Source organism: Phocoena phocoena, chromosome 1 (assembly GCF_963924675.1).
Source record: "Phocoena phocoena chromosome 1, mPhoPho1.1, whole genome shotgun sequence".
In the NCBI taxonomy this organism is placed as follows: domain Eukaryota; kingdom Metazoa; phylum Chordata; class Mammalia; order Artiodactyla; family Phocoenidae; genus Phocoena; species Phocoena phocoena.
Window position 1 is genome coordinate 177594143 of NC_089219.1, and position 72089 is coordinate 177666231.

Sequence of the window (72089 nt, forward strand, 5' to 3'; positions counted from 1 at the left end):
AAACTCTCTAGTCCAAAATCCCCATAGTCGCTGCTGAGAGGAGCCCACAGACTTCGCCACGGCCCCAGTCTCTGCTGTGCAAAGAGCTCTCACACAGAGCATCTGTCCCAACACCAGCTCCTGTTCTACAGGGGGTGGGCTCCGGCAATCATACTGGTTCTCACTTAGCCTGTCTAATCTTTCTTGAAGGGCGAATTTACATGTCATCTTTTACAAGACTAGGTAGGAAAAATGTTCCTCAGCCACTGGAATGAGACATAATACTCATTCCTATAAAACATTCAGATAAAAGAAACACGACTTCTTTACATAAACATAAACATTCCAACTTTTACTCAAACTCTCACCTTAAACCTATCAACCCTTATTTTTTTCTACTCCTTCAATCTAATTATAGCCTGAGTTAGGGCTTCACCAGGGAGTTTTGGTACCACAGTGCATGGGGTTCCCATACCAGGGAGCCCTGGACACTTCCCTTTTCTGTCCCTGACCATTCTACCCACTCTGATGCAAAAGGCTTTGGGTTCCCAGCATGAGGCTGAGCCAGGGACCTGGCCCTTTTGCCAATCTTTATCCTGGTTATAACCTACTTAACCACTGCCCAGCAACTGTAGTTCAGATTTCCCATCGTAATATTTGCCTACCTTCCAGCTTTAAATTTCTCTAAACTTGGGTAAACAGAGTGGACTTATTTGGGCCCCTTTAACGTTGGGGACAAGCAGGGAGGTCCCTCTGCCCTGCCCAACACTTGGCAGTGCTCTCCTAGAACTGTGCTCTAACCCCACCAGTGTTCTTTTCATTGATCTCATTTCTTAACAACTGTGTAAGATCGCCACCCTGCTTGGATGATTTTAGGGACCTTCCCCTTTCTTTTTCCTCTTTTTTGCCCATATCAATGCTTCCTTTATCCCTTTGTTTTGTCTTTTTCTTTTGGCCTCACCTCACAGCTTGCAGGATCTTAGTTCCCCAACCAGGGATTGAACCTGGGCCCTGGCAGCGAAAGCACCAAGTCCTAGCCACTGGACCGCTGGATCACCAGGGGATTCCCTATCACCTTATTTCTTAAAAATAGTTTAAATTTTCCACCTTTTGGGAAAGAGTGCCTCTCCCCATTCTCTTCTGAATTAATCTTATGTCTTTATTAGCATTTGTATGAGCCATGGGGGGAAACTGAGGCAACAAGTTCAATAAAGCTTCCAGAGCTGTCCCTCGGTTTTGCAGCAGTAAGGGTACATGGGGTGCCCGTGTGAAAAGGACCCTCTGAACCACAGCACTTACCATGACAGGGTAATAGGCACATTCAGGTCATCACAAAGCCAGTCCCACATGGCTTGCACACAAAGCATATAAGCTGCTTCACCCAGGGTGTTCCACTTGGCATTTATGGGGGAGATGGTCAGTCCCCCTCCTCAGGACAAGTAGACCTCACAGTGGTTTTTATCCAGTCCACAACATTGACTGTTCTCTCAGGAATAACCTCCTGTGTGTCTGGATCACGCATCTGTGATCGTTCACTGGTGAGCTGTGTGTACTGTATCAACCCAAATGTGCCCTTCCATCCCGAATCATTAAAACAAAAGACACAGACCCTACAGTAACCACTCTCACTATCCATTTCAGTAAAGGCTCTAGAGGAATCTGATGATACAGATCTACAAATGAAACAACTCTTTTACACTATGCCCGTTGGTCCATAGGTTCTTGGTTTTGCTGTCTTGCACACTGACCACCTTCCTGGTGACCAAGGTCTTAGAGGTACTTTCTGCTGTCCCTTTCTGGGTGGCTTTGAGACTAGTGGCCAAAATCTCCGACTGATCAAATTCTGAGCTCGTTCCACCAGCAAGGCCCGACTCAGCACTTTCTTTTAACTTTCCTTGTAGCTCTTGCGGGTTAAAATAACCAAGAGATCGTATATTTAGCTTTTCTGCTATTAGTTTGCATTCCCTTAAGCATGCCGTGAACCAAGCCCTACAGCTGTCTCCAACTCTAAATTCTGTTGGTAACTTTTAGTAATTGATGGTGCAGCTACTTCTCCATACTGTGCGTGACCATGTGGCCAGCCAAGAATCAAGGTTCCTCATGCCCCACCCTTTCATCCTTCCTCCTCCCAAACTCTTACATTTCCATGAGGCAAGGCTGTTCTAGCAAATCCTACTTCTCTGACTCCAACTAAAAGAGAAGTACTTGTTCCTATACTCACACAGCAATGCTCCACTTCTCACACCCAAAGTAGGGGTTTTTCCTGCACCAACCAATTCTCAACTCTCCAGACACCACCGGCTGTCCTACAGTTCAATTCTGACACTACCGACCTGGAGTTAGTGCAGATCCCACAGGTTTAAGGGCTCAGTTCCGCAGGACTGCCCCTCGTCCAATACCAGTCACAGGTACTGGATTCCCAGGTTACCCACACTTCCATCAAACGTGGCTGATGAATCAGGAGTTCCCATGACTCCTCTTCCAGTTCGGATAATTTGCTATAATGACTCATGGAATTCAGGAAAACACTTACTTTTACCAGTTTATTGTAAAGGATACGACAAAGGATGCAAATGAATAGACACAAGAAGAGGTACATAGGGCAAGGTCCAGAAGGGTGTCAAATGCAGGGGTTTTTGTCCCCGTGGAATTGGGGTGCACCAGCCTCCTGGCACATGGACGTGTTCACCAATCCAAAAGCTCTCAGACTTCATACTTGCATATTTTTATGGTGGCTTCATCACATAGGTATGATTGACTATTAACTCAATCTCCAGCCTTTCTCCCCCCCCCCCGCCCCCCCCCCCGAAGATGGAGAGTGGAGTTGAAGATTCCAAGCTTCTAACTGTGGCTTGGTCTTCCTGATGACCAGCCCCACCCCATCCAGGAGCTATCTAGGGACCCCTACCTATCAGTCATGTCAATAGCACACAAAAAGACGCTCTGATTACCCCAGAGTTTCCAAGGATCTTAGAAGTTCTTGGTGTCAGAAACCAGAGTCAAAGACCAAATTAGAACAAAAGATGCTCCTAGCACCCCTATAACTCAGGGAATCATAAGGTTTTTAGGAGTTCTGTACCTGAAACTGGGCGAAGGGTGAAATAATTCTTATTAAGCCACAGAACCATTGCTGAACACTAGAATGAAGAGCCTACTGTATCAGCCTGGGTCCAATCAAGACAGAGAAACCACACAGTTAACACAGGGAAACTTTAATATAAAGAATTATTAACTATAGCAAGGGATTAGAGTAACACAAGGTTGGCTAGTAAGAAGTAAAGAGAACTTAAAGAATCCAAAATTATCAGGCAAAAGGAACGGCCACTACCTCTAGGGTTAACGGTTAAGACAGAGCACTCAAGGTAGAAACACTGCAGGGCTGAGATCCAGAACCTGCAGCTCTGCCTCATTTTATGGCAGGGAAGTTGCTCTATCACTGCACCAAAAGAGCTTGCTAAGAATATGTCCTTCAGGACACCAGGTAAAGCTGTTCATGGGGAAGGTGTCTCACCACAGTCTTTCTGCTACAAAATCTCCCAAGATAGTACCAAGGGGGAGCTGCTGGCTGCCATGCACTGCAGGAAGCAGCAGCTCCTGTGCGCCCTCTACTGGGAAAAGCAGTGCACCTTCTACTGGCGAGGCTTCAGCGCCAGCTGGCAAAGAAAAAACGATTTCAAGGGTCCATGCCCATTTTCACTGATCAGACAAAAAGCATTAATTTAGAGCTAAGACACAATAAACCCATAGGCAGCACATCCACCATCACTGGATGCAACGGTCATTCACATATTAAGGTTATTCTATTCTTTTCTTATTTGGCAATAAAAACAAAGGCTACTGATTCACGACTCCTTATCCTCGCGCTTCACTCTTGAAAATGATTTTCATAATTTATTGATGGCAAAATCTGACATAATGTAACAGAAGAATATTTATAATCTTTATCTCCCTCTTAGTTGGATATACACATTTATCACTGTGTTGATTTCAGGGTTCTGCCCCACCCCACCTGGAAGTTATATACTTTGCAGTGTATGCACCATGTTACCTTTCGCAAATCTAAAATTACGAAAAACATCTGGCCCCGAGGGTTTCAGATAAGGGATTGTAGACCTTACTACTTGGAACCGATTTGATCTTAAATACAAAAACAGATAAGGGGAGGTAACATCAGTAAGATGCAAAAATAGGAAACCCCAGACCTCATTTCTCAACAGAAACACCAACTTAACAATATACCATTCAGAAAGCCTTCGTGAGGGCTTCCCTGGTGGCGCAGTGGTTGAGAGTCCGCCTGCCGATGCAGGGGACATGGGTTCGTGCCCCGGTCCGGGAAGATCCCACATGCCGCGGAGCGGCTGGGCCCGTGAGCCATGGCCGCTGAGCCTGCACGTCTGGAGCCTGTTGCTCCGCAACGGGAGAGGCCACAACAGTGAGAGGCCCGCGTACCGCCAAAAACCAAAAACAAAAAAACAAAAAGCCTTCGTGAGAACTCCAGAAACCAGTTAGGAAGTTGCAGTGCCAAGACCAGTCCAATTGAAATGGTCAAGAAGCCAAGGTCAACGCCAGGACCAGGACCAGTCCCATTGAAATGGGCAAGAAAAGCCATTTCATTTCAACTACATCAGTGCCTCCCCTAAGCTGGCACAGCCTGTGACCAGGAACAAAGCCCAGATCCTCTTGGGATAGGAAGAGAAGAGTGAATCATTAGTCCAAAATTCCAGCTCTTCAGGAGCCTGACTGAGGGACTGGTTTCTGTCTTGCCTGGTTGGAAAGCTGATGGGGAACCAACATACTTTGGATGCCTGGGCCTGGGGAGGCAAAAGAGAAATCACTGGCTTGTGGCAGCATCAGCGAATCTGTAATACTATAGACAGAAGGTGATAGCTGTCATGATCAGGAGAAAGCACTCAACTTGTGACCCTTTGTGGGGAGCTGCCCTAAGGACTGGTTTTTGTCTTGCCTGACTCAGCACTGATAAAACCAGCACACCTCGAATGCCTGGGGGCCATGGAGAATAGTACCTGCAGTACCACAGAAAAACAGCAGAGAGCGCAAGATATCACCAACTCCTGAAAGGGAAACCATCAAATCTCCCTAATTGGGAAATAACACACACAAGCCCAGAGAAGACCCATAACGATGAAAGGTTTGAGAGGTCCCCAGAGTCTCTACCCAAACTGGTGAAGGTCTTCCTCTGTATCAGGCCAGACTATATAATGACTGGGAAGAGTGTCTATTTTTTTCAAATGCAGAAATCTATGAATTACCTGACAAAGAATTCAAAATAATCATCTTACGGAAGCTCAAGTACTACAAAACAACACAGATAGACAACTAAATGAAATCAGGAAAACAATGTATGTACAAGACGAGAACATCAAGAGATAGACACTATCAAAAAGAACTAAACAGACATTCTGGAGCTTAAGAATTCAGTAGCTGAATTGAAAAATTTACTAACAAGAATCAACAGTAGAGTCAAGCAAGCAGAAGAGTACATGAACTTGAAGGCAAGTCAACACGCGACAACACGGATGAAACGTGAGGATATGAGGAATCTAAAATAGTCAAACGCTCCGAGACAGAAAGTAGACGCTGGCTGCTAGGACCTGTGGGGGAGGAGGAAAAGGGGAGTTGCTCAATGGACAGAGTTTCCGTTTTGTAAGATAAAGAAGTTCTAGAGATACATAGCACAACAAAGCACATTTGGTTAACTCTACTGTACTGTGCGCTTAAAAATGGTTAAGGTGGGGCTTCCCTGGTGGCGCAGAGGTTAAGAATCCGCCTGCCAATGCAGGGGACGGGGGTTCAAGCCCTGGTCCGGGAAGAACCCACATGCCGTGGAGCAACTAAGCCCGTGCGCCACAACTATTGAACCTGCGCTCTAGAGCCCTTGAGCCACAACTACTGAAGCCCACACGCTCTAGAGCCTGTGCTCCGCAACAAGAGAAGCCACCGCAATGAGTAGCCCGCGCACCGGAACGAAGAGTAGCCCCCGCTCGCCGCAACCAGAGAAAAGCCCGCGTGCAGCACGAAAACCCAACACAGCCATAAATAAATTAATTAATTTTTTAAGATGGTAAATTTTATTTGATATGTTTTAAATAATAATAGTAATAATCAAACAGATAGGAGCCCTGAAATGGCCTCACTGTTCTCAGTAAGAACACGATTCGAAAGATGCTTGCATTATTTTTTAGGTATCTGTGTAAATGAAATTTTTAAAAATTAATCTTTTCTCATGAGGAGCCAGAGTCCCTCCTAGGATATTTCCAGAATCTGGGGAGTTGCGACAGGGAGAGTGTGGAGGACACAGATGGGGCGCCTTCGTACCCTAATTTGAGAAACCCAGCATATGCAATTAAGTCGAACCTCGTATATGAAAGAGTACAGCTTTAGACACTGCTTAATTGTCCTTTCAAACAACAATTGCCAGGAAGAAGCAAAATACATGGTGCCAGCACCCAGAGTTAACCCTAACCCTGACGGTAACCTTAGCTTCAGTGAAGTCTTATATGTTTCTGATAAGTAATAAAAAAAACTTTGTAAGTGAAACTTGTTGTAAATGGGAGCTACAATGAGTAAAGCCATTTCTAGTAACAAGAAATTGGCCCGCTCTTAGCTTAAATCTCTATCATGATCTAAAAATTTCTAAACGTTAAGTAATCTGGTAGTAGTTTCTGAGTTTCATTTTCTTTGGTTGCCACTCATTATTATTCTGAACTATACTAAATGTCAATACACTTGCTTCATAATTTCCCTAATTATGGAATTTTATATTCTAAAATTTCATTTTAATTGAATTTAGAAGTGTGAAGCAATCTGCTTTTTATTGAGAAAAACACCTCCATCCCATACAGTTGCCACAGGTTCAGAGCACTGCCATTTCACCACGAAACGGTGCAGAGCAGACATTGTTCATTTCCTTCATATATATCTTTATCAAATCCATGGCTCCGTCCTTTACTGTAAGTGCTAGTATAGAAGAGTATAATACCAACTACTACACTTGTGCTGAGGAGACCTGGTTGAGCAACTGAACAACACAGAAATCACTCAAGTCATGCCATCCATTCATTAAACATTAGCCGTGCAACAAGACACCTCATAGCTGTAATTCAATAATTTAATTAAAATAACCATATGAAATAAAACAGTGGTCACAGGCTTGGAAATAACTGAACATTAAAGAAAAGATTTAACAGCCGTCTAAAGGATGAGCTTCTTTATGCACATTTGGCAGGTAAGTGAAGACAGCAGCATCCCCAGCTAATGCTCAGATATGAGCAGTATTAGCACTGGGATATTTGCAAAGATGGCTCAGAGAATTGCCGTAAACCATTGAGAGTACATATGGTTAAGCATTCAGGTACCTGACCCCAAGCATTTAGAAACACGTTCTGCTCTTCTGAAATGTAACTGGCTAGGATTGTGGCCATCTGTAACTAAAGTACAAGTGTGCTATTTGAAAATTAAAATACAGGTCCGTGCATTGTTATAGATTAATATTGTCAACCCATTTCATGAGAAAGTTTAAAATAATGGAAACCTCAAATAATTTTAAAGTTCAGTTAATAATGGCAAAATTGCAAAGTTGGCCAAATTACAGTTGACCCTTGAACAACATGGGTTTGAACTGCCCTGGTCCACTTAGATGTGGATTTTTTTAAATAAATATACTGTCAGCCCACTGTACTCCTGCGTTTGGCATCCGTGGATTCAACCAACTGCCGATCTAAATTTCCATCCGAGGTTGGCTGAATCTGGATGTGTGACCCATGGATATGGCAGGTCAACTATGAGACCTGAGCGTCCGCGAACTTTGGAATATGTGGGAGCTCCTGGAACCAACGCCCCCCCCCCATAGACTGACGGATGATTGTATAAAGTCTGCTTAAGCCCAGGCCTCCCACGGAGACAATATTTTTGCAGATAAACAGAAACACTCACTTCTAAACTCTATAGTATCTTGTGATCCAAGCCATTGTTTATACACATAGGAACTTCTACAGACGATTATCGTTACCACTGCTATTATTTTAACACAAAATAACATAAATCTTTTTTAAAATTCTGATAATAGTATGCAAGCACTCATCAAGTGGCGATGATAGTGCTTAAAATCAATAACTTTGGAATCGAATGTTTTTAGTATGGAAAAAAACCCACTATGAAGATAGGCAAAAAACCAGCTTGATTCACTGTGCTGTTAATTTGGGAAAATGCACTATTGTTGCCTGAGAACCTCCTCAGCGCTGCCTGGGTATGATCTGAAATCACCCCCTGGTTCCCGGACACAGAGGGCAGGGAGAGACCAAAGAAAGGGGCAGATCACCCCAGATTGGGAGGTGGCAGGTTTACTAAACAAAGGAACTTGCGTGTGAGGCTAGACTCGAGCAGCTGCAAGATGAGCAGCTCTCCGCACACATCTGCCAGAATCTTAAAAGTTTACAGAGACCGTAACGGGGTTCTGTCGTGTATTTATCCTAGGTGGCTTCAACACCACGTTTCTATTTCAAGGCTGTACGCTTGGAGCAGCTTCTGGGGGCGGGGGAAGGAAGCACAATGCAACTCCCAAGGACAGGAGCGGGGGGCCAGCTTGCGGGTCAGCTGGAGGTCATGTCCTTTGGACGGCTTCCTCCAATGGCTCTGTGCCATGTTAGAGGTAAAGCTGAGAAAAGAAATACACTGGTAAGCCAGGCACACCTTTAAGCTTGCCAAAATCATAACATCCCAGGCAAGAAAAACAGAGAAAATGCAGGCAAGTTGTTAGCACATGGCTGCAAGATGAACCTCTCCTTGTAAAGTGCCCTTGAGTTTAGTCCTAAAGGAAACTCAGACCTGTCCGGTGCCCCAGTGGGCCTCCACATTCCCCTCGGGATGATTTAATTTTATACCCCAGGCCCCTGACCTCCTTTTTCTTAGAGCATTTACCTGAGAAAACTTGTGATGGTAAATTTATTCTCTGCCTCTATGAGAAGTAAATGTTTTTTTTTTTAACTTTTATTTTATATTGGAGAATAGTTGATTAACAATGTTGTGTTAGTTTCAGGCGTACAGCAAAGTGATTCAGTTATACCCATGGAAGTATCCTTTCTTTTTCAAATTCTTTTCCCATTTAGGTTATTAAAGAATATTCAGCCAAGTTCCCTGTGCTATACAGTAGGTCCTTGTTGGTTATCTCTTTTATATAGTGCGTGTGTGTATGTTAATTTGAAACTCCTAATTTATCCCTCTCACCACCGCCCTTTCCCCCTGGTAACCATAAGTTCGTCCTCTAAGTCTGAGTGTTTCTGTTTTGTAAATAAGTTCATTTGTATCATCTTTTTAGATTCCGCATATAAGCGATATCATATGATATTTGTCTTTCTCTGTCTAACTTAAGAAGTAAATGTTTTTGTAAAGCCTCTTGTCAGTTTTACAACCAGAATGTCTTCCTCAAGGACCTAGGACCCCTTCCTTTGGAAGGTAGGACATCATGGAAGACAACACCCTCTCTCCCAGACTCAGTGGGAAGGAAGGAGTCTAACTTGCCTGAACACTTGCTCCAACTTGTGAAACTCCCTCCTCCTGTCATGATGATAAGAGGAAGCTTACGTTTCCTTTGGTGAAGGTCAATTAGCAAATGCAGAAAGCCTAGAGCCTCCACTCCAGCTCTTGGAAACACCAGCTTTGTTTCAGTGGTGCTTGTATCCCACTTGGTCTGTGCTCAAGCCCCTGTAGCTGGAAATAGTATCAGAAAAAAAATCAACTTCTCTCTGCTCATCATCTTGTCTGGTGCACTTTTTTCCTTTAACAGGTGAGTTTTAAGGACTATCACGTCTCACACAGGCCGTGGCCTCTGCATCCTGTAGTGGCGGGAGACAGAAGCTGAGCAGATAATACAAGGAGCTGGAAAATGGTTCTGGAAGAGAGTAGAATGTCTCCGATTGTCAAGGGTTTAACCTGTCAGCACCAGAACTAAAAACGGAGGTGGGGGGGGACTGAGGGAAGACTGTGGCTGAAATAGTCTAATTCCACAATTCTGGAAGCTGTTCTGTCTCCACACTCCACAGTGGATGAAGCACATTCAAAGCTAATAGGATTTAAGTACCAAGAGAGGAGAAAGGGCCCTGGAGACAAGAGGAACAGAGTCTCATTCATCGGATGGAGGGAGGGAGATGGGCCTCAGGGCAGACCACTGACACGGCACCTCTTCAGTTTTATTAAAGGAAAAGCTCCAGCTCCTGGAGTGCTGGGCCCTTGGGAGAGCCAGCAAAATCAAAGTAACCACAGTGGGGAAGAAATTGCTTTTTCCTGTTAGTAAATATCAGATGCTTCTTAATTTATGTTCTATATAAGGAATTAATACGATATGGTTATCTGAATCAGATGTTCTTGGAAGTCAAAGCGTTGAAATTATAGAGAATCAAATAAGACACTCATCCCAAGCAAACAGCTCTCCTCAAGCCTTGTTCAGTTTTAGGATCTCAGCTGATTTCCACTGGACTTTTCAGGGGACTGTCAGCCAGGGTGTCTGGGCCTGGTGAGGGGCCTATAGCTTCCCTGGACAGCTTCCGTGTGTGTGTCTTTTGAAAAAGAAAGAGGTCATCAGATTATTTTTCTCTTCTTATTCAATGGTGTTGTCTTCTCAGTGGGTACGAGGTAATTTATAGCTCCACACTTTTTGAGTGGAGCTCTTATAGCTCTTTACAGCTATAAGGGCCTTACACAGAAAGCTGAATTCACAGGCATGATATTTTTAATTTATTCCTGGTTGACTAGAATCTCCAGATGCCTGCATTCTACACTGACCACTCCTGAATGGGGGAAACTTAAATTGGGTCTCTGGACACACTAAGGTAAATTGGGCCAGAAAGAGGAGGGGAGTGGGAGGAGAAGAAGTAGTACGTATTCAACCCTCGGTTGAGAGAAAAAAGTCCTCAGAATATCCTGAAGAAATCGGACACCCCCCACCCCCCCACCCCCACCCTCAATCTAAATGGTGAGAGATTAAGGCCTGCTCAGAGGAGGTACTTCCTCACACTTAGACAAGGCAAATGTAACCCCAGAGGCAGCTCACGCTATAAATTTATTCATCCAGCAAATATTTACTAAGCACCTAGTATGTCTAAGCACCAAGTAGGTAGAGGGGATACAGAAGAGAAGATTAACCAACTCTGCCCTCATGCAGCTTGCCTTCTAGTGGGATAAAAACACTCCATCCATCAGTACGACAAACAAGAACATATGAGACAGTAGTACTTGCTAGGGAAAAATTAAAATAGGACGATTCGATAAAATTGTTATTATAATTTTATTATCAGACTTGATGCTTGGAGAAGGCCTAACAGAGGTAGAGTTATTTAAGCTAAGGACACAAGAAGAGGTCCATTTGGAAATCAAGAGAGCAGCTAGGATAAAAACCCTGAGGCAAAAGGCTTGAGTGTGGGAGCATGAACACATCCGTGGGCTAATGTACTGGGGCTGAAGGAGGGAGCGGAATAAGACGGCAGGTGGGAGAGCATATGGGAAGGCTCCAAGGGTGGGAGGAGCCATGACTCAAGGCGTCTTTACTGTGCAGAAGGTGTGGACAGCCAGCTCCTGCCGTGCTGGGTCCTCGGGAGACCCAGCAAAATAACGGTAACCACAGACATTAATCAGTCAAGGGACCTTTGTGCCATATAATAGGAGTGTTTCTGCCAAACCTGCAATTACCCAGCAATCGACACTTACTCCCATTTTATAGCTTGAAAACTGAAACTTAGAGAGGTTGTGTGACCTCATCAAGGCCTCATAGCCAGTCATTGGCAGACTCAGAATTTGCAATAGTTTACAGATTTCCTGCGTTTGATTCCTTGGTGAGACATGAGCAGGGCTGAGTGGCCGTTTCATCTCCTTAGTTCTTTCCGTTCTCTCTCTCCACTGGCCCAGGAAGGAACTCCTATTCCAGGTTCCCCTCTGCTCTCCCCTCTGATGGAGCTCTGTCTCAGGCTTTTGTCATCACACAGGTGGACCCGAAACTCGCTGGGTGGCGTCTTCTGCTCCAAACAATGGATGGAGCACAGATCCCACCCCAGGAGAGCCATCCTCAGAGGGCCACTCCTGACGAGTTTACTCTTTGAAATTCGCAACCTAATCATTAACTCACACCTATCAAAAGGAGTGGGAACTTGGAATATAACTGCATTTTTAAGTATAATCTAAATGTAGAGGGCTTCCTTGGTGGTGCAGTGGTTAAGAATCCACCTGCCAATGCAGGGGACACGGGTTCGAGCCCTGGTCCAGGAAGATCCCACATGCCATGGAGCAGCTAAGCCTGTGCACCACAACTACTGAGCCTGCACTGTAGAGCCCGTGTGCTGCAACTACTGAAGTCCACACGCCTAGAGACTGTGCTCCGCAACAGGAGAAGCCACCGCAGTGAGAAGCCCGCACACCGCAGCGAAGAGCAGCCCCTGCTCGCCGCACCTAGAGAGAGCCCGCGTGCAGCAACGAAGACCCAACACAGCCAAAAATAAATAAATACATAAATAAATAAATTTAAAAAATAAAGAAAAACAAATGTAGAGCATTTAAGATTTCTTATATAGATATATTTAAAAATATTAACCAGGATATTTAACTAATTAGAACAACCCAACTCCCTAGTTACCTGGAAAGCCTTTCAGTAGTGTAAACATATTCTGCCCATTAGTCCACTTATCCCGCTCATGACTGCTTTTCCGATTAAACGCAGAAAATGTAGCTTAATAAATGTCACAGGACACAGTAAAAGCAAGACTGTAACTCAACACATTAGAGTTTGAAAACATTGCAAAGTAACTTTCAAACTGCAAGAGTTTCTTTAAAAACCAAAGCAAGTTTATTAAAGTAAACTCTTACTTGTGATGAGTCTGTAAAAGAAAAAAATAAATTGTTCTACTTTCCTTCCGAATAGGAAAAACTCACTTTATATAAGGAACATTCCACGCATTTTTATTTAACCACACGCATTTGACTGAGTGTGTCTGAAGTACTTCAGCACCTCTTGGTATGTCACCGTTCTGAACTCATTTAGAATTCAGTGAAACATCACAGAGCATAATATATTCATTTGGTGACCATTTGGATGTCACATTTATTTCTATAGGTGTTCAACTGTAATTCGACATTACTGGGCACTCAGGAGAAGCGTTAGCCTTTTCTAGAGTTGCCCACTGTTAGAATTCATCCTCTGCATCTAAATCAGCATATTTGCATGTACAATGTATTCTTAATCTGACCTTTATATTTTAAAGAAGTTCTTTTTCCTGATTATCACGTTTAAATGCAAATTGCTTGACACACTGCTAGTCTGTGAAGAAATCTTATAAAGCAAGAGAGTCCACAAGTTAGGTATAGCTGCAAAAGTTGTCGTATGAGGTTGTGCTATTTTCTTATTTTAAAAAAAGGTATATTGTGCCGGAATAATAGAAGAATATTTTGGCCACTCTTTCCCCCAGCAAAACCCAACCAGGCTGTGTTAAAGTATAAATACCCTATGGCAATTTGTCTTACATTTTATGGGTTTTGAGGAAGGCTATCCCTCACACAGCATGTGACCTCTTTATGTTTGAGCAAAGAGAGTTGAATAATAACACAAGTGGTCAGAACACGATTCTGGAAGTGGCTGGATGCTTCTGAGGTTTAACTGCCAGCATGAGAACTAAAAAGCAGGAGTGAGAAAGGTGTGGATAGAATTGTTCCAGTTCTAAGGACAGATATAAACATAGAGATACTAAATCAAAATTACAATTACAATCTGCTGAACTAAGTCTCCAGGGTCACCGTAAAATATAAATATGTGTGTATGTGATAGAGAATTTTCCATTACTCATCAGGTAGCAATATTAAACAAATCATAATAATGACAACTTATTGAAAATGACAATTTACCTGAGCTAAACTCAAAAAAATATATAAATGTGAATATAAATATGTGTATATTTTATATAGATTAGAATTATTATTGGTTATGTAGCAACATTATTCTTAATTATAATGTAATTAACTATAACTAAAATCTAAAATACATGTAAAAATAAAATCTCCAAAACGATACCTCTTCAAAGATATAAGAGGAGGTTTAAACCCCATTTTACAGAAAACAAAGTAGAAGTAGATTTTTGAATTTGTAATTTAGTGAGCTAACCATGAATAAAAAAAAAGGCTCTCCCCCCGTATTTTTTTATGGGTTTTAAATATGTTCAGTTGTCTTCAATTCTAAAAGCCAATATATTCTCTACTAAGAAAACCAGCTGAGAAGCAGTTAATTATTGCCAAATTAATTTATTCGTATTTCTCCTTGGCCTTATAAAAGCTGAATCATCAATGAATGAATGAATTGTAAACAAATAGATGCACAGGTAATTACACAGATCGAGTTTGAGATTCCAGCAGAGTCATCAACACGTACATAGAAGGACCCACGGTGTCCGGGGTTGACACTTGGCTATTCCCTGGTGGATGACACCACCTTCTCTTAAGGGACTCCCACCTTGAAACTGAGAAGCTCTACTCCTGAGAACATTAAAAAGGTCTTAACTGAAAAGTAACTGAAGTGGCATAGCATCCATTTAAATAGCATATCAGTCATACAATATAGGGGAAAAAATGTATGATAGTTTAGCATGTATAATTATACCAGCTGAGACAAAATATTTTTAAAAAGAAAATTTGATTTAAGAGGGGTGGTAAGAGAGGACTTTTAAAGAATCATGGATTCCTTTTTTTCTGACTACTATTCCTAGCTAAAATGTCTCTGTTTTACCATATGTTTGCAGATCTTATTTTTAATTTTTTTAGACTATAAATTCACCAAATGGTATACAGTCATCACAAGTTCACATCATTTAATACATGAAAGAAAATTTTCAATTAAAAAGAGTATTTTCTGTTTCAGAATTTTCAATCAGAGATATTCAAGATTCTACAATGCAGTTTTTCATTGGGAATTTTTCTTGACAAACACTATCAATCCGAAATCTTAAGTAACAGAAGAAAAAAGATATTTCACAAAATTTTTATGTCATGAAAAAAAGCTAGAGTTTGTTATGACATTTAAGTGATTCTGAATAAGTAAATAATAAGTGACCTATATGAAATAAAACATCCGTTCTTGTCTTTCAAGAATGAAGTTTTTTTCTTTGACCTTGAGGTGATGGTCATGCCATATTAAATTTTCTAACTTCATCAAACAGAATGCTATTGGTCTTAGATGCTATTTAAAACTACTAAAACTTTCCTCCAGGTGATAACGGGGAACAGCATTTCTAGCAAACAGATATTAACCCCTTACCTAATGAGATTAATTTGTTTCCCTGTGGGTTGGAGAGATCTATCCAGGATGATTTCTTTTCAGAGGATTTCTGCTTTATCAGAGATGGCAGACAAACATTTAATCACCCCCTCATCTCTGTTCCTTTTTCCTGACCTGTTTCCTAAGAGGGGAGGCCCCGTTGCTGAGCAACAGACTACTCTGAAGAGCACACAGCACTCCACGTCCTTTACTTAGCAAAAAGCAGGCAGCTGAAAGCTAACCTAACCGAGGCTTGGACACCAGGAAGGGGTTTGGGCTGGGCCACCTTTCTCCGGCCATGACAGCATTGCAGTCAGTTGTGGAGTCTGGCCGCCGTATAACTAATTGCACAGCTGCAAAATATCAAATGGCTTTGTAATAAGTTACTAAAGGAGAGTGAACTGAATGTTTCACAATTACTAAAAATAACCAGCTTAAGTCTCAGGACATATAATAAATCAAAAAGTACTGTTTAGTTTCAAGACAATAGCTTTTGTGCTCTCATTCATGTTGGACTAGAAAACAGAGTGACATCTTATTGATATATTTTATTTATTTACTTATTAATCTATGTGTCTATTTATCTATATATTTATTCACTTATGTTGGAGGGGATATTTTGGTTTATTAATAAACACACATAACAAATTTCATCTGAAGGCTGTTCATTAGATTTTCCCTGACTTCAATTGTACTGTCCTGCAATTTATATAGTTGATTTTAAATGAAAAATTCACTTCGTGTTCCAGGAATTAAGATATTTCTTGTTGCTTTCTGTGAACAGAAGAGTGGCTATGTCTACATAACCTCTAAGTCACTTACAATTTCAGCATCTTTTTGTCATCAGAAGTGAGTGCCCAACTCTTACTTCTTCAGTAATTTGCTGCTCTGCTCAAACTTTTAAACAAATCAATAAGACTCAGTAAACTTGTTTTTGCTCTATTTCAGGAATAAAGTGAGCCAAGATTTCTTTATTGAAAGTAAAAGCTATGAGGAGAACCTTAAATCAGCCATACTTCAATAAAATAAATTTTTTAAAAAGCTATGAGAATCTTGCAAAAGTGCTATACATTTTCCCCATTTTCCCATATACATACATACAACAGAATATTACTCAGCCATAAAAAAGAATAAAATAATGCCATTTGCAGCAACGTGGATAGACCTAGAGATTATCATACTAAGTGAAGTAAATCAAAGAACGATAAATAACATATGATACATCATTTATATGTGGAATCTAAAAAAAATGATACAAATGAACTTATTTTCAAAACAGAAACAGACTCACAGACATAGAAAACAAACTATGGTTACCAAAGGGAAAGGGGGGGATGGATAAATTAGGAGTTTGGGATTAACAGATTCACACTACTATACATAAAATAGATAAACAACAAGGACCTACTGTATAGCACAGGGAACTAACTATATTTATTATCTTGTAATAACCCATAATGGAAAAGAATCTGAAAAAGAATATATGTATATATAACTGAATCACTTTGCTGTACACCTGAAACTAATACAACATTGTAAATCAACTGTACTTCAATAAAAATATAAATAAATAAAAACAAAAACCCCAAAAATCCAAAAATAAAAACAAAAGTGCTATATTAAAGTAACTAAAAGAATGAATTATTTTCACCAATATTTACTGAAGCACAAAGCATCCCTCTGAATCATTGGAATCAACCATGACAGGAACAACCACAGTCTTGCCTTTATAAAGCATACAGTCAAGTAAAGCTGATGGACATTTATTTATTTTTAAAATAATTTCTGTGTGCCTGTTATGTTTCCTGCACTGTCTGGTTGCTGAGGATATAGCAATAAACAGACAAATGTAATTTAACGCTTAGGAGCTCACAGTTGCAGCTGGAAGAGGCAAACAATAAACAAAGGCACTCATCTGGCCAGTTGTGACCAGTTCCGTGAAAATAAATAAAGGAAGGAAGGAAGCAGCATAAGGTGATAGCAATAGACAGGTGACAGTGCAGGTAAAGAAGAGGGATGTTATCCAGGGACTGGTTTACAAAGGTAATGTTCACTGCTATTGTAATACAGAGTTTGACTACACGTTTGATGATTGACCACTGAGAGCTTTGAGGTCCCATGTCTCCCACGTTTCCTCTTGCCCCACATCTGGGCAACCGGTAAGAAAGCCTGTGCTCTCCTTCCCTTAGCACCAGCACAAAGTTCCAACCAAGTAAGTCCCCACCCCTCCTGGGAACCCTCACCTCGCCTACCCTCGGACCACAAGAAAAACCAAAGCCAACTGCCTCTCCCGTCTCCCAAGGCACTTTCAGACCACCCTGACAGCTTGCCTGCATTCCCCAGAGATCCTCTTTATGTGAGTAATACACCTCTTCACACTCTTGTAGTGGTATGTGTGGTGTCATCAGTATCGACATCCAGACCAGATTTTGGTTGGGGACGTGGATCCCACCCTCCATGGGGCAACAATACAAGAGTAACTTAGAGTTTCCAATGAGCTCTAGGAATTTATAACCTTTAGAGAAATGATCTGATCATTGTACATGATATGATGCTGTCATTAACTGTTCAGTAGTTACCAGTGAGCCTTTTTTAGTAGTTACCAAAACATTACCATTAAGCAAAAAAGACAGACACAGAAAGGCCTAGAATCTCAACTGAAAGTAGATCATGTGCGGTAAACTCTACCTACATGTCTTCATATTTGTCATAGTAATTTCTTGTAAGCCCTGTAAAGTTTTCATGAAATGAGACTAAGTAAATAAATAAATGAACTGGCTTATTCAAACAAAACATTCATATAGATACTTACTCAAGTGACAGGAGATGCCTGAAAGAGAGAACAAAACTGTAAACATTTATTCCAGATGCAAAACATTTCAGACAGGTGTCCACTGGTCCTGTGTTTTCGCTCTAATGTAAGTGCTAATCTACCTCTGCCTTTAGCTTTGCTCTATGGAGTGTGTGAATCTCCACGTTACCGAGAAGGCCTGCTGCCCACTGCACTTCAAGCCCAGAGTGGTGCGCACGACAGAGGGACTGACATTTCAGAAAGAAGATGGGAAAGACGGTGGGAGAGGTGGTGAGCAGGGGACCCAGTAGCATCAAGACTCTAAGAATAGGTGGCAGTTAAACCCATGGGGCACGCTTAGGGAAAGAGCAATTATTTGACACCTCAGGTCCTGAGCCTAAATTCAAGGGTATTTCCTGAATAATATCGCATTATATAAAACAAATTGACCTCTTTATCTGTAGAAGGTGCAAATTGCAGCTCTTTCAAGAGAAGACACATGGGGTGAGATAGTTTGCCCTGAGGTAAGCATTTCATGCATTTTGTTAAAGCAAAATCAAAGTTCTAAAATAAGAAAAAAAATAGGAGAGAATTGCGGCAGAGGCACTGGGAATATCCCCTGATCTCTCATGTAATTGAACAGCCTATATACAAACCCAACAGCATATTAGCTGTCCTGACACAACTGTCTTGGCACCTTTGAAAACAAAATGAATATTCCCTATTATTACTTCACCTTTTTCTGCCAGTTGTATTCAGATTTAACACTTTCAGGTTTTTTTCAGGCATTGTACCTGTATCCAGAATTTTCTTAATTTCAAAACGAACTCTAAGCATTATGGTGTTCTAAAGAGGTTTGAATACTGAAATGAATTATGTCCCAGACTGTAACTATTTTTTTAACATCTTTATTGGAGTATAATTGCTTTACAATGTTGTGTTAGTTTCTTCTGTATAACAAAGTGAATCAGCTATATGTACACATATATCCCCATATCCCCTCCCTCTTGCGTCTCCCTCCAACCCTCCCTATCTACCCCTCCAGGTGGTCACAAAGCACCGAGCTGATCTCCCTGTGCTATGCGGCTGATTCCCACTAGCTATCTATTTCACATTTGGTAGTATATGGATGTCCATGTCACTCTCTCACTTAGTCCCAACTTACCCTTCCCCATCCCTGTGTCCTTAAGTCCATTCTGTATGTCTGCGTCTTTATTCTTGTCCTGCCCCTAGGTTTGTCAGAACCATTTTTTTTTCCTTTTAGATTCCACATATATGTGTTAGCATACGGTATTTTTCTCTTTCTGACTTACTTCACTCTGTATGACAGACTCTAGGTCCATCCACCTCACAACAAATAACTCAATTTTGTTTCTTTTTATGGCTGAGTAATATTCCATTGTATATATGTGCCACATCTTTATCCATTCATCTGTTGATGAACACAGGTTGCTTCCATGTCCTGGCTATTGTAAATAGTGCTGCAATGAACATTGTGGTACCTGACTCTTTGAATTATGGTTTTCTCAGGGTATATGCCCAGTAGTGGGATTGCTGGGTCATATGGTAGTTCTATTTTTAGTTTTTTGAGGAACCTCCATATTGTTCTCCATAGTGGCTGTATCAATTTACATTCCCACCAACAGTGCAAGTGGGGTCCCTTTTCTCAACACCCTCTCCAGCATTTACTGTTTGTAGATTTTTTGATCATGGCCATTCTGACTGGTGTGAGGTGATACCTCATTATAGTTTTGATTTGCATTTCTCTAATGATTAGTGAGTTGAGTATCCTTTCATGTGTTTGTTGGTGACCTGTATATTTTCAGAAATGTCTATTTAGATTTTCTGTGCATTTTTGAAATAGGGTTGTTTGTTTTCTGATATTGAGCTGCATGAGCTGTTTGTATATTTTGGAGATTAAAACTTTCTCAGTTGCATCATTTGCAAATATTTTCTCGCATTCTCAGGGCTGTCTTTTTGACATTTTTTATGGTTTCCTTCGCTGTGCAAAAGCTTTTAAGTTTCTTTAGGTCCCATTTGTTCCTTTTTGTTTTTTATTCCCATTTCTCTAGGAGGTGGGTCAAAAAGGATCTTGCTGTGATTTATGTCATACAGTGTTCTGCCTATATTTTCCTCTAAGAGTTTTATAGTGTAATATAGCCTTACATTTAGGTCTTTAATCCATTTTAAGTTTATTTTTGTATACAGTGTTAGGGAGTGTTCTAATTTCATTCTTTTATATGTAGCTGTCCAGTTTTCCCAGCACCACTTATTGAAGAGGCTGTCTTTTCTCCACTGTATATTCTTGCCTCCTTTACGAAAGATAAGGTGACCATATGTGCATGGGTTTAGCTCTGGGCTTTCTATCCTGTTCCATTGATCTATATTTCTGTTTTTGTGACAGTACCATACTGTCTTGATTAAAGTAGCTTTGTAGTATAGTCTGAAGTCAGGGAGCCTGATTCCTCCAGCTGTTTTTCTTTCTCAAGACTGCTTTGGCTATTCGGGTCTTTTGTGTTTCCACACAAATTGTGAAATTTTTTCTTCTGCTTCTGTGAAAAATGCCATTGGTAGTTTGATAGGGATTGCATTGAATCTGTGGATTGCTCTGGGTAGTATAGTCATTTTCACAATGTTGATTCTTCCAATCCAAGAACATGGCATATCTCTCCATTTGTTTGTACCGTCTTTAATTTCTTTCATCAGTGTCTTATAGTTTTCTGCATACAGGTCTTTTGTCTCCTTAGGTAGGTTTATTCCTAGGTATTTTATTCTTTTTGTTGCAATGGTAAATGGGAGTGTTTCCTTAATTTCTCTTTCAGATTTTTCATCATTAGTGTATAGGAATGCAAGAGATTTCTGTGCATTAATTTTGTATCCTGCTACTTTACCAAATTCATTGATCAGCTCTACTAGTTTTCTGGCAGCATCTTTAGGATTCTCTATGTATAGTATCATGTCATCTGTAAACAGTGACAGTTTTACTTCTTTTTTTCTGATTTAGATTCCTTTTATTTTTTTACTTCCGATTTGGATTCCTTTTATTTCTTTTTCTTCTCTGATTGTTGTGGCTAAAACTTCCAAAACTATGTTGAATAATAGTGGTGAGAGTGGACAACCTTGTCTTGTTCCTGATCTTAGAGGAAATGGTTTCAGTTTTTCACCATTGAGAACAATGTTGGCTGTGGGTTTGTCACATATGGCCTTTATTATGTTGAGGTAGGTTCCCTCTATGCCTACTTTCTGGAGAGTTTTTATCATAAATGGCTGTTGAATTTTGTCAAAAGCTTTTTCTGCATCTATTGAGATGATCATATGAATTTTTATCCTTCAGTTTGTTAATATTGTGTATCACACTGATTGATTTGCATATATTGAAGAATCGTTGCATTCCTGGGATAAACCCTAGTTGATCATGGTGTATGATCCTTTTAATGTGCTATTGGATTCTGTTTGCTAGTATTCTGTTGAGGATTTTTGCATCTATATTCATCAGTGACATTGGTCTGTAGTTTTCTTTTTTTGTGACATCTTTGTCTGGTTTTGGTATCAGGGTGATGGTGGCCTTATAGAATGAGTTTGGGAGTGTTCCTCCCTCTGCTATATTTTGGAAGAGTTTGAGAAGTATAGGTATTACCTCTTCTCTAAATGTTTGATAGAATTCACCTGTGAAGCCATCTGGTGCTGGGCTTTTGTTTGTTGGAAGATTTTTAATCACAGTTTCAATTTCAGTACTTGTGATTGGTCTGTTTATATTTTCTATTTCTTCCTGGTTGAGTCTCGGAAGGTTGTGTTTTTCTAAGAATTTGTCCATTTCTTCCAGGTTGTCCATTTTATTGGCATATAACTGATTGTAGTAATCTCTCATGATCCTTTGTATTTCTGCAGTGTCAGTTGTTACTTCTCCTTTTTCATTTCTAATTCTGTTGATTCGAGTCTTCTCCCTTTTTTTCTTGATGAGTCTGGCTAATGGTTTATCAATGTTGTTCATCTCAAAGAACCAGCTTTTAGTTTTACTGATCTTTGCTATTGTTCCCTTTATTTCATTTTCATTTATTTCTGATCTGATTTTTTTCCTTCTGCTAACTTTGGGTTTTTTTTCTTCTTCTTTCTCTAATTGCTTTAGGTGTAAGGTTAGGTTGTTTATTTGAGATTTTTCTTGTTTCTTGAGGTAGGATTGTATTGCTATAAAATTCCATCTTAGAACTGCTTTGTTGCATCCCACAGGTTTTGGGTTTTCATGTTTTCATTGTCATTTGTTTCTAGGTATTTTTTGATTTCCTCTTTGATTTCTTCAGTGATATCTTGGTTATTTAGTACTGCATTCCAAACCATAACTATTTTGATGTACAGTAATTGCAAAAACAGGGATTCAGTATAAAAACCATGTTTTCCTGCTTGGCTTCATAAGATAAGGGTGAATTTATTTGCTTTTTCTCCTATATTTATGAGCAAAAAGTAACCCCCCGATTATATCAATTCCAAAATAGTACTAAAGAATCTAGTGAGAGAACAAGCTTTGGATTTCGGTTTTACTCTGTCACCAGAAAGTATGAAAAAATTTCAGATTATGAACTTAGAATTTCTCATTTGAACCAAGATAGGCTTCTCTACCACTTCAAACTCCATTCATTTTGTTCTTTTTTTTTTGTCCAAACAAGAAAAAAGCAGCACAATTAAAAACAATTAGTTTAAAATATGAAATCTCATTGAGGGCAAACTACATGAAACCCCCCTTTCTCCTTTATCAGACTTTTTCACATAACTGGAATTACAAGGCAATTAAAATCTGAATTGGGATGTTGATATTCTGGGGAATTGTCTCCTCCATAGTGAAGCTGCTAAGTTGCTTTTCTTATTGTTACATTTTTAACTCTGAAAATCTTGATGTAGGCTTTTAATTTTCACAGTGCCTTTTTTTATTGAATATTACTGTGCCTTTCAAAGGAGTAATTAGAATATTGTGTTAAAACTTTAATATGTCACTGTTATTTTGACCTAAAGAGCCTAAATTTTTTTGCTTTCTTCTTTTCATGTAAATATTAATCTTGACAGTGTGTAGCCTAGTACTAGATTATACAATCTCTCAAGAAATTGGGGGGGATTTTTAATGTTCAAGAAATAAAAAATGTGAATGAGAAAATTAAAGTAGGCAAGTACTTTCAGAGCTAAGAGTGGAAATTAACCTCATGGTGGTTTTAAGTACAACTCCCTAGTCTTTGGGGCTTCATATCCAGCTGAGCACCTGAGTCATCAATAAACATGGAATAAATTACTATGAAGTTAGTCATATCTCTGAAATGATGCATATAAATATTTCTGTAAAACTGTGAATATAAATATAAAGACATATTAATAATTATTACTCTGATTTCTACTACTACTATTACAAACTCTATCTAAAAATTTACACATTAAATGAGCTTTGGTCTGTTTGTATAAGACTATCAAGTATCACTCTGAACAGAATCTTTCCAACAGAAAGCTCCCACAGTACCTACACAATACAGATACACCTGTACGGATAGCCTCTGGTTTTCAATAAGCACCTTAAGCAATTCTTATACACATTAAATGATAACGGCATAAAAGATCACAAAGGAGACACACAAGAGGAAGGTGTAGCACAAAGGAACACTAATATCTGGGTGACCCTCTCTTTCCAAGCAGGATGAATTGCTGAGAATAGTAATCAATTAACGAAGTATAGAAAACTCAGTCAATGGGAATTTAGGTCAATAAGGCTTCAAGGACTAGATCCTGCTCCCTGTTATCACTTAGTGTGTTGAATTCTCACAGATTTCCTTTACCTCACATTTCCTTAGACTGCATTCTAATAAAGTGAGATCATTAACTAAAGCTGTGAGGCTTGTTAAATAATTTAACATTTTGAGACACTGCTGTTCTCCACAAGATTAGGTACTACTAAGGTAGTTGACTAAGTAGAATGCTGCACTGTGTATGGCCACGAACGGTAAGAATATTAAGATCAAGGGGTTTTTCCTATAATGCCGAAAATCTCTCAAGGAGAAATTCAGAACACTGTTTAAAAAATTCTCTCTTTCCTTAAGCTAAAGAATCATAAAAACAACAAATCTGGATGTGGAAGAAAATAAATTTTTCACTAGCATTTTATTAATGCAAGACTTTGTCACAGTATGTAGGCACAGAACATCCATGATCAAAAGTAGCTGTCTTTCACAGACAGCCAAAAGGTACATGGAAAACATGCTCAATGTCGCTAATTATCAGGGAAATGCAAATCAAAACCACAGTGAGCCATCAGCTCACACCAGTCAGAATGGCTATCATCAAAAAGAACACAAATAACAAATGCTGACAAGGATGTGGAGAAAAGGGAACCCTCGTACACTGTTGGTGGGAATGTAAATCAGTACAGTCACTGTGGAAAACGGTATGCACGTTTTTCAAAAAACTAAAAATAAGAACTACCATATGACCAGCAATTCCACTTCTGGGTATATATCCAAAAAAACCCAAAAGTACTAGCGTGAAAAATTACAATGTTAATAACAGCATTATTTACAATTGCCAAGATATGGAAGCAGCAACATGGATGACTTGGAGGGCATTATGCTAAGTGAAATAAGTCAAGCAGAGAAAGACAAATACTATACGATATCACTTACATGTGGAATCTAAAAAATACAACAAACTAGTGAATAAAACAAAAAAGAAGCAGACTCACAGATATACCGAACAAACTTCTGGTTACCAGTGGGGAGAGGGAAGGGGGGAGGGCAATACAGGGGTGGGGGAAAAAAGGGTTATTATGGGATTGTATGAAATCATGTGTGTGAAACTTTTGAAAATCATGAAGCACTACAGAATTCAAAGAATGTTTCGTTCAATTAAAAAAATAAAAATAAAAAGGTATACAGGGGGACCTTGAAGATGGCGGAAGAGTAAGACGCGGAGATCGCCTTCCTCCCCACGGATACACCAGAAATACATCCACACGTGGAACAACTCCTACAGAACTCCTACTGAAGGCTGGCAGAAGACCTCAGACCTCCCAAAAGGCAAGAAACTCCCCACGTAACTGGGTAGGGCAAAAGAAAAAACAGAGACAAAAGAATAAGGACGGCACCTGCACCAGTGGGAGGGAGCTGTGAAGGAGGAAAAGTTTCCACACACTAGGAAGCCCCTCCGCGGGCGGAGACTGCGGGAGGCAGAGGGGGGAGTTTCGGGACCGCGGAGTAGTGCACAGCGACGGGTGCGGAGGGCAAAGCGGGGAGATTCCTGCACAGACGATCGGTGCCGACCGGCACTCACCAACCCGAGAGGCTTGTCTGCTCACCCGCCGGGGCGGGCGGGGCTGCGAGCTGAGGCTCGGGTTTTGGTTTTGGACGGAGCTCAGGGAGAGGACTGGGGTTGGCGGCTTGAGCATAGCCTGAAGGGGTTAGTGCACCACGACTAGCCGGGAGGGAGTTCGGGGAAAAGCCTGCACCGGCCGAAGAGGCAAGAGACTTTTTCTTCCCTCTTTGTTTCCTGGTGCGCGAGGAGAGGGGTTTAAGAGTGCTGCTTAAAGGAACTCCAGAGACGGGCGCGAGCCGCGGCTAAAAGCGCGAACCCCAGAGACGGGCGCGAGCCGCGGCTGAGGGCGCGAGCCCCCGAGACGGGCGCGAGCCGCGGCTGAAAGCGCAAACCCCAGAGACGGGCGCGAGCCGCGGCTAAAACCGCGGACCCCAGAGACGGGCGGGAGACGCTAAGGCTGCTGCTGCCGCCACCAAGGGGCCTGTGTGCGAGCACAGGTCACTCTCCACACCCCTCTTCCGCGGAGCCTGTGCAGCCCGCCACTGCCAGGTTCCCGGGATCCAGGGACAACTTCCCCGGGACAGCGCACGGCGGGCCTCAGGCTGGTGCAACGTCACGCCGGCCTCTGCCGCAACGTCACGCTGCCTCTGCCGCCGCAGGCCGGCCCCGCACGCAGTGCCCCTCCTTCCGCCATCCCCCAACCCCCGGCCTGAGTGAGCCGGAGGCCCCGAATCAGCGGCTCCTTTAACCCCGTCCTGTCTGAGCGAAAAAACAGACGCCCTCCAGCGACCTACACGCAGAGGCAGGGCCAAATCCAAAGCTGAGCTCCTGTGAGCTGTGAGAACAAAGCAGAGAAAGGGAAATCTCTCCCAGCAGCCACAGAAGCAGCGGATTAAAGCTCCACAATCAACTTGATATACCCTGCATCTGTGGAATACCTGAATAGACAAGGAATGATCCCAAATTGAAGAGGTGGAATTTAGGAGCGAGATCTATGATTTTTTTCCCTTTTCCTCTTTTTGTGAATGTGTACGTGTATGCTCCTGTGTGACATCTAGTCTGTATACTCTAGCTTCCACCATTTGTCCTAGGGCTCTATCCGTCCATGACTTTTTTTAAAAAATTCTTTTTCTTAATAATTAAGTTTAATTGTAATAACTTTATTATACTTTACCTTCGTTCTTTCTTTCTTTCCTTCCTTCCTTCCCTCCTTTAGACAACGAATCACCCCAAATTGAGGAGGTGGTCTCAGGGAGCAGGATTTATGATTTTTCCCCCTTTACCTCTTTTTGTGAAGGTGTATGTGTATGCTTCTGTGTAAGATTTTCTCTGTATAGCTTTGCTTCCAACATTTGTCCTAAGGCTCTATCCGTCCCTTTTTTTTCTAAATATTTTTTAATTCAATAACTATATTATACTTTATTTTATTTTTACTGTATCATCTTTCTTTCTGTCTTTTTTCCTTCTTTCCCTCCTTCCTTCCTTCCTCCCTCCCTCCCTCCCTCCCTCCTTTCTTTCCTTCTTTGCTTCTTTCTTCCTTCCTTCCTTTCCTCCTTTCCTTCTTTCTTTACTCATACTTCTACTAATTCTCCCTACTTTTTCTCCCTTTTATTCTGAGCTGTGTGGATGAAAGGCTCTTGGTGCTCCAGCCAGGAGTCAGGGCTCTGCCTCTGAGGTAGGAGAGCCAACTTCAGGACACTGGTCAACAAGAGACCTCCCAGCTCCACATAATATTAAACGGTGGAAATCTCCCAGAGACCTCCATCTTAACACCAACACCCAGCTTCACTCAACGACCAGCAAGCCACAGTGCTGGACAACCTATGCCAAACAACTAGCAAAACAGGACCACAACCCCACCCATTAGCAGAGAGGCTGCCTAAAATCATAATAAGGCCACAGACACCCCAAAACACACCACCAGACGTGAACCTGCCCACTAGAGAGACAAGATCCAGCCTCATCCAGCACAACACAGGCACTAGTCCCCTCCACCAGGAAGCCTACACAACCCACTGAAACAACCTTAGCCACTGGAGACAGACATCAAAAACAACGGGAACTACGAAAGTGCAGCCTGCAAAAAGGAGACCCCAAACACAGTACGATAAGCAAAATGAGAAGACAGAAAAACACACAGCAGATGAAGGAGCAAGATAAAAACCCACCAGACCTAACAAATGAAGAGGAAATAGGCAATCTACCTGAAAAAGAATTCAGAATAATGATAGTAAGGATGATCCGAAATCTTGGAAGTAGAATGGACAAAATGCAAGAAACAGTTAACAAGGACCTACAAGAACTAAAGATGAAACAAGCAACGATGAACAATGCAATAAATGAAATTAAAATCACTCTAGATAGGATCAATAGCAGAATAACTGAGGCAGAAGAACGGATAAGTGACCTGGAAGATAAAGTAGTGGAAATAACTACTGCAGAGCAGAATAAAGAAAAAAGAATGAAAAGAACTGAGGACAGTCTCAGAGACCTCTGGGACAACATGAAACGCACCAACATTCGAATTATAGGGGTTCCAGAAGAAGAAGAAAGAAAGAAAGGGACTGAGAAAATATTTGAAGAGATTATAGTTGAAAACTTCCCTAATATGGGAAAGGAAATAGTTAATCAAGTCCAGGAAGCACAGAGGGTCCCATACAGGATAAATACAAGGAGAAACACGCCAAGACACATATTAATCAAACTGTCAAAAATTAAATACAAAGAAAGCATATTAAAAGCAGCAAGGGAAAAACAACAAATAACACACAAGGGAATCCCCATAAGGTTAACAGCTGATCTCTCAGCAGAAACCCTACAAGCCAGAAGGGAGTGGCAGGACATACTGAAAGTGATGAAGGAGAATAGCCTGCAACCAAGACTACTCTACCCAGCAAGGATCTCATTCACATTTGATGGACAAATTAAAACCTTTACAGACAAGCAAAAGCTGAGAGAGTTCAGCACCACCAAACCAGCTTTACAACAAATGCTAAAGGAACTTCTCTAGACACGAAACACAAGAGAAGGAAATGACCTATAGTAGCGAACCCAAAACAATATATAAAATGGAAATAGGAACATACATATCGATAATTACCTTAAATGTAAATGGACTAAATGCTCCCACCAAGAGACACAGATTGGCTGAATGGATACAAAAACAAGACCCTTATATATGCTGTCTACAAGAGACCCACTTCAGAACTAGAGACACATACAGACTGAAAGTAAGGGGATGGAAAAAGATATTCCATGCAAATGGAAACCAAAAGAAAGCTGGAGTAGCAATTCTCATATCAGACAAAATAGACTTTAAAATAAGGACTATTAAAAGGGACAAAGAAGGACACTACATAATGATCAAGGGATCGATCCAAGAAGAAGATATAACAATTGTAAATATTTATGCACCCAACAGAGGAGCACCTCAATACATAAGGCAAATACTAACAACCATAAAAGGGGAAATCAACAGTAACACAATTGTAGTAGGGGACTTTAACACCCCACTTTCACCCATGGACAGATCATCCAAAATGAAAATAAATAAGGAAACACAAGCTTTAAATGATACATTAAACAAGATGGACTTAATTGATATTTATAGGACACTCCATCCAAAAACAACAGAATACACATTTTTCTCAAGTGCTCATGGAACATTCTCCAGGATAGATCATATCTTGGGTCACAAATCAAGCCTTGGTAAATTTAAGAAAACTGAAATTGTATCAAGTATCTTTTCCGACCACAACGCCATGAGACTAGATATCAATTACAGGAAAAGATCTGTAAAAAATACAAACACATGGAGGCTAAACAATACACTACTTAATAATGAAGTGATCACTGAAGAAATCAAAGAGGAAATAAAAAAATACCTAGAAACAAATGACAATGGAGACACAACGACCCAAAACCTATGGGATGCAGCAAAAGCAGTTCTAAGGGGGAAGTTTATAGCAATACAAGCCCACCTTAAGAAGCAGGAAACATCTCAAATAAACAACCTAACCTTGCACCTCAAGCAATTAGAGAAAGAAGAACAAAAAAACCCCAAAGCTAGCAGAAGGAAAGAAATCATAAAAATCAGATCAGAAATAAATGAAAAAGAAATGAAGGAAACAATAGCAAAGATCAATAAAACTAAAAGCTGGTTCTTTGAGAAGATAAACAAAATAGATAAACCACTAGCCAGACTCATCAAGAAAAAAAGGGAGAAGACTCAAATCAATAGAATTAGAAATGAAAAAGGAGAAGTAACAACTGACACTGCAGAAATAAAAAAAATCATGAGAGATTACTACAAGCAACTCTATGCCAATAAAATGGACAATCTGGAAGAAATGGACAAATTCTTAGAAATGCACAACCTGCCAAGACTGAATCAGGAAGAAATAGAAAATATGAACAGACCAATCACAAGCACTGAAATTGAAACTGTGATTAAAAACCTTCCAACAAACAAAAGCCCAGGACCAGATGGCTTCACAGGTGAATTCTATCAAACGTTTAGAGAAGAGCTAACACCTATCCTTCTCAAACTCTTCCAAAATATAGCAGAGGGAGGAACACTCCCAAATTCCTTCTACGAAGCCACCATCACCTTGATACCAAAACCAGACAAGGATGTCACAAAGAAAGAAAACTACAGGCCAATATCACTGATGAACATAGATGCAAAAATCCTCAACAAAATACTAGCAAACAGAATCCAACAGCACATTAAAAGGATCATACACCATGATCAAGTGGGGTTTATTCCAGGAATGCAAGGATTCTTCAATATACGCAAATCTATCAATGTGATAAACCATATTAACAAATTGAAGGAGAAAAACCATATGATCATCTCAATAGATGCAGAGAAAGCTTTCGACAAAATTCAACACCCATTTATGATAAAAACCCTCCAGAAAGTAGGCATAGAGGGAACTTTCCTAAACATAATAAAAGCCATATATGACAAGCCCACAGCAAACATCATCCTCAATGGTGAAAAACTGAAAGCCTTTCCACTAAGATCAGGAACAAGACAAGGTTGCCCACTCTCACCACTCTTATTCAACATAGTTTTGGAAGTTTTAGCCACAGCAATCAGAGAAGAAAAGGAAATAAAAGGAATCCAAATCGGAAAAGAAGAAGTAAAGCTGTCACTGTTTGCAGATGACATGATACTATACATAGAGAATCCTAAAGATGCTACCAGAAAACTACTAGAGCTAATCAATGAATTTGGTAAAGTAGCAGGATATAAAATTAATGCACAGAAATCTCTGGCATTCCTATATACTAATGATGAAAAATCTGAAAGTGAAATCAAGAAAACACTCCCATTTACCATTGCAACAAAAAGAATAAAATATCTAGGAATAAACCTACCTAAGGATACGAAACACCTGTATGCAGAAAATTATAAGACACTGATGAAAGAAATTAAAGATGATACAAATAGATGGAGAGATATACCATGTTCTTGGATGGGAAGAATCAACATTGTGAAAATGACTCTACTACCCAAAGCAATCTACAGATTCAATGCAATCCCTATCAAACTACCACTGGCATTTTTCACAGAACTAGAACAAAAAATTTCGCAATTTGTATGGAAACACAAAAGACCCCGAATAGCCAAAGCAATCTTGAGAACGAAAAAAGGAGCTGGAGGAATAAGGCTCCCTGACTTTAGACTATATTACAAAGCAACAGTAATCAAGACAGTATGGTACTGGCACAAAAACAGAAAGATAGATCAGTGGAACAGGATAGAAAGCCCAGAGATAAACCCACGCACATATGGACACCTTATCTTCGATAAAGGAGGCAGGGATGTACAGTGGAGAAAGGACAGCCTCTTCAATAAATGGTGCTGGGAAAACTGGACAGGTACATGTAAAAGTATGAGATTAGATCACTCCCTAACACCATACACAAAAATAAGCTCAAAATGGATTAAAGACCTAAATGTAAGGCCAGAAACTATCAAACTCTTAGAAGAAAACATAGGAAGAACACTCTATGACATAAATCACAGCAAGATCCTTTCTGACCCACCTCCTAGAGTAATGGAAATAAAAACAAAAATAAACAAATGGGACCTAATGAAACTTCAAAGCTTTTGCACAGCAAAGGAAACCATAACCAAGACCAAAAGACAACCCTCAGAATGGGAGAAAACATTTGCAAATGAAGCAACTGACAAAGGATTAATCTCCAAAATTTACAAGCAGCTCATGCAGCTCAATAACAAAAAAACAAACAACCCCATCCAAAAATGGACAGAAGACCTAAATAGACATTTCTCCAAAGAAGATATACAGAATGCCAACAAACACATGAAAGAATGCTCAACATCATTAATCATTAGAGAAATGCAAATCAAAACTACAATGAGATATCATCTCACACCAGTCAGAATGGCCATCATCAAAAAATCTAGAAACAATAAATGCTGGAGAGGGTGTGGAGAAAAGGGGACACTCTTGCACTGCTGGTGGGAATGTGAATTGGTTCAGCCACTGTGGAGAACAGTATGGAGGTTCCTTAAAAAACTACAAATAGAATTACCATATGACCCAGCAATCCCACTACTGGGCATATACCCTGAGAAAACCAAAATTCAAAAAGAGTCATGTACCAAAATGTTCATTGCAGCTCTATTTACAATAGCCAGGACATGGAAACAACCTAAGCGCCCATCATCGGATGAATGGATAAAGAAGATGTGGCACATATACACAATGGAATATTACTCAGCCTTAAAAAGAAATGAAATTGAGCTATTTGTAATGAGATGGATAGAACTAGAGTCTGTCATACAGAGTGAAGTAAGTCAGAAAGAAAAAGACAAATACCGTATGCTAACACATATATATGGAATTTAAGGGGAAAAAATGTCATGAAGAACCTAGGGGTAAGATAGGAATAAAGACGCAGACCTACTGGAGAACGGACTTGAGGATATGGGGAGGGGGAAGGGTGAGTTTTGACAGGGCGAGAGAGAGTCATGGACATATACACACTAACAAACGTAGTAAGGTAGATAGCTGGGGGGAAGCAGCCGCAAGGCACAGGGATATTAGCTCGGTGCTTTGTGACAGCCTGGAAGGGTGGGATGGGGAGAGTGGGAGGGAGGGAGACGCAAGAGGGAAGACATATGGGATCATATGTATATGTATAGCTGATTCACTTTGTTATAAAGCAGAAACTAACACACCATTGTAAAGCAATTATACCCCAATAAAGATGTTTAAAAAAAAAAAAAAAAAAAAAGATATACAAAAGAAGTAGTTGTCTTTCAAATATGATCACATTCAGCATTCTACATGTATTAAACAATTATTTAAAACTACTTTTGGAAACTAAAGTAGAATGATAACCTCCCAAGTCATATATTTCTCATTCTAATACGTATTGTATTCTCAACAGTTCATAATATTACTGTCTTTTAGCATTTCAGAGTTTGAGTAGTATATGATAGAAAAATGGGCCATCTATAAATGTATTTAACAAGTCATACCCATTCACCCTCAAACACACCAAATTTTTCATACTTGCATATACAAAAAAGAAACGTGATGCCGCTAATGAAATATCTATCTACCACTCTTAAGTTAGTTATTTTCATTCTGCCCTCCAAACACACACACACACACACACACACACACCACAAATACACAAATTAGGATGTCAGAAACAGCGTTTTTTAATGTGAAAACCTGGCATCGTTGTTAATACCAAAACCATTTTCTCAGATCTTGTAGAATTCTTCCAGGACAATTTTGACAGATTTAATCTTAATGACATAAACAAAGTTGCTGCTCAATAATTCATTTCATAAAACCAGAGGGAAAGACAGAGCAACTGTATGACACTAAATCACTCCTTGGATCTTAAGTACTCCTCACAGTAACCAGCCTGGTCTTTCTTTAAGAGTGTGTAGTTTCCTTGGAGAGATGCTAATTTTAATTTTACTAGCTTGGCTATTCTTTCTTTATAAATCTGCAGGTTTCTCAGAAAGATACAAATTTTAATCGTAGATATATGGAGAAGGAAAAAAATGTGCATATTTACTCAGATTCCTAAAGACATGTAAAACCTTTTATAACATAGGCTCTGCTAATTCAAAATTTAGGGTAACCTAGAGAATGAACTGAAATTCTTTGTTCATCTAGGAAGAAAAAAATGTTGAATAAATGAAATTTTAGCCAATTGATGGATTCAAATTTTTGTTTTCACAAACTTCTTAATTTCATATTTAATACATTCCATACGATATTAGTAGCAATACCAATTCACACGTGAATACCAGATCTAGAGATTAATAGTTGTTCTTAACATACCAAAACCATGGTGTGAGTTTTAGTTATGAAATACACATGAAATAATATTCCTCTGTCTCATTGTTTATAGCATGCATTTCACAATAATCGTGTACCACATTTTTTTAAAATTTCTAAAAAATTTTCTATTATTTTTTAACTTCTTGTTTATTACTTCTTGAGACAGAAACTGATTTTTTCTATATACATTCCACAACACCCACTATGAAGAAAGGTTTATTGATTTAAATTCTTCATTAAATTGTATTAAAGTATGTAATAATTATAATCTATTTTTAGAATTATTATTTAATTATAATTACATTCTTTTTTAAAATTTCATTTTATTTATTTATTTAGGCTGCATTGGGTCTTCGTTGCTGCATGCAGGCTTTCTCTAGTTGCAGTGAGCAGGGGCTACTCTTCATTGCGGTGCGTGGGCTTCTCATTGCGGTGGCTTGTCTTGCTGTGGAGCATGGGCTCCAGTAGTTGTGGCACGTGGGCTCAGTAGTTGTGGTTCATGGGCTCTAGAGCACAGGCTCAGTAGTTGTGGCGCACGGGCTTAGTTGCTCTGAGGCATGTGGGATCTTCCCAGAGCAGGGCTTGAACCTGTGTCCTCTGCATTGGCAGGCGGATTCTTAACCACTGCGCCACCAGGGAACCCCTATAATTACATTCTTAATTGCAATGTTATGAATCTAGAGTAATTCCTGTTTTTTTCCATACATACCAAATATACATGGTTTATCTATATAAACAACATCTTGCCAGAGTTGGGGTTTTGGCTCCCTTTTCTTGTAAAAAACCTAAGAGACTATCTTGACTATTTGACTTGTAAATGGAAAGTATATGATGACTAAATGGACTGTCATCGCATGTCAACTGGACTGTCATTGCTCACTAGACTCCAGTTTGAATGGGAAGGATGGTACCTGTTAGGCTGAGAAGCCAGTTCCAGTAAATTCTACAGCAAACATATCTCCTTCCATAGATCCCATTTCCTGCAAACATGTGTTGGTTGTTCTCCAACCCAATGACCAGCATATGACAATTTCTGTTGTATATACTTCGCACCAGAGCAGATGAATAATAGGAACATTTTAAAGTCACTTGTTATAAATAAATAAAATAACTGAGACTTCCCTGGCGGTCCACTGGTTAAGACTCCATGCTTCCACTGCAGGGTGCAGGGGTTCGATCCCTGGTCAGGGAACTAAGATCCCCCATGCCATGCGGCAATGGCCACAAAAAATAAATAAATAAATTTTAATAAATAAATAAATAAAAGAACTGGTTCTTCTAATGCTGATTTTGAACTCTAACTTTTCAGACAACCACTTAATTATTTCCTTCTAGTTTTTTACATTTCAACACGTGCAACAAAAGACAACTTAGAGTCTGATAAGTAGCAGTACTCCCCTCAAAGTACAATCCAGCAGTGGGGCCATTAAAAAGCATGCAATCTCTGTTTACATTTTGCAAGATATCTTCTAGGTTTGTTTCATGAAAAATGGCCCACGTCAACAACCGCAATCAGGTTCTGTCTACATAGGAAAGAACAGGTAGAATTTGAGGTTCACCTAAAACCAGATTCAATCCACAGCACAATGAAATTAATGAGAAGTAGTTTTGATTAAATAATTAGATATTTTCCAAATACAAGGAAATTTAATAATTTTAGATTGTCTATTATGCAGGTGTTGTGGAATATGTAAGGGACTATTAAAATTACTGTTTGAACTCAAGGAGAATTAAACAATCAATTTAAATATTGATGAAAAGCTTGCTACAAATAAAAATTTAAAGAGAAATGTCATAAAATGGCGTATGATTAATTGTAAAAGAGGCAGTATTAACAATGAGTCAGTAGAGATATTCTTTCATATATATTCCATAATCAAAACTCAGAACAACTTTAATGTTAGCTAAGAATGATTAATAATCAAGTCAGATGTTCATATATGGATCAATCCTGAAAAAATATCTGAAGTTTTCCAAAAACTAAAGTATATTATAGATGCATACTTACATGCAACTATAATAAATATTATACCATTTTATCTATTATTATACATAATATTAAAATGAATAAGTAGCATGAACAACTTTTAACAATATTTTGATATTAGGATTATTTAGCTTATTGTGAAGACTGATATAATAAGTTATATGTGGCTCCTTGACAAAAGAAGAAATTTTTAATCCTTTTTATTAAACTGTATTCTCTATAACTATTAATCCTTAAATTCCTTAAATTCTATTATTCATTGTATCAAGTAAAATTTCCTATTTTTAGGAAATTTCTTCTTTACTAAGATTTTGAAATGTGTACATTTATTCTAGCATTACAAGATTTTTGTAGAAAAAAATTATTTACCTCATTTGTGTCACTCATGATTTTATATGTTTAGATTTGGTTGCTATTTAGTTTATTTTTTAGACTTTTAAGCCTAAAAGTTTATACCCACCTCTGTCTATCGTGTAGCTTTAGATTATGAAAAGAATTTTTCTGCATAAATTATTATCTTTTTGTTTTCATTTATTACACTGGCTCTTTTGGTTGCTGCATTACTATAAATTAATACCTTAGGATACCATCTCTGAAACTAAGATGCTTTTCTGCTACCAATGTCAATAGCTATTAAATATTTAAATGCTTAAAAAACTCTGTATATTACTTTTTATCAAACATAAAACTAACCTGATAACCTTCGGCTGATGCAAATGTTGGCATGTCTCCAGCACAGAATAACTGTGCCCTTGCCCTTTATTTTCTAGCTATGAGCCATTTTCTTGCAAAAATGACTATTTATGTTACACTAATATAATATGTTAAACCCTAGTTCTTTGTGGAACCCCAAAGATACTCTTTAGAAATTCAAGTAGATTATATAAAGCGGGTCCTTCTTTAGTTATATAACCTAAATTAGCATGATTTACCATTGGAGGAGTGAAAAATCACATAACCTATTTTTTTCTAATTTGTCATTTTGTTAAGTATTCAGAGTTTATTTTTCTTCTTCTCCCATTTATAAATGTCTATAGTTTATCCATTGTGGCGGTGAGGCTAATTCAACATACTTCCTTATGTGAATTAAATTGATAATCAAATTTAAAATACATCATTAAGCTTTTTATATATAAATTATACATTTTGTATAATTTATATATACATTTTGTCCCATAAAACCCCAGTTTTCTCTTTGGATTCCTTTAAATCTCTCAGACATATACCATCCAGATATGTTGCTTTGTCTGTTTTGATTTTGTTAAACTTCTTGTGAACTAGCCACACCAATCCGATTCAAGAAATAATTTTGGAGAGAGGCTCTCTCTGCTATACACAGCAAATATAGATATATTCCAGGTAATTGTGGATACAGGCCTATTGCTTCTTCCAGGATGTTAACTTTATTCTCATTTCTAATTCCAGTTTTATGTCAGTTATTATAATGAAGATTCCTTCTTTCATCTCAAGATTTCTGAAGAAAAGAAAACCAGATTTAAGTGTTATTCTTGCACAAAATGACTGATTCGAAGTCTATAATAATAACACCTGGGATGACTTTAAACTAGTATACAATCATCTCCCGATCATGTTTAATTTAAAATGCCACTGCTTCCTTAGATAAAAATGTTCCTTCCAATCTTCTTAAGAGCTTTAGGATTTTCATCTAAACATTTCAGGTTCTGCCAACACAGCCTCTGTAACTAGTAGCTCCAGGCCAGTAAATTCATCCTGTGTGTCAGTTGCACCATTTCTACTAACTTCAGCCCGCGATGCTAAAGCAAATCATCACAACTGGCTTCTCAGACTTGAAATTGAACTTGACAAACACTCTTTGGGAGTTATGCAGAATAAGAACGTGAGCTACAGACAACAATGACACCTGTTGCAAAGGCCATGTTCTAACCGCATTACATGTATTCAGTTCCTGCTGACTTCAAGGAAAGTCGTGAGCATGTAAGAAAAAATACAGTTTATCCCTGGAGTCCTAACACATTTCTAATGGCATATAGGAAACACCATGCTTCTCATTGAACCTGGGACTTCCAGGTTCCAAGGGATGATACATGTTTTATTTGCTATTTAAATAATGTCCATTTTGGTATATTATTCCAATGGATCTCATGTTCATCTACCTTGTCACAATACTGTAGTCTCAAAAGCATAGTTATGAAAGATAAAAACCGTCATACATTACGATAAGTGCTAGGAAAGTCAGAAGTAAAGTCAAGAAAAAAATGATGAAGCAATTTCAGAAGATGTTAGAACAAAGGAAATCAGGGATCTTTTAACACCCTGTCTTCATTTTACGAGAGAGAGAAAACACAGTTTCAGGGAAGAAAATGAGAACCCAGGGGCAAAGAGCTAGTTAGTGACAGAACTGAGAATAAAAACCACATCTTCTTATTTTCATTCTGATGTTTTCAATCTCTTATCAGTGAATCTCCAGGGAAACAAGCATATAATTTACACTACAAACTACAAATAATAAAAAGTAAATAAAGGAGACTCTGAAGGAACAAGAAGAAGTTAAAAATAGTCTAAACAGAACATTTAAAATGATCATTGTGGTAACTTTTGGTAAGGTAATAAATACATTAGTCGGGTTAATTTTTCAAAATAACTAATTCAGATTTCAAAATTCACATTAACATGCAAATTATTTGGAATTTTTAGTTGTAAAGAAGGAAAATGTGGCTGACAAAATAATGATCTGGAGAAGTAACCCTAAATTTGTGTATCTTGGGATTTATAGTAGAAAAAAATTGGAAGTTATAAAAGTTTAAATTATATGTTTGTTTCCCTGGAAAGAATTTTAAAATTCAAAAAAACTACAGGCAGAAATGTGCTTTGTTGTGGACTAATTTGTTGTTAAAAGCTGGTAAACTCAGCCATGTTCCCCTACAACTTTCTTACACCTCAAGCGCTGTTTCTAAAGGAGACAAAATGGCAGTGTAGCCTTCGGTCTCTAATTCGTTTCATGCCTATTTTCCAGCATCCAAACACAAACGAAATTGCGAACCTCAGTGGACTTCTTTTGAAAATGAAGACACTGGTTGAGTTTTGATTGGTGCTTAAAAAACATATCCTGTGGAAATACTTCATCTTTTATGCCTGTACATTCCTGACCTCATAAGAGAACAAGTGCTCCCAATAGCTTGCAGGTATTATTTATTACTTTTAAGGAAAACGGAAGTTCTTGAAAATGCACAGGCCCATAATATCAGTACTTCCACTGATATTGTAAAATAAAAATGGATAAATAAATGAATAATAAATGAAATATCACAAATTGTATGTGCTTTGCCCTCTCATATAAATTATGATGGGACAGTGGAAGTCCCACAATGAATTCAAATAATCAAACATCAGTGTTAAAAAAAAAAAAAAGATGGATGCTAGAGTGTAACCGAGCAGAACCCTATGGGGCTTTCCTGGAACAGACTCCCCCATACACCATGTCCTCGGCCTGTCTCTTGTCTGTAGAAAAACTTTAGCCTCCTAGGCTCTCCCCAAGTTTCAGAGTAACCTTAATCAGAGAAGTGAGAAAATGCGGAAAAAAAGGAAAACAGTCAAGCAAGACAAAATAGTAATAGTTTAGCCATTAAACAAAATCAAGGACCTTTAGTTCCTCCTCAAACGCTATAGGTAATATTCTGAGCCATGTCCTTTGAGCTGTTTTGCAGAGACTGAAACCCCCGCCAGGTGCAAGAGGTTAACTGTCTGCTGCCCACAAGCACGGAGACCCCAGATGGGTTGGAACCAGAAGGGTGATGATGTTGACTCCTGATTACCTCACCACCAACCAATCAGAAGAATGTCCACCAGCTGATCACACACCCCACACTCCCCCTCCCTCACCCTGTCTTTAAAAACCTTTCCTTGAAGGCCTTCAGGGAGTTCAGGCTTTTTCAGCATCAGTTACCTGGACTTCTTGCTTGGAACCCTGCAATAAATGTGGACTTCCCTTCACTACAACCTGCTGTCAGTAGATTGGCTTTACTGCACGTGGGCAAGCAGACCCAAGTTTGGTTCGGTAACAAGAGGGCTACTTCTAGAAATGTAAGGTGTAATTCAGATCCGCATCTGTAAGGAGTCATTGATTGACTATGACCTGTGACACTATGACCACACTAGTACAAAGGGACTTTGTGGTACCTGATACATTTTTTCACCCATTTGCAACTACAACTCCTACTTCTAATAACAGTAGAAAACTTGGTTGCCACAAACAACCTCTGGGTCCTGGAAACGTTTGGGTCTCAGAAACAGAAGAACAAAAATGGTGACTTCAAATCTCAAAGGGTCAGGGAAAAATTGTCTTAGTGTGGAAGCAGAAACTAAATAATTTGCAGAATGATAAGGAAAGTATCACATCGATTACATTGCTTCAGATTATGCTTTTCCAAACGCTGGAAATCTACCAATAGGTGTACCAGACCACATGCTACATGCTTTCCTTTATATCTCATTTACTCTTCACAGCAACTGTATGAATAAGCATAGTTATACCTACTTATAAATAAAGAAACTGAGAGTGCACGAGATTAAGTAATATGATCAAGGTAACACAGCTAGTAAGAGCAGAGGTGTTTGTTTTTAAAACAGATTCCCTCTACCATTTGTTCTTCAGCAAAGGTAACAGAGTTTGCTTGAAATTCCACTGTCATGAATTCAGTCTTTCAAAAAATATAATATTTATTGTTCTATAACTGAATGGAATTTGGCTTGCAATGTGTTTTCCGACCAGAAGAATTTATCTTACCAATTTAAGGAAATACAGCCCTTTCCAATGTAAAATTGAATCCCATTGAGTTCTCTCCCTCTCTCTCCCTCTCTCCCCCTCTCTCCCTCTCTCCCTCTCTCCCTCTCCCTCTCTCCCTCTCCCTCTCCCTCTCTCTCCCTCCCTCTCTCCCCCTCTCTCTCCCTCTCTCTCCCTCTCTCTCTCTCTCTCTCTCTCTCTCTCTCTCTCTCTCTCTCTCTCTCTCGCTCTTTCACTCTCTCGCTCTCTCGCTCTCTCTTGCTCTCCCTTATTCCCTTCTTGATCCTTCTTCTCCTTTCCCTGAAGTTATGTAATTTCCAGTGGCCTTACATGTTTTCCCGGAACTGAAGCAAGGGCATCTTGCCCATGTAATGGTGGGTACCATCGCTGGCCTCCCCTGAGCCCAGCTGATCCTGCCTTGTCTAGGTATCATCTTCTATCTCTATTGCATCTGCTGTTCATGTCTCTGATCCTCCATGACATCCAGTGATGGGTCCATGCTCTATACATCCTTTTTTCCAGTGGTGAGGCTCTCACATCTATTTCCATACCTTTCTTGTAAACAGTGTAAACTTATAAATCTTCTCTCAACTTGCCTGCCCTGGATGTGCAAAACTCTGTAACATTGCTATGACTCAGGCTGGTCCACAAGGTACCACACTCAACCATGGACAACCTACAACTCCAATATTCCAAGACGCCTGCCATCTTGTTGAGCTGTGCCCTGAGAGGCATTAAGTCATGGTATATTCAGCTGTGAGATATCTCCAAACTTATCAGGTGTCTCCAGAGTCATACCTTCTCCCTGGACTCAGCTGAGAAGATTATATCAAAGACTGAAACTCTTTCCAAAGACCCAGCAACCATTAAACGAAATGCATTTTCCTCAACCTCTTTCTGCCCTGTGGTTGAACCTATCTTCTTCAAGAATGGCTCCTGGAAAGAAAATCATTAAGCAGAATATCTGCAATCCACGATCTCCCTTGTGGCAGGAGGAGGGAGATGGGGAGCCACTCTGGGAAACAAAGAAGCTAATCTAGCCAAATCTCCTTACCATCGTGCTGACAACAGATGGCCTGGTACACGCACTCATGGTGTTCTCTCAAGAGAGTCTTCATCTATGAAAATATTTTAGCAGAATATACTTGATCTGCCTACGATTGTTGGTACTAAACAAACAAATCTACAAATTTATGGCACATGGCTTCCTGGAAAATGTCACATAAGCTATACAACCACCTGGAAATTAAATGATAATGTGTCATAGCAAAATGGCCCTCTTTTGTGTCGTTTATGTAGACACAAACATCACACAGAGGCGCACGTAGTAACCTGAGCCAGAGCACATCTTGACTCGCAAGAAATAACCTGAGTAACTGCACTGAAGGTCCAGATCTCTCCCTGTTCCACCTGTGCCTCGTGATTATATGTCTTCTTGAAATTATTAGCAAAGCTTGTTATTGGGTAAGATTTCTCATGTGAGCGAGTCTGATTTGACAATCCAGCCCTTTGTATTATCTCTACTCATCACTAATTCTCTCTTACTGGTTTAAGCTCTATGCTCTGAGTCATTCAAATTTTAACTGTTGATATTTTTAAATTAGATTACAAAATTCAGGGAATTCCTTGGCAGTCCGGTAGTTAGGACTCTGTGTTCTCACTGCTGAGGGTGTGGGTTGAATCCCTGGTCGGGGAAACTAAGATCCTGCAAGCCAGTGTGGCCAAAAAAAAAAAAAAAAGATTATAAAATTCACTAAATGCTTCTGACTCTTAACAATTAAAAGGAGGGATATTTCTGAATATTGTGTGCTTGACGCAGTGAACATAAAAGACTCTAACTGATGCTTGAATGGTGAGAAGAATAAGGATAACAAGAACATTAAAAACACTTAATCCAATATTAAAATATAAGATAGTACTCGTAATTCAGAAGTTTACTGTGGCAGTATCACTCCATCATCTTAAAATACATTAGAGTCACACTTTTACCACCCTATCTTCCTAACTGGATGAGCATTCAATTATTTTAGCTGGATACAAATAGTTATCAATATAATTTTTGTTAATAATATTGTGAATAGATTGATAAATTCCTACGTCATCATATATTTACAAGTATTGTTTAAAAACAAACATGGACTATTAGTGGTCCCTGTAATCTTGCCTAGGACATGGACAGAAAGACTGAGTGCAATATGCAGTTAGAACAATCAAATTGTGAGCATTAGATTTGTTGAATTCTTATAAAGACATTTCTTTATCAGACATGATTTGATTACTAGAAAAGTCACATACACAGATATATTGCTAAGTATGACATAAGATGAGTGACCATTGTATAAACAAAGTATCATATTCAATGATTGAACTCCAACAAATATGAGCCTCGAGTCTACATAAAACAAACTTTAATACGAAGCCTCAGAGTAATCTACACAGATTAGCTATCTGCCTTATGGCAGGAATAAGATTTTCAACTTTAATGGAAACTAACTCTAAGTGAATAAAAAGTTATTATTACAAAAGCAAAAAAGTAATACTCTGGGTTTTCCAAATGAATCTACCATTATGGACCAAATTGTATGACATATACTTGAGAATTTAATTATTTCCCATTAAAATTAAGTATTGATATATTTCAACTGGTAACTATTAAAGAGTCTATTTTTCATGTTTATGTTTGGTATTTTTTCTTGCCAACGATGTAAAAGAGCTAACAAGATTTTATGAATGTAGAAAGGGAGAATAAGTACAAACACCTTAAACAAGAAAGTTTAGGGACTTCCCTGGCAGTCCAGTGGTTAAGGACTACGCCTTCTGGTGCAGGGAGTGTGGGTTCGATCCCTGGCTGGGGAGCCGAGATCCCACATGCCTTATGGCCAAAAGACCAGGGCATGGAATGGAGGCAATATTGTCACAAATTCAGTGGGGACTTTAAAACTGGTCCACGTTAAAAAAAAAAAAGAAAAAGAAAGTTTAAAACCTCTGTTTAGACCATTTCTTTTAAAGTGAAAATGAATGAAAATAGTTCTAATAATATTTCCTAGTATTACAAATTTTTCTAGTTTAAAAATTAGAATTCCTATGAGGTTCTGCAAATGTGTTATTCTTTATGAGAAACTGGGATTGTTTCATTACTAGAAGAAAATATCAGAACGTAAAATTTTAAAATCCAGAGGTTTCTACAGATCTTAAGGAGATGTATTATGATAGTGTTTCTTAACGCCACATATTTAATAAATGGAAGTGACAGTGTGGCTCAAGGGCAAATCTATACATTTAAGTAAAAAGTACAGTGACGCTGCTCGCATACAAAACATTTTTTGTACCAGTGATATATTATTATATGTTGCCAAATGGACCTTAGATATTTGTCTACATAGCCCAGAACTAAATGTAATAAAACCAGACCAGCACCTGTTTAAGTTTACATTATTTTGTGCACATTACTACAGAACGCAGAGTTTTTCAAGCAACATTCAGATAAGATGCTTCACCGGATAGCACCTGTTCTATTTTTAAGTCAGGGCTGCCCAGGCAAAACCAACCTTCCCAAGTGAAATAATAAACAAAATTGTGTGTTACTAGGATGGTATTTTGTGGGAGTATATCACACAGTGCAGTCTACAATTTAGAATAAATTTATTCTAAATATATACCATTCATAATATGGTATATATTAGATTATGGGCTCTTTTATACATAATTTTTTTACCCTGAGTCTTTTATACAGTATGTATAACTATAAAGAACTCAGAAAACTTTCTACTCTTTGATATACTTGGATATATGGTCCAAATGTGGCATCCTCAGGCTGTAGCACAGAAAACTTACCTTATAGTTATCAACACAGGAAGGAAGGAAGGAAGGAAGGAAGGAAGGAAAGAAGGAAGGAAAGAAGGAAGGAAGGAAGGAAGGAAGGGAGAAAATACTGCTGGAAATTAAAAAGAAAAGTGATTTCTAGATAAAATAATGTCAATCCCAAAAGAACGATCTAGTTTTCAGTCTGTGGACACCCTTGGATGGAAAAGCCTTCTGTGTGTTTGTCAGCAAATAAGGTTCATATGCTGACTAATCTTTGTCAACTCAATGTAGAAAGTCAAAATACAAAGAGGCAAACTATTTTGAATTAACTGTTTAGATCATATATACACAATGCCTGATAGTTTATAACTTTTCTAATTAACAATGAGAATATTGTTTAATAAATGCTTCTCTGACTAATTTTTATTTTTCTAAATTAAAATTCAGCTTAGTGGGCTTCCCTGGTGGCGCAGTGGTTAAGAATCTGCCTGCCAATGCAGGAGACACGGGTTCAAGCCCTGGTCTGGGAAGATCCCACATGCCGCGGAGCAACTAAGCCCGTGTGCCACAACTACTGAGCCCGTGCTCCAGAGCCCGCGAGCCACAACTCCTGAAGCCCGGGCGCCTAGAGCCCGTGCTCTGCAACAAGAAAAGCCACCGCAATGAGAAGCCTGTGCACCACAACAAAGAGTAGCCCCTGCTCACCGCAGCTAGAGGAAGCCGGCATACAGCAACAAAGACCCAACGCAGCCAAAAATAAATAAATTAAATAAATAAATAAAATTCAGCTTAGTGAGATTATGAGTTTAGATCAATGGTTTTCAATCCAAAACTCTGGACTTCCAGGGTTCATGCCAAAATGGACTCCAAAATAACAATAATGATGCTAACGATAATACTGATAAAATAATAATCAAAAAACACTTATTGTGTGCCTACTGTATTCCAGAAACTGTTTTATATACGTTACATCTATGAAATATTTAATCCTTTACAACAGAGCTGTGAGCTTAGTGTTCTTCATTCTACAAACAAGGAGATTAATGCAGAGAGAGAGAGATGAAGAAGCTTTGACCAAGGTCACTCAGTTAGTAACTGGCTGAGTTAAGATCTGAACCCAAGCAACCTAGATATTTTAATCACTCTGCATACCACCTTTCAGGGTAGTCATGGGAAGTCTATGAGCTATTTTTAATTTCAAACTGTCTTATAGACATTGCTCATTTATCCATTTTGCATGAACTAAATAAAACACCGTTTCTTTGACTTTGGTCAAAATTATGTCAATTCAGAGTGGTAACACTAATTGATTACAAATTATGATCTGAAGTCTGTAGATACCTTGGGACACAAGCAAGATCACGACCTATCCATCACCTCACAACCAGTTGTTAGGAAAATTAAAACAGGAAAACCTAGCTTTGGGGGGTTTCTCGCCAATAGGCTCCTGAACTTCCATCTACTTTCTTTAATAAAATAGTACATCAGAAATCTCCGTCACACAATGTTTCATGTTTTTCACTGCACTTTCTCACCTTAGCACATTTAAAATATCTGTAGCTAATGCTTTAAAGACTTGCAAACTTTTAAAGTGGCTTCTATGCTCAAAAAAAATGAAACAAGGTAGAACCTACTTTTTATCCAGTCAGCACATCCTCTGGTAACATATTCTGTTTCTTCCATCTAATTTTAAGGTGCCCATTTGCAGTGGTGTATAACAACCTGATGAGTCGTTGCAAAATTCAGTCACAGGGTCAGTCAATCTGAAAAAAAATAACGTTCACACAAATCCGACCTGGATCAAAATATTTACTGCAGACATGAAAGTAAGCTAGGGTTGGGGTAGAAGTGACAGAGCTATAGAAATGTAGCACACTCATAATCTTTCATTTCTGCCCTGGAGAGGCTTGAAACGTTGAAGCCAGGAACTAGAATATGATCAAACAGCCCTGCTTGTACGTAGCTAAATTGATAAAGCCATGAAAACCTAAATCTAAATTATAAAGCACATTTATGAAGTCCTATCAAACTGAATTGTTATCTTTAGGTGTTTAAAACAAAAATTCTGAACACTGAATAATGGACCAATAAATGCTTAATGAAGGAATGAATATACAGTTCTACCAATCAACACTTTATCTTTTGAGATGGTTTCTTTCACGTCTCTAAAATCTACATGAAGCCAAGACTTGCAACCTATTCCTAGTGATTTGTGGAAGAAGGAAAAGGTGCTGTATGACTCAGAGAAGGAAGCCTATACATTTTGAATATTGAGAAGGTATTTTAAAATGTGGGTAGAAATACAATATGTGTCATAAGATTATTTGTTTGCAGTAGTGAATGGTCACAGCATCCCACAAATTATCCGCTAATCACCATCGGTAAAACAAAAAATGTAAGATGGTGACAGATTCGACACATAAGCCATTTAGTTCATTTTGAACTGTCATTTGGTAGGTTAAAAAAAATTAAAGACAAACGTTCAAAACCGAATGGTCAATTTGTATACCCATTTTAAGCTTAAATGTTTAATTTGACAAAGATTATACGGTATAGAAAAACACCCAACAGTTCAGATTTTGAGAAGTGGGTAATTCTATCACATAAAGATAAGGATGGAGAAAGAAAGAATATAATCTCCTAATTTCACACACTTAAAATTGCATGTCTTATATTGTTTGAAGACTGGACATGCTGACAATGCATCTACAATAACAGTCTTAGATTGTACGTGTTGGCTTGCAAAGTCATGAAAATAGTATACATCCATCCTCAACACTCCCCTGAATTACCTAGAAAATGAAGGGAAACTCTTTCACATGTACTTATCACAGCAACATACCATAACATTTTCAACTCTATGTTTTTGATATGAATAAACAAATCAATTGGCAAACGTGCATTTTTTTTTTTTTTTTTTCAGTACTCGCACCTCTCACTGTTGTTCCCTCTCCCGTTGCGGAGCACAGGCTCCAGATGCGCAGGCTCAGCGGCCATGGCTCACGGGCCCAGCCGCTCCGCGGCATGTGGGATCTTCCCGGACTGGGGCACAAACCCCTGTCCCCTGCACCGGCAGGTGGACTCTCAACCACTGCGCCACCAGGGAAGCCCCAATGTGCGTAATTTTTCTCCAAATGTCCTTTCTATTACTACTATTTGACATAAGTCAGATGGTATAATGGTATAATACTCAGCCATAAGAAAGAATGAAATAACGCCATTTGCAGCAACACGGATGGATCTCGAGATTATCATACTAAGTGAAGTAAGTCAGAAAGAGAAAGACAAATATCATATGATATCACTTACATGTGGATTTAAAATATGACACAAATGAGCTTATCTACTAAACAGAAACAGACTCGCAGACATAGAGAACAGACTTGTGGTTGCCAAGGGGGGAAGGGGGTGGAGGAGGGATGGATTGGGAGTTTGGGACTAGCAGATGCAAACTATTACATAGAGAATGGATAAACAACAAGGTCCTATTGTATAGCACAGGGAACTATATTCAATATCCTATAATAAACCATAATGGAAAAGAATATGAAAAAGAATATATATATATATAACTGGATCACTTTGCTACATACCAGAAACTAACACAATATTGTAAATCAACTATACTTCAATAAAATGAATTTTTTTAAAGAAGTTAAAATTAATTATCACCCCTAAATATTCCCTTCAATGAACAATCTACTATAAAAGTCTTATTGTCCTTAAAGACAAAACAACATGCATATTTCTTGAATCAAGGAAATAAAGGGAATGAGGTGATAAAGTCCATCAGTGCTGAGGAGATAACTCTTCCACAGCTGCTAGAGAAGTAAGTGATCTTTAACACAACTCCTGTTTTTTGCCCTTTATTTGAGCTGTATTTCCAACAATAACAACAAAATAAGCAGCAGAAAAAAATATTCTCTATGTTGGAAAAAAATAGATGTAATCAAATCATAAACTGCAAAGTTTTCAGGGACTGATATATACGAGAATAAGCCTGAGCAGGGCCATTCATGGTGTCTTCCCTGGGCCAGTGCTGGATGAAAAAACTGACCCCAGTCCATGGTGAGATAAGGAGCTTGCAGCAGAATGTAAGTCAACTATTGTCACAAAATAATAATTAGTTCAACTTACATATTTTTCATAACAAGACTTCCTCAGTGAAGAAAGCACTATGTAGATTTACATTATGGTAGAAGCTCTTTATCTCATTCTAGACTGGTAATAACTATGAATAACACTGAACTAGAACAGACGTCAGTAAATTAAGGCCTGTGAGCCAAATCTGACCCACTACCTTTTTTGATAAATAAAGTTTTATTGGAACACAGCCATGCCCAATTTTTTTCTTACCCTCTATGGCTGCTTTCCCACTACAAAGACACAGTTGAGACCATCTGGTCCACAAAGCCTAAAATATTCAACATCTGACCCTTTAAAGAAAATGTTCCCTGACCCCTGAGCTGGAGGAGAAACACTATCTATAAAGCTTTTAAAAAGGGAAATTGAAAATCAAAAACAATAATCAAAACAGAGACATGAATTTTAAAACAAAATCTCTAAATGTGCATGTTAAGGCACATATATTTACTGTGTGCTGTTCTGGAGGAAATGGCATGGCCTTCATAAATCCAAAACAATGTAAGACAAATTACAGTTTGAGAAGAACTACACATTCCAACCACATTTTCTAACTTGGATGTCAACAGTAATTAAATGGTCCTAGGGAAATCATGATGATTGTTCAGGTTTTAACCTGAACAGCAGTCAATCTGGAATGTTATTGACAATAGAGAATTTCTATTCCCTATTCTGAGAGCAAGGAATGAAGTCTACACCTAGAAGATACTTTTACTCCTTTTTAGAGAGGCAGAACACCTTTCAACAAAAACCATGAGGGATCTTTAAAAAATAGGTTATGCCCTACATATAAAAAACTATATTTGAGAAAAGGTACATTTACAAACACATAAATGAAAATGAACAAACCAAATAAACCTCTTCTCCATTAATCTGAAATGTTTCCTTTAAATTATGAGACATTTTTACTTCTCTCAAGCCATATTTGAATATGTGGTTCTTTCTCTCTACGCTTTACCTAAAAGGCAGAGGACACCACGAGAGAAGTTCATTAAAAGTTTTATTTAATTGAAGAAACAATTATTTATGTATATAAATATCTTTGAAGAAACAATTATTTATGTACATAAATATCTATCTATATCTATATAAACATACACATATATGTAGGAAAACAGAAAAACAAAAAATCTTCAAGTTTTCATTAGTCAAGATAAATGGAAATGAAATTTTGACATGATTTATCACATGCACAATAGTTGACCATGTTAAATGAGCAAAAATTTACATGTAGCATCTTCTGAATATTTAATCAAAACAATTTGATTATATTTATAGATGAGACACTTAAAATATGTAGGCCAAAGTGATTATAGCAAGATGGCATGATACAAGGTTAAAAAGTTCAATTGCTTTCTTATATAACAACAATGAAAAAAGTGGAATTTGAAATTAAAAGCACAATACAATTTATATTAGCAACAAAAAAAATTGAATACCTAGGCATACATCTAACAAAATATGTACAAGATCTATATGAGGAAAACTAAAACTTTTTTTTTTTTTTTGTGGTACTCGGGCCTCTCACTGTTGTGGCCTCTCCCATTGTGGAGCACAGGCTCCGGATGCACAGGCTCAGTGGCCATGGCTCACGGGCCCAGCCGCTCCGCGGCATGTGGGATCTTCCTGGACCAGGGCACGAATCCGTGTCTCCTGCATCGGCAGGCGGACTCTCAACCACTGTGCCACCAGGGAAGCCCAAACTAAAACATTTTGATGAAAGAAATCATAAATAAAAAGATATTCCATATTCATGGATGGAAACAGTCAACAGTGTCAGGATGTCCATTCTTCTCAACTTGATCTATAGGTTCAACACAATCCCAATCAAACTCCCTGCAACTTATTTTGTGGATATATACAAACTGATTCTAAAGTTTATATAGAAAGGCAAAAGGCCCAAAATACTCAACATAATATTGAAGGAGAAGAAAAAAGTTGGAAGACTGACACTAGCCAACTTCAAGGGTTACTGTAAAGTTACAGTCATCAAGACAGTGTGTATTGGCAAAAGAATAGACAAAGAGATCAACAGGAGAGAATGGAAAGCCCAGAAATAGACCCATAAATATAGTCAACTGATATTTGCCAAAGGGGCAAAGGCAATACAATGGAGCAAAGACAGTCTTTTCAACAAATGGTGCTGGAACAACTAGACCACCACATGAAAAAAAAAAAAAAATCTAGACACAGACATTACACCCTTGAGAAAAATAAACTCAAAACGGATCACAGACTTAAATGTAAAATGTAAAATTATAAAATCCTAGAAGATAACATTGGAGAAAACCTAGATGATACTGTGTTTGGCAATGACTTTTAGATACAACACCAAAAGCACAATTCATGAAGGAAATAATTGATAAGCTAAAATTTAAATTTTCTGTTTTGCATGAGATTTCGTCAAAAAAATGAAAAGACAAGCCATAGATTGGGAGTAAATATTTGCAAAAGACATAATTTATAAAGAATTATTGTCCAAAATATACCAAAAAACCTAATAAAACTCAACAATAAGAAAACAAACAACCCACTTACAAAATGGGCCAAAGACTTTAACAGACACCTCACAAAAAGAAGATACACAGATGGCAAATAAGCATATGAAAATATGCTCCACGTCATACGTCATCAAGGAAATGCAAATTAAAACAAAATACTGCTGCACACCCATTAAAATAGCCCAGATCCAGAATACTGACAACAGCAAACGCTGATGAGGATGTGGAGCAGCAGGAACGCTCATTCATTTCTGGCAAGGATGCAAAATGGTACAGATACTTTGGAAGGCAGTTCCTCAGTCTCTTACAAAACTATTCTTGCCATAGGATGCAGCAGTAGCATTCCTTGGTATTTACCCAAAGGAGTTCAAAACTTATGTCTACACAAAAACCTGCATATGTATGTTTATAACATCTTGGCTCATAACTACCCAAACTTGAGAGCAAACAAGAGGTCCTTCAGGTGAGTGGATAAACTGTGGTACATCCAGCAAATGTAATATTATTCAGCACTAATAAGAAATGAGTTATGAAGCTATGAGAAGACAAGGAAACTTAAATGCATATTACTAAGTGAAAGAAGTATGATTTTAGCTATGTGACATTCTGGGAAAGGCAAAACTATGAGAAGTTAAAAAGATCAGTAGTTGCCAGGGATTGGAGGGAGAGACAGATGACTAGATGGAGCACAGAGGACTTTTAGGGCAGTGAAGCTACTGTATATGATACTAGAAGCTACTGTATTCGTATCATTAAACATTTGTCCAAACCCATAGAATGTACAATACCAGGAATGAACTGTAATGTTAACCATGGACTTTGGGTGACAGTAATATGTCAATATAAGTCCACAGATTTAACAAATGTCCCACTCTGATGGGAGATAGTTGATAATAGACAAAGTAGTTGATAATAGACAAGAGTATGCATGTGAGAACAGAGGAGGTATAGGAAAAATCTCTGCACCTTTTTTAAAATTTTTATTTATTTATTTTTGACCACGCTGCGCGGCTTACAGGATTTTGGTTCCCCAACCAGGGATTGAACCTGGGCCACCAGCAGTTGAAATGCAGAGTCCTAAACACTGGACCACCAGGGAATTCCTTGTACCTTCTTATTTTTGTTGTGAACCTAAAACTGCTCTAAAAAATAAAGTCTATTAAAAAAATATGCAGGCCATTAGAAACCCCTAATTAATGCTATGAAATGAAAATGCAATTGACAGGCTAAAGACCTTTCCTTCCAAATCACCAGAGAAGTGTCCAGAGGATGGTTTAACTCAGTAATCAATAATTAAAAAGAAAGACATTCTACTTTGTTTTACAGCTTACTCTCAAATATTAAGGGTGATCAGTCTATTGCTAGGAAAGGTCATTTTGCACTCAAACAAGGTGGGATCAAAGGGCAAGAAGCTTGCCCCACCAGGATCCTCAGGGTAATGTGGATACTGCCACACACACTGCCTCACCTCTGACCACAGTCTTTCCCGGATGGGTGGGCAAGTAAATATGATGAATATAAACAAGGCCAGTCTTGCAGAGGAAGCTGTGTAAAAGTCAACCTGTAGCCAGAGGGATCTGGAAGATGGAAACTATGTATGAACATGGAAGGGATCCGTGATATATTCTGGAAAGAAAATAATAGTTTGCAGAATAGTGGACTAGTGTGAATATGTCTTACACACACTTACTCTCTCACATCTGGAAATATATAACCCAAAATGTTAACAGTTACTACTCATGGAAATAAAAGTTAGGGGGACAATGGAGACCTCTACCTTTTATGTCTTCGGTATTGTTGGAAAGATATCTATTTTTTTAAATAAATACTACTTTTGTAATTTAACAGCAAACTAAATTATGAGGAAGGCTTAGAATAGTATATTACTATTGAGGAAAAAAGAGAGGCTTGTTCACAAGTTTTTAACATGCCCTGACCTTTAAGATCTGGCCATAACCTCCAACAATTTCTTTTATCCAATTGTTAGCCAGAACACTGGGGACTGAAAAGACAGAAAAAATATTGGTCTAAATATAAGCAGTAATTAATTCATGACTTCATCTTGATTTCACTGAGAATCAGTTTTCTTATCAAGATGAATAATCTTTGATAGCATGGCTGTAAGGGGGAATTACTATGTCAAGAATTCTTAAGAGAATGAAGAAAATTAATATTTAAAATATTTATGCAAGTAAATCTATACTTATCTTCACTTTTCAGTTTGGTCCATGGGTTTGTGTCTGAGCATGCATTGGTGGCTTTACAGATTTCTCTGTAAACTAGTGAGTTGCTAGTTATGTGAAAACAGAAGGAGAAACCCATGCATCAGGGAACAGCCTTGGCCTGACCTGTCCCCAGCAAAACTTCTGGCACGGGGAGGGAGAGAGGATTTGACCTTTGATCTGCTGAAGGTCAGTCTCAGCATGGCAAAAATCTCTGCCGAGTTCATCAGACTGATGAATGATAATCAGGTGGTATTTTTAAAATGTACTACATACACCTTTTAAAAACTGGTCTGTGAAAATACTGGTTGAGCCATGTGCTTGGGTGCCTGTGGACCAAGTGCACACAGACCCTGTGCAGGGAGGCAGCACATCGCGGATGCTGGTGAGATGCAAACCCAAGCACAGAACCCAAAAATGAGCTTGGTCTGGCCAGACTCAAACAGGCTTTTCTCTATCCAAATATGACTTTCTTTCCCCATTGAATGCAATGGATATGTAATTGAATCGTTCATCTTTGTTCACTAACTAAACATACCTGGGACAATAAGAAGTGGTGGGAAATTTTTCAAAAATTAAATTAAGAGAAGTTCCTGACTTCAAGGAGCTTATGCTCTAGAAGGGAATATATGACAACAAAAATAATATTTAAAATGTACGTTGTAATTGAATAAGCACCAAAGGCTAGACCAGCCCAGGTACAGAATTGCAGGGATTTGGAAGAAAGAAAGGCAGCCGTGGCCTAGTGGTCTGTACACTCGATTTGAAGTCAGAAGGTTCTGCATTATAGCACTGCCCCTCAAAAAGCAGCGTGATTTAGGTAAATTGTTTAAACTCTCTAAACTCAACCTGCTCATCTACAAAACACATCTTATTACCTGTTTCAAAGGATTGTTTTAGGAATTAAAGAATATAATAAATATGTTAAGTATTTGTGAACTATTAAAAAAAACTACAAATATAAAAGCATTACCAAAGACTAGGAAACTCAAGAAATATTTAATCAGAAGAGACAGCATTTGAGCTACAAAAAAGGGCGAGGGGCAGGAAGACACTCTTCCCCCTAGGGGAGGGAAGAGTAAGACACAGAGAAGACAAAGTGCCAGGGATGCTTAGAGAACAGAAGATCTTCCCATAAACTCACTAATAAAGCATGGGAGGTAGACAGTTCCACGTGAGGCTGGAAGGTTAAGAACATACTGAAGCAGCCGTAATGCCAGACTGAGGAGCTGAGACTTTATTTCTTAGACTATAAGGAAACACTGGAAGTTTTAAGGTTATTTATTGCATGATCAGAGACATGTCAGTGAAACACTAAACGTCTGAGGGATGGAGGACTGAGGAAGACCGGGAGGTGACACGAAACCCCCCAAAATTATTGAAACCGCTCAAGTAAGAAAAATCGGTGGAAATCTAACGCACAGCACTTTTCCTCTAGCAATTCCATTTCTAGGATCTATTTTCCATGGATATATTCACATGAATATATTTACATGAAAGTGTATGTAAAGAAGAAATTGAACGACTGTTGAATAATGGTGATGCTGTTTAAAAATGGAAACTACCTAAATGTTATCAAAGAAATATTAAATAAGTGACAATGCATCCATAGTATGCGATGCTATGCAGTAATTAAAAGAGAATTAAACTGATGGGAAGTGACGTGGAAACAAAACCATAGATAAGACAAGAAACTGTCTGCAGGTTGCTTCCATTCTGGTGATGGGAAACAGATAACATGTAGATCACAAAATATCCTATGGCTCTAAATATAATGCAGAGAATTGAAACAGAGATATACGATGGGGAATATCTTAGTGTGTAGACTTTAGATTGCATGACTGTTTTGGTTTTCTAGTGCCACAAATTTAGCAACTTAAAACAACACTCACTTACTATCTCAGTTTCCATGGGTCAGATTTCCTGGGTCCTCTCCCTGGGTCTCACAGGGTTGCAGTCAAGGTGTCGGCCAAGCTGCCTTCTTTCTGGAGCTTGGGGCCCTCCTCCAAGCTCACTAGAGGGCTGGCAAAACTAGTTTTCTCAGAGCTCTGTGACTGGGAGACCGGCTTCTTACTAGCTCTCGGCTCTAAGCAGCCCCAGGTCCTAGAGGTGGCTACCTTCTGTGCCCCGTGGCTCTCTCCACAGGCAGCTCACAGCAAGGCCAGTGAGAGCCTCTCTCGGTCCAGTCTGCCAAGAAAAAACCTTGCGTAACATAATGTAACCATGGGCGTGGCATCCCATCCTATTTGCCATATTCTGTCCATGAGAAGCAAGTCACAGCTTCCACCTACACTCAACCGGAGGGGAAGAAACAAGAGTGACTCATTGGAGGCTGCCTTAGGGTGCGTCTTCCACAGTGATCAAGAAAGCCCTTCTGAATAGGTGATATTTAGGCTGAGATCTGAATCATCAGGTCAGACAGCTGGTCTGGGCCCTGTGATGGACCACCCAGAGTTCCCTGAGGACTGACATATATTTCCCAGCTGCTACAAGTACTTCTGCCTGGGAGCTCCTAGTTGAGTTAAATTAATTAAACGAGGAGGCCTTTGGACAGAGGTGGCTCTAATGCCGTGGCAGCCTAAGAAAGCAACCAAAATCTAAGGCTGTAAATGCCTCAAGTTTACAAAATTAAAGCCGAAGAACAACCAGTCACAAGCAGGCAACTAGGATTTGAGCTCTAGCCAACCAACAGTTTTCTTACTTTGTTTTGGTCTTTCCTCTACAAAAAACTCTCCCCAGCTCCCACTGGTGGAACACTCCTAACTTCTTCAAGTTTGGCACTGCCAAATTCAAATTTATTTCTGCTCAAATAAACTTAAAATGTTTACTACGTCTCAGTTGATTTTGTAACAGTGGTTAGCCCTCTCAAATTTTCCTCACTGGAGAGAGCAGCCTTGGCCAAGATCACATCCTTTCCAAGAGCAGCTTTCCTTCAATAACTGTTAAAGATGGAGAATACAACATCATTAATCATTAGTGAAAAGCAAATCAAAACCACAGTGAGGTATCACTTCACACCAGTCAGAATGGCCATCATCAAAAAATCCAGAAACCATAAATGCTGGAGAGGGTGTGGAGAAAAGGGAACCCTCCTGCACTGTTGGTGGGAATGTAAATTGATACATCCACTATGGAGAACAGTATGGAGGTTCCTTGAAAAACTAAAAATAGAACTACCATATGACCCAGCAATCCCACTACTGGGCATATACCCTGAGAAAACCATAATTCCAAAAGATACATGTACCACAATGTTCATTGCAGCACTATTTACAATAGCCAAGACATGGAAGCAACCTAAGTGTCCATCGACAGATGAATGGATAAAGAAGATGTGGTACATATATACAATGGAATATTAGCCATAAAAAGGAACACAACTGAGTTATTTGTAGTGAGGTGGATGGACCTAGAGACTGTCATACAGAGTGAAGTAAGTCAGAGAAAAACAAATACAGTATATGCTAACACATATATATGGAAGCTAAAAGTATAGTACTGATGAACCTAGAGGCAGGGCAGGAATAAAGACTCAAACTTAGAGAATGGACTTGAGGACACGGGGAGGGGGATGGGGAAACAGTTGAAGTGAGGGAATGGCATGGACATATATACACTACCAAATGTAAAACAGATAGCTAGTGGGAAGCAGCCACATAGCACAGGGAGATCAGCTCGGTGCTTTGTGACCACTTAGAGGGGTGGGATAGGGAGGGTGGGAGGGAGACGCAAGAGGGAGGGGATATGGGGATATATGTATATGTATAGCTGCTTCACTTTGTTATACTGCAGAAACTAACACACCACTGTAAAGCAATTATACTCCAATAAACAGGTGAAAAAAAAAAAAGATGGAGAGTAAAGGCCTGGCCCCTCAGCCCAACTCCAGACAATTCTGAGGGGCCAACCCAGCCTCCAAGTTCCCCCTGGGGTCACCTGATGCCTTTACTGAGGCTGTGATGCAGCCTACTTTCTCTCTGCCCCCGCTTTTGCTTTCCTCCCTTGCACAATGTTGATCCCAAGAGCATTCCCTAACAAACTCCCCACCTCCTAATTACCACTCCGGAGCCTGTTTCCTGGGAAACTGAACCTGCAGCAGTAGCAATGGCATGATTAGAGTGATGAACATTCCAGAAAGAGGCAACTGCTCGTGCTAAATTTTTCAATTAGGAAAGACAGGCAAAAAAAAAAAAAAAAAGAAAAAATGATTGAGGTTAGAGTTTAACTGTTCAAAAGAATGGCTCAACTTAAGGTCAGAAAATTAGGCTAGTGTTAGATCATGTAGGACTGTGTAAGCCAGAATAAGGTTTGATTTTTTCAGAGTGATGGAAAACCATTTACACTGTACTTTTATTTTATTTATTTTAAAAAATATATTTATTTATTTTTAAAAATAAATTTATTTATTTTTTAAAATAAATTTATTTATTTTAAAAAATAAATTTATTTATTTATTTTTGGCTGCGTTGGGTCTTCCTTGTTGCACGCGGGCTTTCTCTAGTTGCGGCGAGCGGGGGCTACTGTTCGTTGCAGCGCGCAGGGTTCTCATTGCGGTGGCTTCTCTTGTTGTGGAGCACGGGCTCTAGGTGCTCAGGCTTCAGTAGTTGTGGCACGGGGGCTCAGTAGTTGTGACTCACGGGCTCTAGAGAGCAGGCTCAGTAGTTGTGGCGCACGGGCTTAGGTGCTCCATAGCATGTGGGATCTTCCCGGACCAGGGCTCGAACCTGTGTCCCCTGCATTGGCAGGCAGATTCTTAACCACTGTGCCACCAGGGAAGTCCCTACATTGTACTTCTAAATTAAATTTTTTTTTAATCAATAAAAACCAATTCAATGTCAAGACGAAAATATGCAAATAGTAAGAGAATAGATAAATAGATACATTTGATAACAGATGAAACCCTAGAAAGGGAAAAGATGCAAGTTTCTCTTACCAATTCAATGGACAAACAAAAGGGAGAATTAAGTTATTTATTATCCATTATTCATCTCTGATTTAGTTTTAATAAAGAACAACAGAGCCCATGATTGTGATAAACCTGTATTTGAGAAATTCTTATTGATGTCTCCACCTACTTTTAAATTCAGCTCTTTTGAATGAGCATATCCTTTGCAAACAATACCAAGACGGCTGACCCGCTAAATATGGCATCCTAACAGGAACTAATACTTACATAGAACATAAAACCTATAATGTTCAATCCTTTCAAGCTGTGCAGTGCATTCCTGCAAAGAATCAGTCTTTTCTCTACCAAGCCTGCGAGGAAGAGCGCTTAGGGATACAGGCTCAGGTGGTTTAACAACAACGGGTTCCATTCAAAAGCAGAAGAATCTGATAGAAAAGATGTTTGAGAAGTGGGATTTGAAGCATTTCATAAATTTCTCTTTCTATTTCTTTGCACTTAAAGACAATTCGAATAGCTTGCTTCTACCCTGTAAGACAAGATAGCATTAAGCTTTTAACCTTGACAGAGAGTAAAACTGCAATATCATTGTGTAGGAGGCTGCCTGCTGAGCGCCACCGGCAACTTAAAATTCTTTCTCAAGTGAAAGGATGAACGTTCTTGGCAAATTTCATCAGGGAGAGTCAAATGTTAGATATCTGGGACTTAAAGGTAGAATTTTGTTAAACTTTCAATAAATTCTCTACATGCACTACTATCATTAAGATTTTGGTCATTCAAGTGACGCAAAAATGTAATTCGAATGGGTACTAATTACTTTCGACCCATGTACCCAATGAACCTCAGAATTTAAGCAGGTGAAAAATACTTTCCCTTATTTATTTATCAACTCAGCTTTAGAGCTTTGGTAAAAGGAGTTAACTGAAGACACAGTTGGTCTTAACCTTAACGATGACAAGGAAAAAACTAACTTATGTGTAGGGATTTTTATTTATAAGGTGCTTTCAGAGACATTCCCTTCACTGGTATAACGACCCTATGCAGCAATAAAAGAAAAATAAATATTATTTCCCACTTTACAAAAGAGAAAACAGGTTCGGTGACACCATAGGTTTATCCAATATCACAGAGTCACTAAATGGCAAAGACAGGGATAAACCCACTTCTTCCCACTCTACAGAGCCACGAGGCTTTCTCAGCAACCCACCGTGGTATTATTACTGGATAGGTTGCATCCTCCCCGGCACCACAGGTGCCTCGGAATATGACCCCAGGCAGACAGTTAAAGATACCTGTCAGATGTCATCAGAAAAGGACAGATTTCAGACACTTACAACTGAAGTACTAAGGGAACACTTAAAAAGTGTAAGTAGTCACCATGCTATCTGATTTCAGCCTCTTTGGTTAATAACGATTCGTTCTCTCAACATCTCTTCTTTAATAGCTGAAACTTTATTAAAACAGAGGATAAATGTAATTACCTGTGAAGGATGCAATATATGTGCTTAAATGTATATTGCTGAGTGGAAACAGGAATTTAGTGTAAACAGGCACAAGGGAACTTTTGGGAGAAATGGAAAGGTTTTAAAACTGGATTTTGGTCAAAGTTGAACAACTCTGTAAATTTACTAAAATTATTGGATTGCACATTTATGATGTGAATTTCATGGTATGTAAATTATAGCTCAATAAAACTATTTTTAAAGGGTAAGAAAGAATGGGGGAATGTATATTACTGTTAAATATGAACAGCATGAATATGTTAATATAAATTAATTAATATTGGATTTGAAGGAAAGGAGAATACAGAGTCACTGAGTACTTGGATTTAAGGGAATGAGAGATTTAATGTTCTTTCTTTAGGACCTAAAGAAAGAACAGAAAGGGGAGTGATAAAAGCACAGACCCTTCTGGAGCGCTTTTCCCATTGCACTGCACCAGGCAAAATGATTATCCAGTGGGATCGTTACAAAGCCTCCATTTAATATTCCCCTGAGGAAAAGTAATCGTAGAGAGGGGAAGTGATTCCACCAAGATCGCAGAACTAGTCTCAGAGCTCCTTTCATACTGAGCCCCTAGAATAGAAACCTTGCATTCCAAAGTAGTTAGATTTGTCTGGAGCACTCCCATTATATCTAAATATTCATCCATCCAATGAACTTCTGTTGAGCAACTCTTTTTTTTAATTTATACATTTTTTTATTTATTTATTTTTGGCTGCATTGGGTCTTCATTGCTGTGTGCAAGCTTTCTCTAGTTGTGCTGAGCGGGGGCTACTCTTCGTTGCAGTGTATGGGCTTCTTGATGCGGTGGCTTTTCTTGTTGTGGACTATAGGTGCACAGGCTTCAATAGTTGTGGCACGTGGGCTCAGTAGCTGTGGCACGTGGGCTCAGTTGCTCCGCAGCATGTGGGATCTTCCCCGACCAAGGCTTGAACCCCTTTCCCCTGCATTGGCAGGCGGATTCTTAACCACTGCACCACCACAGAAGTCCCTGTTGAGCAACTCTTACATGCCAGACATGGCCAACCACTGAACCCTCATGTGTAATTCCCTGATGAGAAATTGCCATTGTGATTTTAGTGTCACGCGAGTCTCCTTAGGCCTGACCAACCCACGAGGACACATAGGGTCCTGTGAACAACATCAACCCAAATTCTCCCAGCTCTTGCTATACTTCCCTCGTAGGACCCCAAACACTTGCAAAGGCCACCTGTTCAAAATATTTCTGAGAATCCCAAGGACTTTGTTCAAGGAGCGGCTCTGAGATGCTGCTTTGCACATTCTCATGGGATGGCAGTGTCTCCTCTGGGTTCTCCAGATGCCTTTCAGAAATGTGCAGTGTTCTCTGGTAAAGGGCTCAATGCCTCTCATCTTCTTGTGACTTAGGAATCCCAAGGGAATGCTGTCCGTCCATTCATATTTTAAACTATTTTCAGTACAGACGGTTCAGTCTTTGCTCACCCTTCTCCTAGTCCCAGACACAGGCCATCGACCTTCACTGGATGCATGCGCCAGTCAGCACTCTGAACTCAGGACCACTGCTCCCCTAAGATCATCAAGGCTTTGTTGCTCAGGGCAGCTCACCATGTCTGGCTTCACGTTTGCTTATTATGGGCCATGTCCCAGGAGCCTTCCCAGTCCCTGCTCAGGGAGACCCCTAGTGAGCCATTCAGCTCCATCGCCTTTCCAAGTGTGTTTATACAATCTGAATCCAGTTGAGATTGTGTGAGTCCTACGGCATGAGGGGTTCTGTTATGAGCCCATCATCTGCCAGAGGACACTACTCCCACAGGGCATAATCCCTTCTGAATTAGGATTTGTTCACCCTACATTCACCCTATTAAATATATCTCGCTAAGAAGCTTTCCTAACATCGCAGAAAATTACTTATACTATATAAATATACATGCAAATGTATTCTATAATGCGAGTTTTGTGATTATAAATAAACCCGTCCATAAATGTTTACTCAATTCTCAATATTCCTAATTTTTTAACCAATCATGTCTAACAACTCGAATTTAAATTCAGCTTTTTCAAATAATGTATCACAAAACTGACAACTGAATTGAAAGTTAAGGAAAAAGTGATAGGATGAAATAAATATCTTTTAAAGATAGCAAAACAGTTTACCTTTAAAAGAAGACATAAGGGTTTGGGGTTTTTTGTTTTTTTTTTTCCTCTGACTGTGAAGAGAGATCTCCAGAGATAAAGTAAGTCATCTGTAGGAGAGCTCAGTAAACAACAGCAGTATTTACACAGTTCTTCATATAAAATTTGGAAAAACCAAGCACATGGCCAGATTATACATCTAAATTTTATGATGCCCATAATTCACAACTGTTACTAGCCTAGGTTTAGAAGATTGTTAAGTTATATTCTTGATCTTATGTGTATGCAAGAAAAACCAATTTACACTTGGCTATGTAGTCTTGCATGAATCCTATTTGTAAGACCAGAACATTTATAATTTGATAATACTGACTACAACTTCGACCTGACTTGTTCTGCATCTGGCCTACAGTTGAAGTCCCTACATTTCCCTGTACTTGTTAAAAATAATTTACAAGATAGTATTTTAAAAGTACATGGTCATATCTCCCAAAGTGATATGGGGAATTTTTATTTTTAATAATAATATATTTAAAATGAAGATACAAATTGAGCCAGATTCTCCTAGGATCTAAAATGCCTCCTAATGTTTAAGTTATTTCACTGGAGAAGCTTCATCAGTGTGCACAAAGCTGTTAATAAAGGACTTGCAACCTGTTGAGGCTCTTAGGGAAGCAAAATAACCTGAAATAAACAATATGTAAAAATACATATTGAGTGTTTTTGATGGGTATTATTTTTGATAAATATCTGATAGATGGTAAATTATTTTACTTCGTTTGAATAAAAAATATTATAATATTTTATACATTATTAACTTATTGACTGATCAAACCAATATTTCCTGAGTGTCTAGGAGAGGCACTGTGATTGGAGCTGGGAGACAATAAGGTAAACAAATCAGATAAAATCCTTGCCCTCATAGCACTTGCTTTCCAGTAAAGGAATTAACGATAAAGAAAATAAATGAATAAATACTATGTCAGATGGGGGAAAAGTGCTGTGGGGAAAAATAAAACAGAGCAGAATGATGGGGACTGATGGAGTGTTGTGATGTAAATAGGATGGTCTGGAAGATCTCAATGAAAAGGTGACATTTGTACAATGGCTTGGAGATGAGTGAGCCAGTCTCGTGGTTTTCTGGAAGAAGAGAAATCCAGGAAAAAGAACAATAATTGCAAAGGCCCTGATGTAGGCATGCTTGGTAGGAGGACAGTATAGATATGGTGAAGAGTACAGGGGAGAAAACTAGAAAGGAGGCCAGATGGGGATGTGTGCGTGTTTGCGTGTTTGTGTGTGTATGTGTGTTTGTAGGGCCTTTTAGGCCATTATAAGAACTTTGACTTTTGTCCAAGTAAGATAGGAAGATACTGAGTAAGATAACAAAGTTTTGGACAAAAAAGTAACATGAGCTAGTTTATATTTTTAAAAAATTATTCTGACTGCTCTGTTGAAAATAGCCTAGAAGACAGATAGATAGATAGACATAGATAGATAGAAATAGATAGATAGACATAGATAGATAGATAGATAGATGATAGATAGACAGTTGGTTTTTAAGGCCATGGCACTGGACGAGATCACTAAGTCAGGGAGTTTAGGTAGAGAACAAAACAGGTGCAAGGACTCAGTCCTGGGGCACTCCAGTTAGAAGTTAAGAAGACAAGGAACTAGCAAAGGAGACCAAGACAGATTTGCCACACATGTATATTAAAAACTTGTCTAAACCAGCACATTTTTTCCTTCTCGGATCCAAAAGGCTGAAGCCTACACACAATGTTGCCATGTGCGGAAGGGAAGACGCAGCCTACAACTGGGTACCATTCACCGTCACATAGACTCATGAATCTACAGTGGCCAAACGTGTAGCTCATTCCAGGAAAAGGTATCAGTAGTACTGGAGATCAAGAAGCCAAAAGCATGATCAGGACATAGAACCAGCTCAGTCACCAAATCACTGACATTCATTCAACTGACAGTGATCGAGAGCGAACTGTGTGAGTCACTGTCCCAGGTGCTGAACTCTGAATGCACGATAAATTTAGAGCCCACTGCTAATCCTATAAATGCAAAAGTACGCACAAATATACACTTTGATGATATATCACCATTTACGATAATGGAAAAATGTTTTTTGATCAGTCAGTATTACCAAGCATTGTGTAGACAGAGTGCATTAAGCAAAGATGACAGCAATAATATCCTCCCCTGCGGGTTGCCCTGCAATGTGACCTCGTCCATCCCTAGGTGGAGTCTGATCCCTCTTTACTTAGGATCTAGGTTGGACTTAGGGACCAGCGTGCAGGCAGAAGAACATAAAGGAAGTGACTCTGTCTGACAGCTGAGGCTAGGTCAGAAAAGCTACGTATCTTCCACCCGCTGCTCTTGAAACACTTGCTTTCCAGACACCACTCTTTGGACAGGACCTCTTGGAATCCTGTCAGAGGCACAGACAAGATGGAGAGGCTGCAGGGGACGACCACAGGGGAGCCTGCCCCTTAAGTCATCACCAATCAGGCATTAAGTAAAGAGTCCTCCTTATGATTCCACCCCAGCATTTGACACACACCTGGATACCTGCGTCTTCCAAGACGAGGCCCCAGAATTCAATGATCCCTATCTAAATTTCTGGGTATAACACAATAGTTTCCATTTTGTACCACTAAGATTTAGGGGTGGTTTATTAAGCAGCAACAGATGACAGGACCCATTATGTTCCTGTCATTTAACTCATTTCATCTTCAGAAGAAATCTGTTAGCTGGGTATTATTATTCTCTGCGTTTCACAATGAGGACTGAGCCTTAAGAATGGTTAATGCAGCTAATAAATGGTAGAACCAAGATTCTACACAGTTACAGAACCAGAGATGGTAAAGAACATTATCATACATAGTGTGGGCAAGAAACTCTGCTAGGTACTGAGAAAATATGAAATAAATATATGAAATAACCCGTTTTTTGATACTTACGTAGGCAAAATAAGGAGTCAAGACATGTATAGGTGGCAATTACTCTCTTCTCAAAGTCTTTGATTCAACAACATGGCAAATGGTACATTCACTCATTAATCAAGCATTCAATAAGTGGCTACTGGGTGCTAACATGGTATTAATCAGGAAACCAGCCAACGGGATAGGCAGAGAACAAAATGTAGTGACAAGAAGGAGAGGGCGCCTTTATAACTCAACCATGTGTGTTCTAGGCGTGAGATTTCCAAAACACCTTGCTAATAAAAGAAAAAACAGTACGACTGAAGGTTGAGAAAATGGTTCATCAAAGTGATACATGACTCATGCACAGAGAAACAGATTCTAAAAGATTACATAAAGCATGGAAGAAATGACTAAAATAGGTATGTATGTTCCCCGGGGGGAGAGGGAAGGGGGAGAGATACGAGGAGGAGGGAGCCTGCACAGGATTGTTTCTGGGAAGAAGAAATTGAAATCAATGTGAAATATGTTGCATTCAAAGTTATTCACATTTAGGGGAATGATGTACATGCACAGTTTTAAGATTCTGCTGTATGTTTTTCAAATTTTATTTACAAATTCCAAATAAGATGTTCTGAGGAATAAAAAGGAGTTTTGTCCATAGTGCCAGGGAAAACAGGGATGGCTCCTTAAGAGACAGACAATGTTTCTATCTCTTCTAGATTTCCTATGTCAAGTAGCTCATATAATTTTTTAATTGGAGAAAACTTAAGAAAAATCTAAGAAAATGCAGGGGTAGTGCGCTAGGACAGATTCTACACTGCCTCTCAGTTTGCCCAGGGAGACTTTTTGTGTTTGGTCAGAATGCATTATCATCACCTGCCGTTAAGCTCAAGTCACTAAAGGTCTTAATTACTGGAGATAGGGAAGAGAGAGAGAGAGAGAGAGAGAGTGTGTGTGTGTGTGTGTGTGTGTGTCTGTGTGTGTGAGATTTCTCTAATGTAATGGTTTGTAGCAGAAATGAGATCTTGGTCAATTCCATTTTCCACCTTTAAAATGGAAATTAACATACTGTGATTGTATTGGGTGCAAGATAAGCTATAAGGATATATTTTACAACGTGGGGAACATGGCCAATATTTTGTAACAACTGTAAATGGAGTGTAACCTTTAAAAATTGTGTAAAAATTTTAAAATGCTATGTTTGTCACAATATTGCCACTAAAATACAATTCTGATTTTATATAATGCAAAGTGAATTATTTTAAAAACTTTACTTCAAAGAAACTAAACTACTCACAAAGGTATTCATTAGTCCACATCTCCAAGATACTGTATCTTTATTTAGATGAGCATTTGGTTCTTGAAAATTAAGTCTTGTTGGCTCGGTATTCTAACATGGCTGCATTATTTGAAAATAAGCAGAAGGTTTGTAAACAGGGGGGTTAAAAAAACTAGAGGTCTAAGCTCCTAACTGATGAAGGAGTAGCAACCAGCATATGGAAGGATCAGTACTGAGTCTAGTATTAATTGATCTGGTTTATAGATGCAATAAATGGGGACATGAGAGAGTTGTACAAATTCATGTGTGAAATGGCTAAGACAATGGTTATCTATCTAATCTTCATATTGGTTAAGATTAGTTTCTTCCACCCCACACCACAAGAAATAGGAAGAACAGTAACCATTTAATGACAATTTTCCTATTATTAACATTAGTAAAAACCATAATGAATTCATAAATTCATGATCACCATTATTGATCAAATGTGATGGAGATCAACATTAGCCAGAAAATGTTGACATTTTGGACCACAATTTAAGTACATTCTCCGATGGACTTGAGGACATGGGGAGGGGGAATGGTAAGCTGGGATGAAGTGAGAGAGTGACATGGACTTATATACACTACCAAACGTAAAATAGATAACTAGTGGGAAGCAGCCGCATAGCACAGGGAGATCAGCTCGGTGCTTTGTGACCGCCTGGAGGGGTAGATGGGGAGGGTTGGAGGGAGACGCAAGAGGGAGGGGATATGGGGATATATGTATACGTATAGCTGATTCACTTGGTTATACAGCAGCAACTAACACACCATTGTAAAGCAATTATACTCCAATAAAGATGTTAAAAAATAAGTAAATAAAAAATACATTAAAAAATAAGTATATTCTCTGTCTTGTGCATTTTTTTCCATAGTGTTCTCTCAGCATGGAAGGCCTGATACTCATTCACAGAGCATTTCTTAGGTTTCTATTATGTGCCAGGCTCTGGGAGACAAAACCAAATAAGATACAATTTCTTTCTCAGAGGATTCACAATTAAATAAAAGAGGGCGGGTAGCAAAGTAAATACTATGTGCACTTACGAGGCCTAGATATTGATAGAAATGTGCATAAGGAAACAATGCTCCACAGACAACGAAGCCAATAATAAATTTTTTGCCTGGGAGAGATATCAGGAAGGGCTTCACAAAGAAAGGGGTTTCTGAGTGGAGTCTAGAAAGGAATGTGCGACAGGGGCCCATTCCAGAAGAGGCTTGAAGGCACAAAACAGCCCAGGCTGCTTCCTTTGAAGAAAATGTTCTGCTTTGATAGATGGATAGATAAAAAAGAATAGACACTAAAAAAAGAACAGAATAGATATATTCTATATAATGTATATGTTATATACATTATATAAAATATATGTAAATATTATATATAATATATGAATATATACAATAAATGAATGTGTGTACAGATACACTATGTGTATAGATACACACACACACATATATATATATGTATTTTGCATTCTTTCGAGCAAAGTAGCCATTTTCGCCAGCCTTTCCTACACGTTCCTTCTCTGGCCCTCCATTTCTCACTTGATCCACAGTTTTGCTTTGTAAAATGCTTACTCAGTGTGCTCTCACATTTGGGAGCAAAACAGCACCCAGAAAATACCTGAAATTTAAATTATTAATCATAATTTTATTAAGTCATTTACATATAAATCTAAAACTATTTTTTAGAACACTATCTCATCATTGTTTTGACTGCTTTTGTGCTACTGTGATAGAGTTGAGTAGGTGTGACAGAGTGCACATGATCCAAAAATTTTAAATATTTACTATCTGACACTAGAGAAGTTTGCCTATTTTTAGTGTAGAATACAGAGTCCAGAAATAAATCAATACATAAATGGAACTTGGAATCAAGATTATGTTACCACCTAGCAATGGGGTAGGAGCCTTTTCAACAAATAGTGCTATGTAAATTGAATAAAGATATGCAAGAAGAAATTATTCCTGACTTCAATCTTAAACCATGCACAAAAATCAATTTCATTTAAAAGTCAAACAAATAACGCTCCTTCAAAATAACACAGATGTTAAAAAGATCTTTAAAAAACTAACCGCTGATAAAAAGCAATAATCAAAAAGGAATAACTTAATACACTAAACTTCAATAAAATCAAATCAAGATGTTCTGATTTTCAAAAGACATCGTTAATAAAGAGGCAAGCCACACAGTGGGAGAATATATTTGCAACCTATAGAACCAACAAAAGACTAGTTCTTTCAAATACAAATACATAGCCAGCTAGCTAGATCAACCCAATAAGAAATAGACAAGAGACTAGAAGATATCCAAATAACCTGGTCACATAAAATGGTGGTCCACATCATTAGTCAATCAATAATATGCATTGAAAACAAAACAAAACAAAAAAACACTGTCCCATCATTGTTTTGGAGCAAGTAGAGCTAAATGCACTTACTTCAAATACTCTGGTGCCACCTGGCGGTTTGTTTCCATATGACAGCCTACTGATAAATTGATCACTTTTTAATTTTGTTACAGAAAACTTTTAAAATACTATACTCAAGCATCTGCTCAACAACTATTTATTAAGCGTTATGTTGGTATCCGAATTATTGTTAGTCATTAGGTTCACAAAGATAAATAATAAATGGACATTTTCTCAAGGGATGTATTTTCTGATGTGTGTTTTGAGGGAGGGACTGGAGAGGAGATATAAAGATAACACACTGTTACAGCACCTGTAATAGACCCGGAAACCATGTCTGTATCATTATCATCGTCTGTGCCAGACTAAAAAAAAAATTCCTGTGCTGAACGATTTCCTCTGCTTAGGAAAGCTAGAGAGGTATATCTATGTTGACCACTCTTCATGCAACTAACAAGAGATTAAGAATCTAAATAAGTAGCTGATTATATTAAAATCTGTCAAATTGTGTAATTTACATTTTGGGGGAAGAAAGAGCATCCTGGTTTCATTTAATAAATAACAGTATCAACAGCAGAACTCAAATCACTTGGCATTCCCTTTTCCACCACTCCCCCATCGTTTCCTCTCCTGCCCCAGGGTACCTGAAAACTACTTCCAGCCCGAATCTGCTCAAGTAGGGCTATACCATGCCTGTTGTTAGCTGAGAAACCCTTTACCCACTTCAACAGTTGTCTTTGATAGCAGCTGCTATCTGCTTAGCACTGTTTAGACTGGTGTTTTCAATAGCCCTTTTCATGTTTGGGAAGAAACAATTATTCACTCTAGACAGTGTCCCACACATTGCAGTGTATTTGGCATTCTTGGAATTTAGGCATCCAAATACCTGCAGCCCTCATCAGCCTTTCAAACAAAATATAATGCTTCCATAGATTTTCAGATGCTCCCTAGAGGTTTAGAGCATATAGGTGAGCAATGAAGTACACACAAGAAAAATACTTATTCATTTATTCAACAATTTATTAAGCATCTATAATTATGAGACAAATAACATATACAGGGAACTCACTGATTGGAGAGACAAAATAAACATAAAATCACAATTCATGTTATTGTAAAAATATATACGAGGTGATACTAGAAAACAAAAGGAAAAAAATGACTGGGAGAATAGAGATAGCTATAAACTGCAGGGAAAAAACGTATCTCGGTTTTGAAGGAAGCGTGGGGCAGCCCAGGGAAGGGCGGGGAGACACTGCAGCGGTGGAAACAATTTGAAATTGTTTCCTGAGCCGAAGGGGCGGGGCCGGGGGAAAGGTGGTTTTTGAACCACCTGCGGAATCTGAACGGTGTTCCGCTCTTCCGACTCTGTAATCCTGCCTTGGGGTCTGAGCTACTCTCACACCATCAGCCATGACTCGCCGTGAGGCGCCATCTGGCCCTGTTACCACGTCGAACCCCCTCCCGGCCTCCGTGTTACATTTCAGAGCTCTGCTCCCTCCTTTCGAAGCGTTCTGCCCGAACCTCAGACTTGAAATGTCTACAAGCGAGCTTCTGGTCTTTCCTTCCCAACTGTCGCCTCCTCCGGTCACTATTTTAACCTCAAAGTCACTTCGTTTTCTTTCTTTGAGATTTCCCTGCTGCCATAGAAATCAAGTCAGTTGCTATTCTCTGCTCTAGTTTTCTGGAACAATATATTTTTTATAAATTTTTTCTTGTAAACTCCAAGTGCTATAATGCAGGAACGTCATTCCTGGGCTACTCTTCGCCTCCCCCGTCCGGCCCCTGAGCCCCTGCTCTCCACCCTCTGCCGTCACCCATGCCCTTTGACATCACACACATCTGACATTTGACTTTAGTGGCTTTGGTCTCATGCTCAAAAACGTAAGGACCAGTGACGGAAGAAAAGAGAACTGTGCTTATGCTGGCGTTTGAGGTCCCCCGCAATCTGGACGCCAGCTAACTCCTTAATCCATCTAGGGACGGTCCTTGACTTTCAGTGCCGGGAACTGGTAGTAATGACGAGTGCAACAGTCAAGAAATTCTGAGAGCTTTCTATACCTCGACACTCAGAGAAGGGCTTTATATAAATTTTCTCCTTTAGCCTTGACTACTTCACTTATTTATTACCCCTTTTAGTTCCCATTTTGCAGATGAAGAAACAGAGGTTTAGAGGTTAGGTAACTTGGCCACATTTTCTTCACTTGTAGTAAAGGATAGAGCCGGAATTTGACATATGAAGTTATTTCTGATTCTTAATGCCATGCTATACTTCCGATTTTCTCCTCTCTCTCTCTCATTCTCTTTTTCTCTATCTCTATTCACCCCTCTCTATTTTCTGAAACAAATTTTAATACATGACCTAAAATGCCTCCATTTTGTCCCGTCGGAATTCAGCCCATCTGTCAGATCCTCAGAGCCCACTGTCTCCATAAACACCCCCCTCCCCCATCCACTTAAGTCGGAGTCACCTCCCCCTCCCGCCAAGCCAGTGGTTCCCACCTTTGGCTGCACGGTCGGAATCACCTGTGAAGACTTGCTATAATTGGTTGGGGAGCACCTGGGCATCACGATTTGTCAGTCTCTCAAGGTGATTCCAATGTACAGCCAGGGATGAAAAACGGCTACAAGATCTTAACGCTTTTTTGGACTCCACAGCCCTTGTGGCAACTAGAATCACAGACTAGCATGATTTCGAGATAGATTTGGAGATCAGCTATTTTATCTGTAAATGAGAATGTTGAATATGATTAGTAATATTCAAAAATCTTTGGCAAAAGACTCTGAAATTATTCAGAGACACACCGAAATTATGTAAAAAAGAAAGTTGAACTTCTTTCATGGAAATGGAGGGGGGAAATGTCAGGTCCCACTAATTTGCCTTTTTCCCTCATTACAACTCTGGGGTCCCTGAAGGAACTACATCAACCTCTAGGGCACCGAAGATCAAACCCTGAATATGCTGCATTACATCAGTCCTTTCTGTCTGTAAGAGTCTGATAGTCTATGGTATCATGGCTAAACAAAAGATGAATTATCTATGTGTTAGTTCTATTATCAGACTACTTCTCTTTCAACAATGTGTCATTTAGCTGACAGAGTGTCCATTTCTTAGGGAATCAGATTTATCTAATAAAAAAAATAGTATTTTCAAATGACCTAGGAATGGCCTGTGTACCAAATAGCTGATATTAATATTTCAAACTCACACCACCTCTGAGGACAAACGCCAGTGAAGAAATTGAAGGTTGAGGGGTTAAGTGACCCATCTCGAAATGTGGTACAATTTAGTGCCAAACTCCCCACTCCTAATCCAGTTTATTCTATTTTTTATAAATATTTTATGAGCCTCTCCTTTACCTGCCACCATGGGCATAAAAACTTTTCCACTAACGAGTAGCACAGAGCCGTCTCTAAGCTACTTGGAACCAAAGTTCAGCTGGAATTTAGTATAATACACAATTCACAAGACATTTCCAGAGATCAGCGGGGGGCAGGGGAAAAACAATTCAGTTTTGCATTCATGTAAGGTAAAAGGCACTGGAGACATTTTTTTTCTCAATGACAAATACAAAGTAAAATTCTTTGTAACAACAAAAAAAGTGGCATATCAAGCTTGCATTCCACAACTATCAAGGAAAGATTAAAGAAGAAATAAATCAATGAAGAAAACCTGTTATTTCAAAACAGGTCAAATTGTAACAAAAGGAAGAACATTTTAAAAATATTCTGGCATGGGTGTCTCAGTTTTCTGAGAAAGCTCTGCTCACCACAGCTCATTTTTATTCCCATTTTAC